The sequence below is a fragment of the Oryctolagus cuniculus genome, chromosome 6 (genome assembly GCF_964237555.1).
Source record: "Oryctolagus cuniculus chromosome 6, mOryCun1.1, whole genome shotgun sequence".
In the NCBI taxonomy this organism is placed as follows: Eukaryota; Metazoa; Chordata; class Mammalia; order Lagomorpha; family Leporidae; genus Oryctolagus; species Oryctolagus cuniculus.
Window position 1 is genome coordinate 114,671,487 of NC_091437.1, and position 72,089 is coordinate 114,743,575.

At 39.4% G+C, this 72,089-nt stretch overlaps 1 long non-coding RNA gene and 1 pseudogene across 1 annotated transcript; one reads left to right on the top strand and one right to left on the bottom strand.

Annotated features, from left to right (window-relative positions):
* Positions 1-9,438: 9,438 nt before the first annotated feature.
* Positions 9,439-59,329, bottom strand: LOC127490735 (uncharacterized). Its single transcript, XR_007919112.2, has 3 exons — positions 58,882-59,329; positions 12,106-12,189; positions 9,439-10,936 (listed from the first exon to the last, which is right to left on the bottom strand). It is a non-coding gene; the product is annotated as an uncharacterized lncRNA (long non-coding RNA).
* Positions 17,778-41,022, top strand: LOC138850026 (ferritin heavy chain pseudogene; annotated as a pseudogene).
* Positions 59,330-72,089: the final 12,760 nt, after the last annotated feature.

Sequence of the window (72,089 nt, forward strand, 5' to 3'; positions counted from 1 at the left end):
GGAGTCTAGCATTAGTGGCAGAGATGACCCCTTTTGCCAGCTGTAGTGGCTGTAGTGTTGTCTCAAGATAAATCCCCTGCGTGTACCCTACCCAATTATCATGACTTAACCTTGTTGGTGCCACTTAATTCTTTGTGTTATGATCCTTAACTTGGTGGCTGTGAACACCCTGGTGGACTGGACTCATACCTTTGCAACAGTAACCAACCAATTGGCTCTGCAACTGGACTGCTTTGGAAAATGACCACAACCACAAACAAAAATAGACTTGGTTGGAAGTCTGGAATTTTTCTGGCTTGTTATGGAACAGCAGCTGGACCCACATGAAGACCCTAGTCTTAGAACAGCACAATGAAAACCAGCCATGGTTGGGGTAGTCTATGTGGGATTGTCTGGATTGCCTTTCATTGCATGTGCCCTCATAGATGTTGCTGTCACTTATATTGTTGTGAAATTTGGCTGCAATGTTCCACACTCCTCACACAGGGATCCTCCTAGAAGATGACTGTCACATAGATGGTGAGGCAAGGAACACTGAAGGGCGAGTCAGAGAAATGAAGTCAGTCAGATTTTCTTTACTGTTGTCACACTGCTAAGCCCAGGGGTGGATGCATTTCTTCTATATGCTATTTGCCTACTGTTATTGTCCATGAACACGTATAAGATGTTGGGGGCAGAGCCAAGGGTGGATTACCTGTGTGTGCTCATCTGCCACCTCAAGAATAAAATGAGGACTTCCTGTGTATGCTTGTCCATTGCCACAAGAATAAAGAGGTATGAATCTACAGGCAGCTCTGTAGTTCTCTGGCTGGCCTGTCTCAATCTGGACATGATTTTCCTAGAGCTGAGAGCCTGTATTACACCTGCTATGTTATCAGGATAAAATAGGCTGGAATCTAGTAACAAAATAATACTACTAAAATCTCAATGGATGAATAAAACAAAGATTTATTTCTCATTCACATGAAGTCTACTTGAAAGAATGATCTTTCTCCAGGATGTCTGGTCTCCACATGGTATCTCAGAAAACCAATATGCCATCCCGTGGTTTTACCATTTTAACTGTTGCAGTGGAAGAGCTTATCTAGAGATCGCACAGCTGTTTTCTGCATTGTAAACCAAAAGTGACAGAGGCACTAGTACTCTCAACCTCTTGGCCAGAACTAGTTGAATGGCTTGGGATCTGGAACCATGGAGATCGCCCGGGGTCTTTCTGCTGGTGAAATTTCTGTTTTATTCACCACTTTACCATTATTAAAGTAGTTGGGTGGCCGGCACCGCGGCTCACTAGTCTAATCCTCCACCTAGCAGCGCCGGCACACTGGGTTCTAGTCCCGGACAGGGCACCGGATTCTTTCCCGGTTGCCCCTCTTTCAGGCCAGCTCTCTGCTGTGGCCCGGGAAGGCAGTGGATGATGGCCCAAGTGCTTGGGCCCTGCACCCCCATGGGAGACCAGGAGAAGCACCTGGCTCCTGCCTTCGGATGAGCGCGGTGCACTGGCCGCAGCGCGCCAGCCATGGCGGCCATTGGAGGGTGAACCAATGGCAAAAGGAAGACCTTTCTCTCTGTCTCTCTCTCTCACTATCCACTCTGCCTGTCAAAATAATAATAATAATAAAGTAGTTGGGTAGCAATTACAAGAGTCTCTCTCTTTTGGCCCTTTAAATAAAGAGAGGATTGAAGTGATTCTTTTAATGAGACAAGTATAGAGTTAGGTAGTTAAATAGTTCATATAATTTTAACCTTCCTCATTAGGTATAAAATATTCTTCATAGGAATTTTTAAATGCTTTAGATTTTTAAAAGTTAAGCATCATTTTATGTTTGAATTTCATTGATAAATGTAAAGACAAATACTTACAGAAAGACACTATTTTGCAAGGCACATTTTTCTCCTTCCTAGAACCCCAGCTCCCCATTTTTGTATTACTAATAGTAAGTGCTAAAATGACTGTTTAGCGATAATTAGTTCCTTAATCATGCATTAATTATGAACATTTGTAATGTATATACCCTGTTATCTAGAAATCAAGGAACCACCCTGTTCCCTGTTGAAGTTGGAAAAGCACTGCAGTAGACTTCCAGGCCTTTTGGAGGTAAAATGTAGTATGGGTGTTTTCCTCATGTGCATCTTATGCCTAGCACAGTGTCTGGTGCATGGTATGCAGGCAAAAGAGAATTATGAGAGTTTTATCCATTTGCCTCTCATTGCTCAATACCAGCAAAAAGTCAGTCTTTGTAACTCAGCCAAAGTTCAGCCTCCATACATTTACTTTGCTGATGGAAAGTATGAAAACAACTTGAGATTTACACATCTATCATCCCACTGTCCTACCAAGTATTTCTAATTCACATATCATTGCTTTTGAAGCTCTATTTGTGATTGTTATATATACAAACTCTGACTTTTCTTTCTCAAATGATTTTGCATTTTAACATTTAGAAGTGACTGCTAAATATTTTTAAATTTTTCATGTAAAATGTCCTGCTAGAAGTGGGTGTTTAATCTAGCAGTTAAAACACCCATGTCCCAGATCAGAATGCCTGGCTTCAATTCCCAGCTCTGACCCCTTTCCAGTTTGCTACCAGTGCAGGTGATGGCTCAAGAAGTGAGTCTCAGGGCCAGTGCAGTGGCACAGCGGGCTACATCCCCAGCCTGCAGCTCCAGCATCCCAAGTGGCTGCTGGTTCATGTCCCAGCTGCTCCACTTCCAATCTAGCTCTCTGCTATGGCCTGGGAAAGCAGTAGAAGATGGCCCAAGTCCTTGGGCCCCTGCGCCCCTGTGGGAGACCCAAAAGAAGAAGCTCCTGGCTCCTGGCTTCAGATCAACTCAGCTCTGGCCATTGGGGTCATTTGGGGAGTGAACCAGCGGATGGAAGACTTCTCTCTCTCTCTCTGGACCTACCTCTCTCTGTAACTCTGTCTTTCAAATAAATAAATAAATCTTCAAAAAAAAAAAAAAAAGAAAGAAAGAAAAAAGAAAAAGAAGTGAGTCTCCCATTTGGGAGACTTGGGTACAGTTCCTAGTTCCTAGTTGTGGCTTCAGCTGTTGCAGGCATTTGGGAAGTGAATCAGAGCATGGAATTTCTCTCTTTCTCTCCTTTCCTCTCTCTCTCTCTCCCTCCCTCCCTCTCTCCCCACTCACTCTCTTTCACTCCCCCCCCACTCTTATCTATCTTCTGTCACTCTCTGCTTAAAGAGAAATATCACACGTTTTTCCTGGTCTGTGGTAACTAATGGAGTACAAAAAACTGTAATGCAGATGAGTGAAATTAACAATTTAAGATTTGATTATTGTTTATAGCCATTGTCTCTACTGTTGAGGAACAGTGTTTTTCTTTTCTTCTTACTATTTGTTGAATTCTTTATTTAGTGTAGGGTTAAGCTTATAATTATAAAATAAACTGAAACTATATAATTGTAAAAATTAAAAGAAAGAATTAGCAAGGAAGAATGAGGGAGGGAAGGGGCATAGGCATGAGGGAGAATAGGATGGGAAGTTTCATTATGCTTCTAAATCTGTATATATGAAACACATGAAATTTGTTCATCTTTATAAATAAAACCATTTAAAAAGAAATTAATATTTCCTGCTAGAGTCTAATTATATAGTTTTTACCATTAGCCTGCCTACAACTATTCCAAATAGCTAATGAATATATTCATTTATTTATTGGAATGGCATTTAGGAAGCTACACTATGTGTCAAGCACAATGTTCAGTATTGAGGATACATTGGTAAAGAGATATAGCAGTACCTGTACTTATAGAGCTTATAATATTGCTGGTGCAGATACATCCATGTGGAGGAAGTGTGTATGTATAAAACAAAATGTGAAGTCTTAGGAAAGAAGTAAGTAATGCTATTATATAGGGATCATGTAAGTGCAGGGTTATTTAATGTCCACTTCCCACTCCTCCAGGAAAACAACACTTTATGCTGAAGCTAAAGAATGAGTATAATTCACCAATGAGATAGCTCGAAGAATAGTCTATAACAGAGAGAACAATAAATACAAAGGACCCAGGATAGAAATGTGGGTGTTTAGAGACTGAAAAGAAGCCTACAATGTCAGGAGTATCATGAGAAAGAGTATAGTTGACCCAAAATGCCACAGATATATGTCAGACCAGGGTGAATCTTGGCAGTCATGGTAAAAATATCTGAATTTTCGTGATTAGACATTGTTTCAGAGATTGTTCTGTCTAAAGTGTAGAGAACGGGGCCTTCTAGATGGAAAACTGACTATTCTCAAGGACTCTCTCCATCAGGATGTACAGTTTGAATCCTCAGGCCTTATAAAAGGAATGACGAAAAGTTTTACATAATAATACTTCACCACATATAGAAGACCAAATAAAATAGCCAAAAAATCAGCTTAAAATTATAAAATGATTCTACAGTTAGATTTATTTTGCCATGAGCACAGTAAACAGGCAAAACCTCCTTTTCAAACCAAACTAAGGGAAAGATAAAAAGTTCTATTAACAGCTTTACAATTTAGATATGTTGGGTAAGGTGGTCATCATGTTTGATCTTACTTGGAAGGACATAGCTTTCCTCATGGGTACTTTCTTATCCAGGGGGAAAAAACATTATTAGAACATGCCTGGGACTATAGATTTCTAGCTCAGGTCACCAAAGATTAGGGATGGGACTGAGCATCCCCATGGATGTTATCCTAAAGGCTGCCTCTGTATTCTACTTTACCAGACACCAAGAAGAAGAGGATCAAGCTAGGCAACTGGAGCAATGTAAAGATGGGTGGCGGGCCATTTAATAACACAGTGATCTGTCATCATGGAGACTCAATAAGGCCAGGCCACCCCCAAATGGCACCAGTCTTTGATGTGCGAATCCAGAGCTTTAGGTAAACAGTTGTCATGATAGAAGCTGGCTTCCAAAGAGCCCCGAAGCTCTGTCAGCCAAGAGCTAGGTCACTGGAAATGGAGCTGCCCTGGGATTGAAGGTCTCCCAGATTAGAACCTCACACCCTGTTGGTTCTAAGTTGAAAAAGCCCCTCTCTCCACCCAGCATTCATAGTAACCATTGCTATTGAGGGGCTGGCAACAGCTCAATAACATTATAGGCAAGACTGTAAATTTCCATTTAAAATGTCACCTATTTTATACTAACCCCCTATTCAGACCAGCCACTACTCAGCTTGATAAAGCCAGAGTAGTCTTTACCCTAACTCCTCACAGCAGTCAGAATTTCCATAAGCAGAGAGGGTGATGAGGGAGCCTGGGACTAGAAGCATACCAGACCAACTCCATCCCACAGCTCCTTACCAGTACTTCACATCAAACAAAACAGGATGGAAGCCCCTGGTAACAAACACTTATCAACCATGACAAGATCTAGGTCTTCATAAAAACAAGCTAGAAAAGGCTTCATGAAGAATTCCCTGGCCTTTACAATAGTTAATGTATAACCACTGAATTTGCTTTTTAAAGATAACTTGCTTAATACATGCAAATATCACTAGACTATGAAAACTCAGTGGCTTGATCTCTCTACCAGCCCATATCTTTTTACAGAGTCTTTCTTCTTACTTAAATAAAGCTTCACTACTTCTATTCTCAAGAAAATTTAAAAATATAAATAAATAAAATACAGAAAATGGTAAAGGAAGAAAGGATTGAAGAAAGAAATTAGATGTATATTTCATTGTTTAAATATGAAGGGGTGGACTCAGATGCTAGCAATGATGAGTAGAGACATGAGCAGATGAAGGAACATTTTAAAGGTTAAATTAGAGCCCTGGAAAGTTCAGCCAGAGTTATTAGGCAAGAAAAAGAAATCAAAGGGATATACATTGAAAACAAGGAAGTCAAACTATCCTTATCTGCAGATTACATGATTCTATATATATGTAGGGGAATCAAAAGACTCCAGTAAGAGACTATTGGAACTCATAAAAGAGTTTGGTAAAGTGGCAGGATATAAAATTAACACATACAAATCAATAGCCTTTGAATACACAGACAATGACATGGCTGAGGAAGAACATCTAAGATCAATCCCACTCAAAATAGCTTAAAAAATATCTGGGAATATATTTAACCAAGGAAGTCAAAGATCTCTACAATGAAAATTTAAAAACATTAAATAAATAGAAGACAAAAAAACAGAAAAATTTTCCATGTTCGTGGATTAGACAAACTAATATCATCAAAATGTCCATAATATACCATAAGCAATTTACAGGCTCAATGCAATCCCTGTCAAAATACTGACATTATTCTCAGATCCAGAAAAAAATAGATCCTAAAATTCATATGGAAACAAAAGAGATCCTGAAGAGCTAAAGCAATCTTATACAACAAAAACAAAGCCAGAGGTATCACAATACCAGATTTTAAGACATACTATAGGGCAGTTTTAATCAGAACAGCTTGGTACTGGCAAAAAAAAAAAAAAAAAAGAAAAAAAAAAGAAAGATATATAGACCATGGAACAGAAGAAAAACTACAGAAATCAATCCATATCTACAACCAACCTATCTTTGACAAAGGAACTAAAGTCAATCCCTGGAGCAAGGACAATTTCTTCAACAAACAGTCCTGTGAAAACTGGATGTCCACATGCAGAAGTATGTAACAAGACCCCTACCTTACACCTTACACAAAAACCTACTCAAAAACTGAACAAAGACCTACATCTATAATCTAATCTTTTTTTTTTTTTTTTTTTTTTTGACAGGCAGAGTGGACAGTGAGAGAGAGAGAGACAGAGAGAAAGGTCTTCCTTTGCCATTGGTTCACCCTCCAATGGCCGCCGCGGCCAGCGCGCTGCTGCCGGCGCACCGCACTGATTCGATGGCAGGAGCCAGGTGCTTCTCCTGGTCTCCCATGGGGTGCAGGGCCCAAGGACTTGGGCCATCCTCCACTGCACTCCCGGGCCACAGCAGAGAGCTGGCCTGGAAGAGGGGCAACCGGGACAGAATCCGGCGCCCCAACCGGGACTAGAACCCGGTGTGCCAGCGCCGAAAGGCAGAGGATTAGCCTAGTGAGCCACGGCACCAGCCCTACATCTGCAATCTAATACCATCAAATAATTAAAAAACATTGGGGAAACCCTGTAAGACATTGGCATAGGCAAAGACTTCTTGGAAAAGACCCCAGAAGCAAATCAAAGCTAAAATTGACAAAAAGGATTGTATCAAGTTGAAAAGCTTGTGCACTGGAAAAGAACACATTGAGAAGCTTCTGCACTCAGCAATGTGAAGAGGCAAACAACAGAATGGGAGAAAATATTTGAAAGCTATGGATTGATAAAGCATAAATATCCAGAATCTATAAAGAGCTCAAGAAAGTCAACAACAACAGAACAGTCAGTCAAGTGAAGAAAGGGGCAAAGGACTTGAATAGGCATTTTTCAAAAAATGAAATTCAAATGGCCACTAGAGCCATTAAAAAATGCCCAGGATCACTAGCCATCAGGGAAATGCAAATCAAAACCACAATGAGGATTTACCTCACTCCAGTTAGAAAGGCCCTCATACAGAAATCAACAAACAACAAATGCTAGTATGTGGAGGTAAAGGTAACCTAATCCATTGTTGATAGGAATGTAAACTGGTGCAGCCATTGTGGAAGACAGTATGGAGATACCTCATCTACATATGTAGATGTACATATGACTCAGTCATCCCACTCCTGGGAATTTACCCAAACAAAATGAAATCATCAGATGAAACATCCAGAATCTATAAAGAGCTCAAGAAATTCAACAACAACAAAATAAAAAATTCAGTTAAGAAATGGGCCAAGGGTTTTAACAGTCATTTTTAAGAGAAGAAATTCAAATGGCTAACAGACACTTGAAAAAATGTTTAGGATCACTAGCCATCAGGGAAATATAAATCAAAACCACAATGAGGTTTTACCTCACTCCAGTTAGAAAGGCCCTCATATAGAAATCAACAAACAACAAATGCTGGTGAGGATGTGGGGAAAAAGGTACCCTAAATCACTGTTGGTAGACATGCCAACTGGTGTTTTTACTGTGGAAGATAGTATGGAGATACTTTCAATAGTCCTCACATCTCATCTTGCCATTTGACTGCTAATTAACTGCAAAATTGTGCTGACAACTGTTTTCCATGGCAGCGGATAAAGTAGTAAGTAATCTCAAGAAGCATTTATTGAGCATAAATTTGATATATAATAAAAATACTTAATTTTTTATTAAGGGTATACTAGGTTATAGACTATGTTAAGTGCTTTTCTACGTAACTTTTAGTTAACATCTTATACAACATATAAGAGATAAGTACAATTATAATCCCATTTTACAAGTGAAAAACTGAGGTTTTAGGAAAACTAGAAAAATTTTTCTTAAAGCACAGAGCTGGGGAATGAAAGAGAGAGGGCACAAATCCTGCCTGCTGGAAATAAAATTTTCTGCTATTCACTATAAATTAGTCTGCCTAAAAAGTATTCAGGATAAGAAAGAACATAATACACTTAAAATATTGTATAAGTATGGATGTTTCTCCAAAAACTAGAAAAAAATTTGACATATGATCCAGCAATCCCACTACTGGGTATATACCCAAAAGGTAAGAACAGGTTGCATCAGAAAGATACCTGCACCACCATGTTTATAACACTGTTACAATAGGCAAAATATGGAATCAAACAAGGAGTCCATCATCAGATGAATGGACAGAGAAACTGTGATATAAATATACAATGCAACATAATTCAGCTATAAAAAAAGAAAGAAATTCTACCATTTGCAACAAAATGAATAAAACTGGAGGACATCAGGTCAAGTGAAATTAGCTGGATACTGAAAGAGAAATACCTCATATTTTCCCATATAGGTGGGAGCTAAAAAAATGAAAAAAAAAATCAACAAAAGAAGAAATGTTTGTGCACTCAGTATTACTGAAAATAGTTTTCTCAAACTTTGCTTTAAAAATATTTTATAATTTTAAAACTTTGTTAATTATAAACATAACAAACTGTTTATAATCCACCCAAAGACTGGGAATAGGAAAGGGATTAAGATTTGTTGAGGCAATCACTTCTTGGCCTTTTGGCTAAGATCAAGTGAAGATTTGTTGAGAGGCTGATGTTGTGGCATAGCGGGTAAAGCCACTGCCTGCAACAGCAGTATCCCAGCTGGGCATGGGTTCTAGTCCAGTGGCTTCACTTCTGATCCAGCTCCCTAATGGCCTTAGAAAGCAGCAGAAGATGACCTACATGTTTAGGCCCTGCCACCAATGTGGGAGACCCGGATGAGTCTCCTGGCTCCTTATTTCAGCCTGGCCCAGAACTGACCATTGAAGCCATTTAGGGAGTGAACCAGTGGATGGAAGATTCTCTCTCTCTCTCCCTCCCTCTCTCTCTCTCTCATTCTGACTTTCAATAAAATAAATACATCTTTGAAAACAAAACAAAACAAAGATGTGTTAGGCACCTGCCATTGCCCTTTGCCATATCTAAACCAAAAGCCTTTCTTCTGTGTAAACCACCCACCTTTGCTTCCTTGCTGCACATTGAAGAATATTAATGTGGAGCTGTCATGGGTAGCATCTAGGGTACTATAGGGTACTATGAAGACCAGATTTTGTACAGGTGATGCTGGGACTCCAAAAAAGTGGTTGGTTTCCAATTCAGGAATAGGCCATGATGAAAGCAGTTGTTCTAGATTGGTTAGGAAATAAGGAATCAATGCCCATGAAACTTAAGGATATAGAGCTCTCTGTGTGCCCAAGCCTAACTCAGTAGAAGTCTTCAATGGAATTTAGGGTTAAGTCCTAGTTAATATGTGTTATTTTGCCTGATCTCACTTCCTTTTTCTTGTATCTTCCTCAGGGATTTTAATGGAAGAAATAGCTGCATTCAGGAATCCCTTGGGCCACAGTCTAGTAGCATTAATACAATTTTTAAAGATTCATTCATTTATTTGAAAGGCAAAATTACATACAGAGACAGAGAAAGAGGGAATAGGGGAGAGATCTTCCAGGCTGAAGCTAGGATCCAGGACTTTCTTCTCAGTCTCCTGCATGGGTTTTTGGGTCCAAACCCTTGGGCTATCCTCCACTGCTTTCCAGGGCACATTAGCAGGGAGTTGGATCAGAAGTGTAGCAGCCTGTACCCAAATCAGCACCCATATGGGATGCCGCTACTACAGGCCATAGCTATAACCCACTGAGCCACAGTGCTGACCCCCAGAAGACTGTTATATATACCCAAAACTTAACCTCTCTTTGCTGACTACTTATGTGTACTCAAGTGATTGTAGGTGTAGTCTAGAGTTAAGAGAATATCACCTGTTTTAAATCCTGATATAACAATGTTCTGAGTATATAACCTTGAGCAAGGCACTCAATTTTTCTATGCCACAATGATCAAATGCATAAAATGGTAGTGATCACAAAATGGGGTCATGGTAGGGACTGGAAGTCATACATAATAGGGACTGGAAGGCTTAACACTGAAATGCTTATACTAGTGCCTGACATACATTTAACACTTGAGGTACAAGAGTATTTGCCCATCACACTGCACAAAACTTTCACCTGTAATAGCTAATTTGCTAGAAGTTCTAATTAATTCCCTACCTGCATCAACTCATTGGTCCCTATGTTGCTGAAATAGTCAATATATTCTACAAAAGACTACCTCTGTTTCATTGTATTACATATGAATTATTTGCATTTCTCATTTCTCTACCTTTGTTCTTTTTTACATATGTAAAGATTATTCACCTATATTTCCGATGCTTTATAGGTGATTCCCACGCTCATGGTCAAAAAATTTTCAGCACTTACTTTTTTCATTTTATCTTCACAAACACTGTACAAGGAATGTGTAATTATCCTCATTTTGTGAGGAAGGAAAATATATGTCCATTTCCATCATCAAGACTCAGGCCAAAACTGTGCTACTTCCAAAGTTACTAATTACAAGGTGCTTACCTGGAACACAAACATGATGTCAAAGAGAGAGAGGCTCAGTGAGGGGGCAAAGTTGTAAGGATGACTTTAAAGGGACAGCAGGAAAGGAGAGAGGTTTGGTCAAGTGACAGATTAATGATAGCTTTGCCTAAGTACATGTAGTTTGAAAATAAAAAGTAGCAGCAAATATTTACTACAAAATAGGGAGTACTTATGTAAGCAATGGTGGATTGTTGTAAAGCAATAGGAGATACAGTTAGACTACAAATGGGCCACTTTGTGGAAAACTATAAAAACTAAATGAGATATCTTGTAATGAGCAAAAAACAACTTTTTCTTTTTTAGTGGTTCCTTAACATTATCTTTCTTCTACTGTTGTGTTTATTCCCCTTGGCATCATGGCAATTCTCATGTATCCCTCAAATTTAATTTGAAATGCTTTCTCCTGTATGAGGTCTTTTCCAGTGTCTCCAGGAAGTTTGCTCCATAGTACTTAACTGGGACAGTGCAGTACTTCTTCAAATAATCTAATGATTTATTACCTATTTGTACTGATTTGTGAAAACACTGGAAGACAGGAAATGTGTTATATGTGTTTTTGGATCCCTAGCATTCATCTTGGTGTCTAACACACAGCAGGCACTTAATGGATGCTTGCTGCTTGAATGAATAAATGAATGGTTCTAAAGAGAGAAATGACAATAAAATGAGTGTCTGATAAAAATACAAAGACTAAACTGGAGTAGGAGACTCTTAGAGGCAGTCAAATTGTTTATCTCATAGGATGAGTTAGCAGTTTGAGTCAGACAATATATTAGAAGTAGCCTCTTCTATGCTGAGGCTGAATGAATCATTGTATTCATACAAGAAATGCTTAATCCTGTGACCCTGATTCTCTAGTATTATCCAACCAAAAATCAATGATGTGAAAACATTACTTCAGTTTGAATAGCTTTGTCAAATCAGGCAAATATGATTTAATCTGAATCAAACATTATGAAGCAAAAATTCTTCAGCATAGCTTTTGTAATGAGGCTTACGCACATATGAGTCAATAGGAGAACTCAAATAATGTTAGAACTGCTCAAATATTTTGGATAGTTTCTTGGTAGACATAGTTTAGATAAATAATTAGAATTTACCATGGAAAAATCCATTATATTTGAAAGAAACAAATAAAACTATCCTACCATGGTAAGATCATAGGTTCCCAAATCCAATTTTTTTCTGTCTTGCTTATCTGCTAATGTGCCATGACATATAGTATTCTTTGGCTGAAAAAAAAAAGGAAAATAATTACATTGGAATTATTCTTAACTGTCCTCAGGAAACGGAAAATTTTAAATGTGCCAAACAATTAAGATTCTTCATGGCACCTAATAAATTGTCCTGAATGAAACTGTATCTATCATACCTGGTAAAATCATGGCAGCTCCCTTCCTGAAGAATGAGTCAGTTATTAACAACAGATTGAATGTGGATTTAAGTTAAATTAAACATTAATGTTAAAATATATTTTCTTTAAAATGTATACATTTATGAAATCGTCCAGTTTTATAGGGTAAAAAAAGGGTCATTTAACTGATTTGTTCAATTGCTCAATGAATACCATCAGCTGCAGGCAAACTCCATTAGCAGAATATCTCTACCAGAATGAAACACAAATCCAATGAACACTTATATGCAACATTTCGAAAGTCAGGCTCCAGGCTGATGGAAGCTACTTCAATGATTGCCTCTCATTAAATGTTCAGAGGAAAACAGAACTGATATGCCACTCCAAATGAGCAACTCTTTCAAGGGTTATACAGTGTAGGAGATTGTCTTAAACATTTCATTTTTATAAATAAATTAAGGTAATAATCAACGGGATAACTCAATCATAACAAATGGTGGAGTTAGAAACGTGCCAGGGGATCCAAATACAATCCCATCAAGGTGGCATGTATCAATGCCATCTCACTAGTCCAAGTGATCAATTTCAGTTCACAATTAATCACACTGATAGGTCTAAGACTCAAAGGGATCACACAAACAAGACTAGTGTCTGCTAATACTAACTGATAGAATGATCCAACATGGGAAGCGGCATACACAGCAGACTCATAGAATGGCAGATGTCCTAAACAGCACTCTGGCCTCAGAATCAGCCCTTAAGGCATGCGGATCTGGTTGAAGAGCCCATGAGAGTATTTTAGGTATGGAAAGCCAAGACACTCTGAAAAAAAAAAAAAAAAGAAGAAGAAGAAGACCTAAATGAAAGATCTCTGTGAATGAGATCACAGTGGAAAGAATGGGGCCATCAAAGAAGGAGGTACCTTTCTCTGAAGGGAGGAGAGAACTTCCACTTTGACTATGACCCTGTCAGAATAAGATCGAAGTCGGCAAACTCAAAGGGCTTCCATAGCCTTGGCAACTCATGACTAGAGCCTAAGGAGATTACTGACGCCTTAAACAGGAGTGTCAAATTCTTAAGTCAACAACAGGAGTCACTGTGTACTTACTCCTCACGTGGGATCTGTCCTTAATGTGTTGTCCAATGTGAAGTAATGCTATAACTAGTACTGAAACAGTATTTTACACTTTGTGTTTCTGTGTGGGTGCAAACTGATGAAATCTTTACTTAACATATACTAAATCGATCTTCTGTATATAAAGATAATTGAAAATGAATCTTGATGTGAATGGAATGGGAGAGGGAGCGGAAGATGGGAGGGGTGCAGGTGGGAGGGAAGTTATTGGGGCGGGGAAGCCATTGTAATCCATAAACTGTACTTTGGAACTTTATATATACTAAATAAAAGTTAAAAAAAGAAAGAAAATAATAACATAAGTCAATGAAGAAAGATTACCAGTAAATGCATAAATAAATATATAGAGAATACATATTCTAGAATTTGTATACAAATAAAAAGAGAACTCACATTGCTAATAACAGAACTAATGAATTCCATAAGACTTTCTAATCTCTGTATTGCTCCCAAAGATTAAGTAATCCAAATCGATTTTTGTTTTATTCAAGTGGTATCATGTTTAATAAAAATACTGTCAAATCTGATTCTTAAATTATGTGTTTATTGGTGGAAGTTATCCAACATATTTCAAGGAATATCATTTTAATAAGTTTTCCATTTGGAAGATTTAACCAAAATCTTTTTTAGGTCATTTCAATAATTTAACCCAATTGGTATGAAAAACAAGAGTAAAAATTACTTAGCTCATATATAAAGAGTTGCCAAATCGTGACTCAATGACAGAGTTAGTTTATGGCATGGGCTTTTAAAAATAACCTACTTTTTTCATAGTCAATAGAAAGAAATGGAGAACATAGTGACCTCTGAAAAAACCTAGGGAAGGAATGGGAAAGGAAAGTGTAGACAACGGAAGAGAGTGGTAAGATAGGAAGTGAGAATCAACAAAGAAAAAGATAACTCTGTAAGTAAATATTAATCACAAAAGGAGAAATACCACACCAGAGCAATCAGGATGTTCCCCCTTTACCTCCTGGAAACTCCTGCATTTTATATATGACATTATTATGCCAGCTAAAATATCCAAAGATTTTACAGCTCTCTCCACCCTATATACTTTGCTCTTCCCATTTTTCATTAATATCCATTAGATTATTTCCCTGCCAGTGGGTCCATAATGTATTTCTCATGCCTACAAAAAATATGCCAATAAAAAAAAGGTTCTCAGAACACTTGGGTCATCATAATGACAGCTATGGATTCATCCTTGCACCTTCCATTTCCATTGAGTGACGGTCAGCAGAAATGACTCAGACCAGATCAAGTAGACATCATGGGGAAGCATGCGCAACTTAGGGGAAGAAAATCTGTAGGATAGTTGGTTTTTGTTGCACTACATTTCAACTACTAGATACATGACCTGTCCTCTACTGTGCTTTTTGCCATAGAATGTTGACTTTTACAGACCACATCACTCAGGCAGTTCTCTTTCATTTTGCCTTGACTAATGAGAGTGGCCTGGAGGAAAACTGGAAGTATTGCTGCCTCCCCACCTACTTTATCACCCTACTGCTTATCCAATGATCATAGTCACTATCATAGAAGAACACCACCATGGCTGCAAGCTGTCTCCCAGCTCCTATAAAACATTCTCTCCTCTTGCCCCTTCAAGCCTATGGGCAGTAATGGCTTCCCCTGTAGCTAGTGCCTGATACTTCAATTGTCTTGGACAATTTGTCTACTCTGACCATACCATAGTAATTGTCCTCTCATGAAATTCTCCTCAGGTAAATCCTTCAAGTGTGCCATCTCTTTACTGTTCAGCTAATATAGCCTAGAGAGAATCCAGCAACCCACAACACAGACCTATCCACATTAGCTCTAGGGCAGCAAGAGTACAGAATGGCAAGAAGAACCAGTCCGTCTGTAAGGGCAGAACTGCAAGTGATCAATAAGTAAGCAGCATCCCACCTTCTTTCACTGACCACGATCCATCTACCCCAGAAATTTGTCATAAATAACTGAAAATACCCCCACCACATAGTCTATATGTCACAAAGAAAAGGATCCCACTAATAAAATCCAAAGTAATAGTGATAGATATTTTAAACAAATACAAATATTACCCAAAACATGGCAATATTTCAATTATGATCTAATATACTTATATCTTTTTTTGAAATATTAAAGCTATTATGACTCTAGATTTTTTTTGTTCATTTCTGCTTCCTTGATTATATCTCTCTCTCTCATCAGGCAGAAGCTGTGTGTGCATTTTGTTTGTTTAAAAAAAAGATTTATTTATTTGAAAGAGCATCAGAAAGGGAGAGAGGGAGAGAAAGAGAGAGGCCTTCCAGCCACTGGTTCTCTCTCCAGTGAAAACAGCTAGATCTGAACTAGGCCAAAGCCAGTAGCCAGGAACCCCATCCTAGTCTCCCACATGAGTGGTTGGGGCCCAAGCACTTAGGCAATCCTCTAATGCTTTCCTAGGAGCATTGTCAGAGAGTTGTATGGGAAGCAGAGAAGTGGAGATTCAAACCAGCACTCTGATTGGGACTGCCAGCATTCAGTGATTTAATCTGCTATACCACAAGCCTGGCCCCCAATGTTTGTATTCTTGATTGTGTATTCCCAATGCCCAAGTAGAGCCCCCAGCATAGAGCAGTCACTTAAACAACAGCTGTGAATAAAGTGTGTTTTCTTAAGAACCCATTGTGCACTAAGCACTCTAAGTAAAGCTCTTGTGGATTTCATAGTCAAGAGGAAAATCAATAAAGGTATATAATTGCAAAATGATTTGATCAATTATATGTTTTTGGTAAAAAAAATAAGATTTCTGTGCCATAACCCCACATCATTGTCCTCCCCACCCAATGAATCATGTAGTTTGCTATTACCATTTACAGATGAGGAAATAATTTTAGAGTTAGTAAGCAATTCATGTAATTAAGTTAGCTTAATTACATGTGATAAAGTTATGATTTGAGTCCATATTTATCATACACCTTACAGTCTATGTTTCATGGAAGCTGAGTACTAATTAATTGAACTAATATTTATGTGAGTGCTCTTTGAAGACAACATACATAGTTCCTATTCTAGGAACTTAGCATATTGCAGTGAACAAAGGAAGAAAAGTCTTTTCTTTCATTCAGTTGACATTCAAAGTTATAAAGATGAACAACAAAACAAATCAATAAGATATATAATAAAATATCTGAGTCATTTTTAAGATAATTAAGACAGAGTAAGGGGAAAGGAAGAATGATGGGATTGCAATTCTAAATGTGGTGGTCAGGGAAGACCACTCAGAGCTGGACAGCTGATAGGTCATTTTACATCACTGGACACATCAGAGAACGGTGCACCTTCCTGCAGGTACTCATATCCCTGCCCTGGCTGTCAGTGCGGCTCTCTGTTTATGTGGCAACCACTCCAGTCTGGGTTCTCATTTACTCACATATGGCTTACCACAAGAGTTTTCTGATTTGTCTCTCTACCTTTAGTCTCCTCCTCTCATAATCTCCCCTGCCCTCTGCTATGAGATTCATTTTAATTAATCTGACCTAGTGAGCAAAGTAGAGGCTGGATTTCAGCCTTTTATCATTCAATTGTAGCTCTCTGTAGGGTTCAACTGAATGTAGTGGCCTGTTTAAAGAGAAGATATTTGATCAAAAGCCTAAATGAGATGAAGAAATGAAATGGGAAGGGCATTAAAAAAATCTCTAAGACTGGTGCATGTTTAACACATTGCAGGTACCAGGAACCACACTGATAGAGTAAGACAGAGGAAAGTAGTAGGAAAAGAGATTGGAGAGGCAGTTGTCATGGTTTGGATATGATTTGAGTGTCTCCGCAGGCTTCATGTACTGAAACTTAATTCCCATTGTGAGGTATTAAGAGAGTGGACACTTAATTCAACTATGGATACTGAGGGGGAGTGGGTAGGATGGGATGAGGTCATTAGGGTAGAACCCCATGAGTGAATTCTGGTGGCTGTATAAGAAGAGGGGGAGAGATACATACACATATGCACTCCTTGCCTCCTGCCATGTGACATTCTGGGAGTCTGCCAGCAAGAAGGCATCATCAGATGTGGCCCCTTGCACATGCAGAACCGTGAGCCAAAATAAACCTTCTTCCTTTATAATGTAGCCAGCCTCAGGTATTTCATTATCACAACAAAAAGCTGATTAATACAGTATCCACTATAAGCCTGGTAAGGACTCCACATTTTTATCCTAAGTACATGGGAAAAACCATTGGAGTAGGAAGTTATTCTCTCTCTTTTAACAAGAAGAAGGCTCCTTACCTAAGGGGGTCAGAATGACCGGAAAGGTCATCCCATGAATAGAATTTCCACATAGAAGGAATCTGCCAGGTTGGGGGGTATGAACAAAAACAAAAATACCCTCGTCCTTGCCAAACCAGCAGCATCAGCACCACCAAGGAGGTAGCAAAGCAGAGTCTCAGACTTTTTTCCACATCCCCTGAATCATAAACCGTATTTTAAACAAGATTAGCAAGTGAACTCTGAACATGAAGCAGTGGGTGAGAGGTAATTGTCGCTCCCCCTCTTCGTGGAGGAACGACACAGGACCCTGCGCTGTTCTTTCGTCTGCTCGGCCCTCCCCGGGTTTGCTGCTGGTTCTTCCCGGGTTGGCTACTATCCCTTCCACCTCCGTGGAAGGGCAGTTCCCCCTAGCCACATTCCCCACTTCCGCAGGGGAGCGGCACACCGCCGGCCGGCTCTTCTCGGGGGCTGCACAGGTGTTCCTTCAGCTAGATGTTCCCCTTAGATGTTCCCGGTGCATGCCGTCTCTCTCCTCCTTTATAGTCCTCCTCCGCCAATCCCAACTCGGCTGCCCACACGCCAAGTACGCTGCTCTCCAATCAGGAGCAAGTCCTACAGTTTATTAGTTGAACTGGAGGCAGCTGCGCGGAAGCTGTTTACTTCTCTCCCAGCGCCATATTGTGGGAGAGCAGATGCATAGAATAAGTCCTAATTCGAGTAACTTAGTCTAGTCCGGATTGCTCCCCACAGGTAATGAATGGTCCAGCATTACAAGATTCCAGGGATCAGGCAAGAGTGGGTAAGTTAGGCTGGACCCATTGGGCAAGGCCTTGAGTACTGTGATGAAGGAGTTCAGAGGATCCTGCCCAGAGAAAGCATTCCCAGATAGCCATAGCACACTAACTACTTCACGGTGGCTAAGTACCATTAGCTGTGAAACTCAACATTAAAATCAAAAGTAGTAGAATCGTGTGTTATTTCAAACAAAATAAAATGAGTTAAATATTGATAACAATGTGTTTTTTAAAGTGGCCGTATTATTGTTATTTGAGATTTAAAAAAAACTATTATCTGATTTATAAGGATACTCACCCCATGTTAGTTTATATTCATTCTTCAGAAGCCCTGAAATATGCTGAACAAAATGAGAAGCAAAATAGTCCTTGTAGATGTGCATCAGTGAGTTGTTTATTCTTTTCATTCCTCATGTTCTACAGACCAGGCTAAATTGCAAATGTGTTCTTTCAAGGAATGTAAATGTGATCAATTACAGGACTTTTCCCCATCCTTGTTTTGGCACAGGAGCTGTTCTCCGTTCTGCTTTTTATTGAATATAATAAATAGAGATATTCAGAATTCATCACAAGAAGAAAGGGTCAGAATAACAGCAAAACTGACAATGCCAAAAAAATGACTTGAATATTGATTGTTAGTAAAATAATACTTCACAAGAGGACTTTAATTTTTTTTCCCTTGTTTCATTCATCTTGTTTCTTTTCTTGCTGTCATTTCAGCCAGTTTGGGACTCAAATGAAAAGATGGAAACAGCAGGAGCACAGGGACCTGAGAGTGCACAGAAGAAGGGCACAGGAAAAGGACATCATATGCAAAAATGGTGGAAAAAATATGAAAAAAAAAACAGGAGGTTCAGGGAGATCCCATTGACTTCAGAGAGAACTGGTGTCAAGAACCGGGCAGAAGTTCAGTATGCAGAGACTGAAGCTCACTAGGAGAACTAAGAGTTGAAAACAGAGGTAATCCAGAGACAGGCCAGGATGCAAAGTCTGTGCTTCATCCTGACCTCCAGGAGGCAACCCTGCCCATCCCTGTTCTTCTCCCATCTCCACCCAGGCCATGAGCATTTCTATCTACAGGAGTTTCCAAAATAACTATATATGTCTCCTTTGTTCTTGCCCTACACTAGTCCCCAGCTGAAAGCCATTCCTCACAGAATACCTAGAGGGTAAATCTTGTCACTCCCTTGCTAAGGATTCTTCAAAGATTCCCTAGCCCATTACAGATGAAATAAAAATTCCTTATTGTTTGGCCCAAAAATCTACCTACTAGTCCACCACTTTCCCTTTCGCTTATAAAGTACCTTGCTTTTTTCCTCTAAAATTTCAAGTTGTTTCTTATCTCAATATTTGCATCAAATATTCTCTCTCTGCTGAAATGTCCTACCTTCTACTCCAATTCTTGATTTCCAGCTTCTTTCATTGTTTTGGATTTCTGTCCATCCCAAGAGGGCCCTTTCCTGACTGTCCCACCCAAAGTAGCTTCTGTTTCAAAGTTCTTTCTATAACATTGCCCTATTCACTTCTTTCAGTATATTTTAACCCTATCCAAGACTACGTTTATCTATTTGCTGGCCTATTATCTACTTCTTTGCATTAGTTTTATATTGCTGTATAACAAACTCATCAACTTAACACATATTCATTTTTTATAGTTGCTATGGGTCAGGATTCCAGAAGGCTTAGCCCCAATCTGCAAAGCTGCAATTAAGGCTGTCAGCCAGCACTGGGGTCACATCTCAACGTTTCATGAGAGAAGAGTTCACTTTCAAGTTCACTTCGGATGTTTGCAGAATTAATTTCCTTGAAACTTTAAGACTGGAGGCACCAGCCCTTGGCTGAATGTCACCTAGAGGCTGTCCTCAATTTCTTGCCACATGGGCCCCCTAACATGGCCAGCAACAGAGAAAATCTCTGCACTAAATCTACTAGGAAGGTAGAGTTTTACATAAGAATTATAGGAATAGCATTACATAACCCTTTCCATATTCTGTTGGTCTGAATAAAAGTCATAGATCCTGCTGACACTCAGGTGCAGCGGATTATACTTCTGTAAGAGTAGGAACACCAGGGGCCGGTGTTGTAGCATAGTGGGTAAAGCCTCTGCCTGTGATGCGGACATCATATATGGGTGTCAGTTTGAGTCCCGGCTGCTCCATTTGCCATCCAGCTCCCTGATAAAGTGCCTGGATAAAGCAATGGGAGATGACCCAAATGCTTGGGCTCCTGTACCCTTGTGGGAGATCTGGAAGAAGCTCCTGAATCCTGGCTTCAGTGTGGCCCAGTTCTGACCATTGCAGCCATTTGGGAATTGAACCATTGAATGGAAGACCTTCTCTCTGTAACTCTCCCTCTGTGCGTGTGTGTAACTCTGCCTTTCAAATAAATAAATAAATAAAACTTAAATAAAAATAAATAAATAAAACTTAAAAATAAAAGAGTATGAACATCAGAAGATGGAACAGTCAGAAGATGGGACTAGTGGGGGCCAAATGATGCTGTCCTACACAGTCCACCCGCTAACTCCCATGCACATGACCCACATACAAAACACATTGTTTCTCTTGCGAATATTCCTGTTATTACATCTTACTATGGCATCCTAACATGACATCTGTTTAGAATCCAAAATCATATCGTCTAAGCTAGGTCTACAGAAGGACAAGAGTCCTGGGTATACATCATGAAGTACAATTCCTGGGACACAATTCCTCTCCTTCTTTGAACATATGAAGCCAGAGACAAGTTATCCGCCTCCTTATTTCCTATATCAGTTCTTATCTCTGTGAAAATAGAAAATAAGCCAATCTTGGGGCTGGCATTGTGGCAGATCATGTTAAGCTGCCACCGGCAGTGTTGGCATCCCATATGGGTCCTGGTCCAATTTCTGGCTTCCAATCAAGCTCCCTAATGTACTTGGGAAAGCAACAGAAGATGGCCAAAGCGCTTGGGCCCCTACGCCAATGTGGGAGACCTAGAAGTTTCAGGCTCCTGGCTTTGGCCTGGTATATCCCCAGTTATTCTCACCATCTGGGGAGTGAATCAGCAGATGGAAGATCTCTTTCACTCTCTCTGTCTCTCCTCTCTAACTCTGCTTTCAAATAAATAAAATAAATATTAAAAAAAGAAGGTATGACAATTTTGGTTACAGCTTTATCTCCAGAATAGGCACTATATCTAATACAAGTAGGTGCTTAATAAATACTGTGAATAATGAATATGTAAGGGTGCTTCAAATCTGGTGAAAATGTACATTATTTTAGACTGGCGCCATGGCTCAATAGGCTAATCCTCTGCCTAGCGGCGCCGGCACACCCGGTTCTAGTCCCGGTCAGGGTGCCGGATTCTTTCCCGGTTGCCCCTCTTCCAGGCCAGCTCTCTGCTGTGGCCCGGGAGTGCAGTGGAGGATGGTCCAAGTCCTTGGGCCCTGTACCTCATGGGAGACCAGGGGAGGCACCTGGTTCCTGCCATCGGATCAGAGTGGTGCGCCGGCCACAGCGTGAACCAATGGCAAAAGGAAGACCTTTCTCTCTGTCTCTCTCTCACTGTCCACTCTGCCTGTCAAAAAAAAAAAAAAAAAAAAAAAAAAAAACCTTTTTTTTTTTTTTTTTTGACAGGCAGAGTGGACAGTGAGAGAGAGAGACAGAGAGAGAAAGGTCTTCCTTTGCCGTTGGTTCACCCTCCAATGGCCGCCGCTGCAGCCGGCGCACCGCGCTGATCTGATGGCAGGAGCCAGGAGCCAGGTGCTTTTCCTGGTCTCCCATGGGGTGCAGGGCCCAAGCACCTGGGCCATCCTCCACTGCACTCCCTGGCCATAGCAGAGAGCTGGCCTGGAAGAGGGGCAACCGGGACAGAATCCGGTGCCCCGACCGGGACTAGAACCCGGTGTGCCGGCGCCGCAAGGTGGAGGATTAGCCTAGTGAGCCACGGCGCCGGCCCTACATTATTTTATAATTGGATCTTTCTATGGACTCTTTGAAGTTTCCCCATATAATAGAAATCAGATAAACAGACACAGCCTGGTTCTGAGGTGTGATAAGAATCCAAAATCAGAAAATGAGGCCCGGCTGGCACCGTGGCTCACTAGGCTAATCTTCCATCTGCAGCACCGGCACCCCAGGTTCTAGTCCTGGTTGGGACGCCAGTTATGTCCAGGTTGCTCCTCTTCCAGTCCAGCTCTCTGCTGTGGCCCAGGAAGGCAGTAGAGGATGGCATAAGTGCTTGGGCCCTGCACCCACATAGGAGACCAGGAGGAAGCACCTGGCTCCTGGCTTCGGATCAGCACAGTGTGCTGACCATGGCTATTTCAGAGGTGAACCAGTGGAAGGAAGACCTTTCTCTTTGTCTCTCTCTCTCACTGTCTAACTCTGCCTGTCAAAAAAAAAAAAAAAAAAAAAGAAAGAAAGAAAGAAAATGAGGCCCAACTTTGGAAAGCAAATTAAAACTAAAGAAGAACAAAACAGTTATTTGAACATGGAAAAAAGGAAGGAAGGAAGGAAAGAAGGGAGGAAGGGTAGGAGGGAGGGAGGAGAAAGCTGGGTAAGTATCAGTGGTCAGTATGTATGTCATTTCATAAATCTATTCAACAAACATCAGAAACTATTTTTTTAAGTTTTATTTAATGAATATAAATTTCCAAAGTACAGCTTGTGGATTACAATGGCTCCCCCCCCATAACGTCCCTCCCACCTGCAACCCTCCCCTTTCCCACTCCCTCTCCCTTTCCATTCACATCAAGATTCATTTTCAATTCTCTTTATATATAGAAGATCAGTTTAGCATACATTAAGTAAAGATTTCAACAGTTTGCACCCACATAGAAACACAAAGGGAAAAATACTGTTTCAGTACTAGTTATAGCATTAAATCACAATGTACAGCACACTAAGGACAGAGATCCTACATGAGGAGTAAGTGTACAGTGACTCCTGTTGTTGACTTAACAAATTGACACTCTTGTTTATGGCATCAGTAATCACCCTAGGCTCTTGTCATGAGTTGCCAAGGCTATGGAAGACGTTTGAGTTCACCAACTCTGATCGTATTTAGACAAGGTCGCAGTCAGAGTGGAAGTTCTCTCCTCCATTCAGAGAAAGGTACCTCCTTCTTTGGTGACCTGTTCTTTCCACTGGGATCTCACTCATGGATATCTTTCATTTAGGTGTTGTTGTTTTTTTTTTTTTTTTTTTTTGTTCCGAGAGTGTCTTGGCTTTCCATGCCTGAAATACTCTCATGGGCTTTTCAGCCAGATCCAAATGCCTTAAGGGCTGATTCTGAGGCCAGAGTGCTGTTTAGGACATCTGCCATTCTATGGGTCTGCTGTGTATCTCACTTCCCATGTTGGATCATTCTCTCCCTTTTTGATTCTATCAGCTAGTATTTGCAGACACTATTCTTGTTTATGTGATCCCTTTGGTTCTTAGTCCTATCATTATGATCAATTGTGAACAGAAATTGATCACTGGGGCTATTGAGATGGCATTGGTACATGCCACCTTGATGGGATTGAATTGGAATCCCCTGGAATGTTTCTAACTCTACCGTTTGGGGAAAGTCAGCTTGAGCATGTCCCAAATTGCACATCTCTTCCCTCTCTTATTCCCACTCATATTTGACAGCGATCACTTTTCAGTTAGGTTTCAACACTTAAGAATAACATCAGAAACTATTATAGTGCTAAAAATTGTGATGCCAGAGGTAAAATAGCTAACAAAAATACTTTCCCTGCCTTCACGGAATTTACAGGAAGCAGACATTTGGTTTAGCATTTAAGGATCCTGCATTCCACATCAGAGTTGCCAGAGTTCCGTACCCACCCCTGGCTCCTGACCCCAGCTCCTGCTAATGAGCACCCTGGGAGGCAGTGGTGATGTCTCAAGTCATTTGATTCCTGCTGCCCACACTAGACTGAGTTTCCTGCTCCTGACTTGGACCTCAACTTAGACTAAGCCATCTTAATATGTAGGGAATGTCGGGATTGAACCAACTAATGGAAGTTCTCTTACACACACACACACACTTGCTCTCTCTCAGCTAAAATGAATAATTAAATAAAGGTAGCCTTTAAAAATAATATAAGAGACTTAATACAATATAATAAACACCAAAATGAATAAACAGAATGTTAATGAGAACAATACCAAACCCCATATATGTGGGTTTCAGTGAAATGATTGCAAGAATATGACCACTAAGTTTAGTCTTGAAGACTTAGCGGGCATTAACACAACACTGCCACCTGAGTTGTGGTGGAAGATAAAGGAAAGATGGGTGATGTTCCAGGAAGAGAGGGAAACAGTCAGGAGGGCTAGAGAGTAGATTTTGATTAGGAAAAGTGCTGGAAGTTTAGGTTGGACATTTGCTCATGATATGAGATTTGAACATTATTCTGGGGAAACTGTAGAGCTATTTTTAAAGAATTTCAAATAAGGGAATAAAAATTCAAGTTTATGTTTTAGAAAGATCTCTCTGACTCTATTGTGGAAAATCAACCAAGCGGGAAAGGCCAAAAAACTGGTGGACAAGTCGGACAGAGCTGATGCTAGAAATTAAGAAATCGAAGGGGCTGAAAAATGTAGCAGCAAAGAAGAACACAGGCAAATGAACCGAGCAAAACTGGGGCAGTAAAATGGATAGGAGGAGTTACAGATTGAATGTGGGTAGGGATGAGGTGAAAGGGGCATAGGAAATGACAGAGGAGAGAGGGATGAGTCCCAGCAACCTGGCTCTGAAAACAGGGTGGAGAGTTGTATCATTTGCCGAGGTAGAAAACAAAGCAAGAGAAGAGAAGCAGGCTGGGGGCCAGATTGGATGGAGATAAACCAGACTGGAATATTTTAAGTTGTCACTGGGACTTCCAAGTGGAAAAGCCTGGAAGGCAGTTGGATATTCAGGACTACAAAGCTCAAAAGGAAGATTTGAACCAGGTTCCTGATTTTATCTTGCTGAAGGAAAATACTGGCCAGTGTATCAGGACTAAAGACTGGTGATGGAAACAGAGAGATAAATGGTGACTGCTAGAAAATTCAAAGGGATTCAGACACAAGAAAGCCCATAGTTTCCTACATATTTCTCCCAGCTATCCTCATTTACAATTCCACATTACAGTATACAGAACATAAGTTTAGACATTTAGTCACACATGGCAAGTTGTGTTCATCTCTGCTCCCAATGGAAATGATAGTAAAATGTCAATGCTCTGTAAAAAAAAGTTATAAATCCTAAGAAAAAGGGAAAAAATGAGTGTGGATGAGAATAAGTGAAAAATGTCAACAAATGTTAATCTGTGGAAAGAAAATAGTGGAGAGATCCCCTGACATCATAGCTAAAAGGAGTCTTAAATCCAAGAGCTTACAGTTGGGAACAGTGTTAAAAAGCACACTTTTTTTTTTTTCTGAGTCACTAGAAAGATTTGGAACCTGAGACACCACACATACTGGTTGGCCAAAATAAGGTACAGAGCAGGGAACTGATTGAAAACTCCACCTGAGCAACCAGATCTCCTTCCCAACCCCTTTCTCATTCTGCATAGTCAGGTTAATACCCTTTCTAAGTGCCCTGGGAAAACAGACATTTCATCCCTGAGAAATGGATCTATAGACACTTGAGACTAGAGACACCAAGAACAATGGAACATGATGGTGCCAAAATATAAAGAGGAGGGACTAAGTGCAGACACACAAGTACATTTGTGTATATCTTATTACAACCTTTCCAACAGTATTTTATAAGTAATGCAGCAGTACTCATTTAATAAAGATGTAGATTTGCCAAATAAAAGACTACTAAATCATTCAGGAAATCATCGTCATTTCTTTTTTTTTTCTTATTTAACAAGGGAAAATATGTAAAATTACCTAAATTTTGTGACACCAGTATCCTTGGGGGTGATATTTCTTGCTTTGATAGTGATGTAAAGGAAAGAAAACAAAGCACTAATATTGGAACTAACATTTCTACAACCAGGCTTCCTGCCAACACTTTTAGGACCATCAGTAGTAACAAAAAGATCAGCAGGGAGTGAAGTCCTAAGTTCCCCAGAAAATTTGAATCTCCTTTTTTGAATTCTTGTTTTAATTATGTCTCCAATGGAGAATGCACCCAGTGCAAGGATTTGGGAGTTCTTCAAACCCAGAGGTGTCGACTGGGAGGAGTAGTACAGAACAGGATCTCAATCCTGCTCTTCCACGGGGGCTTCAGCCCTCTCCCAGCTATGAGAGTCTCTCTTGCATAACCCCACAGGAACTCTCCTCTGCAGGGGCCGGAGAGCACTCCTACATGCCCAGATCATTCCCTACCCTGCCACATCTCAGCATCACCTCAGAAACTCAGATTATAAAACAAGGCCTTTGGCCTGCACCCTACTGTACAGAACATGGATGGTCCACCCCACCTATCTAGTTCCAGTTGCTGTACTTCTTTGCTTCCCTTTTTCCTGAACTAAATCAGTAACCCTGAGACCAGGAGACTCTGCTCTGATATCATGGGTCAGAGCTGATACTCTTCTAATAACTCTGGGAGCTTGAGCAATTCATCCACGATCCTGTCCCTTCTCGCCCCACCACACAGACTTGAGAAGCCCAACGTTTTACGATGAAGGATTCTAACTTCTATCTCTAGATGAGATCTTCTTCATGAGTTTTCTTGTTCATCTTAAATAATGTCTTCATTTATCCCCTAAGACTTTTTCCTTTGTTCTATTGTATTCTTTCCCTTCAGTTGGTCTTTCAGGCAGCTCATTTCAGTTTCTTAATCTTCCATGCTTTTGAAATTTTATGTTTATGAAGACACACACTCTAACACACACAGAGAAGCGCTCATTCCTGGATGGTAGTTTTACTGTTACCATAGAGACATACCAATTTCTTATTAAGTGAGAGAGATAAATTATGGCTCATGAATATTTACTTCATTTTATATTTGAGTATTCTATTTTTAATATCTGTGGGGAAAATGGATGTTTTGTTTTCAAAATCTTTTCAATATAACTTTTCCTTTCAAATACAGCACTTCAGTTTTACTCAGAAAATGCTATGACACAGTTAATGCCATTTGGATCACTATCCTAATGAGGTAGTCTCTAAATAAATGGATAAAGCCTTAACATATATAAATTTTTGGTGTACCATTAAGTATTGCTCTTTGTTGTGTATTTGTTAACCAATATGCTTATCTGCAGAATCATACATGGTTATTAATAATTCTCCTAGTTAGTTACAAGGGGTGTGTGTGTGTGTGTTATCAACCTAACACAATACTTGTGATTTGTGTGGTTAAAGAAATCTAAAAAATATCACCGTATCAGAGTACTTCACTAAGACTCACTAAGTCTTGGGGCATGAATCAATGGTCCTTCCATTCCTTTACATTTATGGATCACTTTTCAGTGTCTGAAGCACTTCACATATGAGACAGCAAATGAGCATTCAACCTTCTTTATTGTAGAAGCAACTGTATTGATCATGTTGCTTTTCTGTGCTGCATTAAAAAGTTAGAATACACTTAAATATATTTCTCCACATCTTCTAAGAGCTTAAAGCCTGAGTTTTTCTTGACTTCAAAGAAAGGAAGTCATTGCTGCTATTATTGTTTAATACTAAATCTAAGTTTAATGAATCAACAAAGCCTTTTATAAAAGTAAATGAAAACAGTTTAAGGGGTGAGATGAGTTCATGTGAAAATAAAAATGTCATCTAGTGGGAGAACAAGAAAGTATGTTTGATGATCAGATGAGAACCTCAAGAGTGTGAGGAAGCAGAAGGGCCCTGGTCCAAGGAAAAGCCAAGGACCACTGTAAAGGTATTGTTCAGGTGAGGGAAGTAATTTGTCTATTGACTGCCCACTAGGAATGATGCATTTACATGGTTCCTGGAACATCCCCACACACAGTATTCAGAATATCCATAAACCCAAGGAGGGGTCTCCAGGACAGTTAGAAGACTGCTAATGACGAAGCCCCTAATCAGAATGGAGGGTTCAGTTGAACAAACTCTAGACCCTTGTGCTGTGACACTGCTGACCATAAAAATAATATCACCAAGCCTCACAACAACAGCTAAGTATGTTGAACATACCTTTGTAATTTTCCTTTCTATAGATAAAGATGAAGTCACAAGATAATGCTGTTGAGCGTATGGGCTCAGGGACCAAGACAATCTGAACTCAGCTTCTGTTCAGAATTTGTGTTGCACAGCTATGTTTTATTTCTCTGTGCCTTTTTTCTCCAGCTGGATCAAAATAGGGGGCAGGGGTGGGTGGAATATAACAGTATCTACTTTACAAGTTGTTGCCATGGGCTCAGGCAAGTCAAGCAGTTAATCCAGAGGCCTGATCATAAGTAGTCAATAAGCACAAGTTATTGTTAGTAGGAGGTAAACCATAAAAGGAGATCAAGTGACTTTTCCAAGGTAATGTGGCAGCACTCCAGGATATTTCCACCAGCCCTCATTCTGAGATGTCTACAAAACTAACAACATATCTGGAGGCAACAACTGTTTTATTTATGCTTTTTTTCTCACACAACCTCAAGTAAGCAGACAAGCAATGACTTTTTGCTCAGTAATTTCTCCTGCTCCAAATCTGTCCTTCATTTTGTAGACACACAAATGCCTATGAGAAACAACTGCTTAACCTCGTCCTTGTCTTTGTAAGGGAATTAATTCAATCACAGGACCTCTACTATGATGACTAAATTACCTCCCAAATCTGCATTTCCAAATCCCATCACATTAGGGATTAGGGTATCAATATGAGAATGGGAGGTGGGGCACAAGCATTGCCTCTCGAATAGTCTGATATACTATGCCCTGGCCTTTCTGCTCAGAGGCACTGAATTGCCAGGATTTTCACAAAGTTAATCAGCATTATTCAATATATTTGAGGGGATGGCCAATTCAGACATTTCCCTAGCTTTATTGTTTCCTGTTTCCAAAAACATGCCAACCTTAGAAGCACTGCATCTATTTCTGACCCCCTACCCTGCAGTTTGACGTATTCCATCCTAAGCCAGTCGGTTGTACACAAAGACCACTGACCCTAACTATGACAACAATGTCAAGTATGTTTAATTTGCATCTATGAGAGATTGTTTCAGACACAAATCGTGGAATAACAACTAATATCCACTATATGATTCTTATAGTCCTTTCCCCTAATACTTGTTTGGAGCAAAACAACACTTGTAAAATATAATTTGTAATAGATAAGGATCTTTCCACCGTGACTTTTCAAAGCAACAACAAAAACAAGGAGGAAAAAACTATTTCTAGTACCACATGGTACCTGAGATTAGGTATCCATAATGTATCCACAATGTAATCAATCTTATGTGGGGCACATGAGTAAGGAGAAGAAAGACTCAATAACCACTTACATAGGAATTTCACTTATAACATGCACAGTGTCAAGTCTATGTCAAGATACCTTAAGATCTGACATTATTTTCCTCCTCTCTACTCCCACAGCACTTTATTGGTTACTATGCTGAAATAGTTATTACAGTCTACTGTGTAAGTGTTGTGAATTGGTAGATCTGCCTCTACCACTAGATAATGAGTTGAGGAGTGAAGAGATCTTACCTTACTTGACTTTGTATCTCTGTCCAAGCATTATGCTTAATACAGAGAAGCCCCTCTGTGAATGTTAAGGACTTGAAATGAATTGAATAGAGACTTTTAAAGCATAGATTATAAGAAAGCAATCCAGGAAGAATTGTTCTCAGTGTTAATATATCACTTAATTAAAGATCAGTTTTCCAACTTTAGTCACCCAAGCCATCTAAAAGTACAAGCATAAAAATATTCAGTGATTATACATTTTAAGTGTAAGGAAATTATTTTCAGTGAATTTGCTAATTATTCACTAACTTGTGTTCATTTATACACTTCAATTTCCCATATGCAGTAGTATCCATTATTGTCATATTACCTTCTGATTACTAATGATAGCAACTATTAAACTAATACCTATTACTTCATGAACACTATGACAGATTATTTGAACTGCTTCTGACAACTACCCATTGGTAGGCAAAACTTCACAGTGAAGGGAACAGTCTTGTACAAAGACCATCCTCACTTTTGACACAGTACAAGTTCAGAAGTCTCTACACCCTCACTTCGGAGCAGATACATTCAAATTCAGTGATTCCCAACACTCCCTCAGTTTCAATTATTTTGTAGAACAACTCATAGAACTCAGGAAAGTAATGTACTTAAAATTAAATTTTATTGTGGGAAAGTATAGAAATAAGAATCAGAGGAAGGGAGAGATGGATAGGGTTAGGTCTGAGAAGGTCCTAAACACAACACATCCAACATCCTTCTTGGATTCAGGACACACCACTTTCTACCACATGCTGTGTGACAAAAGTGCCAAAAACACTTTACAACGCAATACTAAGGACAGAGAAACTCATCTGAGCTTCAGCAGCTGAAGGTTTTATTGGAGTTTCATTATGTAGGAACAGTGCTTGAGTCACTGACCACGAGGTTTAATCTGAGTCTCTCTGCTCTGGAGGCAGAGTCAATACTATGTGTCTCAAAGCTTCACCACTAAATCACATATTGCTCTTCCTGGTGTTACCAGTTCCCATCCTGAGTCATCTCTCTGAGTTGTGGTGCAGCATATTTAGATGCCACTTGGGATACCCACATCCTGTGTAGGAGTACTGGTTGAGTCCTGGCTGCTCTCCTTAAATGCCTGAGTGGCAGCAAATAATGGCTCAAGTCCTGGACTTCTGCCATCCATGTGGGAGACATGGATGGAGTACGTGGTTCCTGGCTTTGCAATGGCCCAGCCCAAGATGTTGTAGCTATTTGGGGAAGTGAAACAACAGTTTGGAATATCTCTTTCGCTTTCCCTCTCCCTCTCTCCATTGCAAATAAATAAATCCATTTCAAATAAATAAATGAGTCTTTAAAAAAATGTCTAGTGATATACATAAGTCAATGTCTCAGTATAAACTGCCAGAGACTACTAACATTAACAAAGATATTCCTATCACTTGGGAAATTGTAAGATTTAGAGGCTAACCCCAAAAACTAAGGAGAAAGGCCAACCAAATCCTTTATTACATAGGAATTAGTTTTCATATCTTATCTAACATAATTACTCTAATTTATAAATATAGCCGTTGAAGTGGTTGATATTGGTCTAGAACTGAGGAATTTGGAAGAGCCTAAGTAACACTTTTTTAAATTTTTTATTGAAATAAAGCCTTGGCTATTGTGGCCATTTGGGGAGTGAACAAACAGTTGAAAGATCTCTCTCTGTCTCTCATTCTCACTCTTTGTAACTCTACCTTTCAAACAAAATAAATAAATGTTTAAAAAAATAAAGATTATTAGAACACCAAGAGTCCTCATTATTCCTCCCCTGTTCATTTCCTTTTTTTAATTTGAGAAAGAAGAATATATTGTCATTTACATATTATGATTTAGTGAAACAATATTTACACTGTATACCAAATGATACGACGACCACAGAATTTTTATACTATCTCCATGTATTAACTATCACAAATAAGAGAATATGTGATATTTGTCTATTTTGGGTCTGGTTTGTTAGCATAATGATCTCTAGCAGCATCCGCTTTGTTGCAAACATTAGGATTTTATTCCTTTTTATAGCTGAGTAATATTCCACCATGTATATTTACCACATTTTTCTTATCCAATCATCAGTTGATGTACATCTAGGCTGATATACATCTAGGTTGATTCCTAAGCTATTGAGCTAAGATTTGAGCTGCTATAAGCATGTAACTGCAGGTAACTTTCATTCTCTGATTTCATTTCCTTTGGACATATTTGCAGGAGTGGGATAGTTGGGTCATATGGTAGGTGTATTTTCTAGTTTCCTGAGTACTCTCCATACTGTTTTTCATAATGGTTGTGCTAAATTGCATTGATAACTACAGTGTATTAGGGTACCTTTGTCTCCATATCCTTGTCAGTTTTTTTTTTCTTTTTTAGGATAATAGCCATTCAAACTGAGAAGATTATTTTCTCCCATTTGATCAGTTACCTCTTCCCTTTTTAATTGTTTTCTTTGCTGTGCTGAAGTTTCTTAGCTTGATGTAATCCTGCTTGTCTCTTTTTGATTTTTTTGTCTAGGCCAATGTCTTGTAGTGTATCCCTTACATTTCCTCCAGTAATTGATGGCTTCATTTCTTAAGTTTACATCCTTGACCCATTTGGAGTTGATTTTTCTATGGGATGTAAGGTAGAGTTTTGTTTTAAACTTCTGCATGCAGAAATCCAATATTCCAACACCATTTGTAAGACACTATCCTCTAGCTTGTTTGTCAAAGATTATTTTGTTATAGATGTGTGGATTAATTTCTGAGGTTTCTTTTCTGTTCCACCATTCTACATGTCTATTTTTGTGTTCTGATTAGATGAGTTCTGAGGTACATCTTGAAATATAGCATTATGATGACTCTTGCTTTGTTTTTATTGTTTAAGATTATTTTGACTATTCAGGTTTTTTTTGCATTTCCATATGAATTTTAGGATTTTTTGTGTGTATTTGTGAAGAATATCCTTGGTATTTTGATTGAATCTGTAAATTGTTTTGGGTAGTATTATATTATATTAATTCTTCCAATCATGAACATGGAGGATTTTTCCATTGTTTGGTGTCTTCTATTTCTTTTATTCATGCTTTGAAAAGATCATTCACATCCTTGGTGAAATTTATCCTGAAGTTTTAAAAAACTTTTTGTAGCAATTGTGAATGGAATAATCTTTACCAGTCAGAGCATTGTTGATGTGTAAGAATGTTATTGACTTTTGTGTGCTGATTTCATATCCTGCAAATTCGCTGAACTCTATTGTGAATTCTAACAGTCTCTTAGTGGAGTTTTTTGGTTCCCTTATGTAAAGGATAATGCCACCTGCAAACAGAGATAATTTAACTTTCCCTTTCACAATTTGTATCCCTTTTATTTCTTTTTCTTGCCTAATTGCTCTAAAACTTTCAGAACTATATTGAATAATGGGGTTGGAGTGGGCATCATCCTTGTCTGGCTCTGGATTTTAATGGAAATGCTTCCAACAGTTCCTCAGTCTATATGATGCTCACTGTAGGTATATGAGTGTATATGCGTAATTATATCCTTAATTAATCTTCCTTCTATATCCAGTTTTTTTAAGTTTTTTTATCAGAAAGAATGTTATTTTTTATCAAATGCTTTCTCTGCATCCATTGATATAATCACATAGCTTATATCCTTCATTTTGTTGATGTGATGCATCACATTTATTGCTTTGCATATGTTGAACCACTGTGCATCCCTGAGATAAATCCCACTTGATCAGGGAAGACAATATTTTTATGTGTTGTTGGAATCAATATGTTAGTATTTTATTGAGGAGTTTCACATATATGTTAAACAAGGATATATTGATCTATACTTTTCTTTTTTGTTATTATATCTTTCTCTTGTTTTGGAATTAAGGTAATTCTGACATCATAGAATGAATTTGCAAGGGTTCCCTCCCCTTCAATTGTTTTGAATAGCTTAATAAAATTAGTATTTGTTTTTCCTTAAAAGTTTGGTAGAGGGGCCAGCGCTGTGGCGTAGCAGCTAAAGGCCGCCACCTAGAGTGTCAGCATCCCATATGGGCACCTGTTTTAGTCCCGGCTGCTCTACTTATGATCCATCTCTCTGCTATGGCCTATGAAAGCAATAGAAGATGGCCCAGGCCCTTGGGCCCCTGCACCCACATGGGAGACCCAGAAGAAGTTCCTGGTTCCTGGCTTTGGAACAGCACAGCTCCAGCCATTGCAGCCAACTGGGGAATGAAGCAGCGGATGGAAGACCTCCCTCTCTCTCTCTGCCTCTCCTTCTCTCTCTGTATAACTCTGACTTTCAAATAAATAAATAAATCTGGTAGAATCTGGCAGTTAAGCCATTGTTGTTGTTTTGGGGGAGACTCTTTATTACTGAATCAATCTCAGCCTTGGTTATTGGTTATTGAGATTCAGGTTTTCTATATCTTTATGCCTCAATTTTAGTAAATTATGTATCCAGAACTCTATCTATTTCTTCTGCATTTTCCAATGTGTTGCATATATCCATTTGTAATAATTCTTCATAATTCTTTATATCTCTATGGTATCAACTATAGCATCTCCTTTTTTATCTCTGACTTTATCAGTTTGGTTCTTTTTTTGGTTAGTCACACCAGTGGTTAATCAATATTGCTTATTTTCTTTGAAAAAAAAGAAAAAAACTTTTACTTATTGATATTTTGTATAGCTTTTCATTTCTATTTTGTTTATTTCTCCTCTAGTTTTTATTATTTCTTTCCATCTACTAATTTGAGGTTTGGTTTGTTCTTATTTCTTGAGGTCCTTGAGCTGCTTTGTTAGATCATTTATTTTATATCTTTTCAATTTTTTATTTTGGTACTTACTGTTATCAGTTTGCTCTTACCACTGTTTCTGCTGTATCTCATACAGTGATATAACTCATATCTTTGTTTTGTATCTCATACCTTTTGATATGTTGGTTGTTATTTTTATTCACTTCAAGGATTTTTTTATTTCACTTTTGATTTATTTTAATGACACACTGTTAATTCAGGAGCCTGTTTTTTGGTCTCCATTTGTTTGTATGCCTTTTAGAGTTTCTATTGTTGTTAATTTCCAGTTTCATTCCATTGTGATCAGAAAAGATAAATGGTATTATTTCAATTTTTTGAATTTGTTGAGACTTGTTTTATGGCCTAGTATATGAACTATTCTAGAGAATGTTCCATGCACTGACAAAAAGAATGTGAAATCTGGAACTGTGGGATGGAATGCTCTGTAGCTATTTGTTAGGCCCATTTGTCTATAGTGTTGTTCAGCTCTGTTGTTTCTTCATTGATTTTTTTGTCTAGTTGATCTTCACAATGATGACAGTGGTATTTTATAAAACTAGCATTGGGCATGTATATTTACTATACTCATATCTCACTGTTGAGTTATTTTTTAACCACTAAACAATGACCTTCTTTTTCTTTGTTAACATTTTTAAACATTTTTTTGGTCTCAGGTACTATTTTGTCTGATATTAGTATAACCACTCCTGCTCACTTTTGATTTAGATTTGCCTGTAATATCTTTTTCCATCTTTTCAGTTTCAGACTATGAGTATCTTTATTGGTGAAGGGTGTTTCTTGTAGGGGGAATACAGATTCTTTTTTTTAATCCAGTCATCCAGTCTGTATCTTTTAATTGGAGAATTTAGTCAATTTACATTAATGGTGATATATTGATAAGTAATGACTTAGTCATGCCATTTTCCATAAATATTCCTATTGCTTCCTTTGAATATCCTTTGCTCTTCTACAATGAGGTTTACTGTTTTCACATTTGTTCATGGTAATGATTGTCTTTCTCAGATTCTCAATACAATACATCCTTAAGTATCATTCTTAAGGCTGGCTGGTGATAACAAATTATTTCAAGTTTTGCTTATCTTGAAAATTCTTTATTTCATATTCATTTATGAATGTAAGCTTGCTGGATAAAGTATTCTAAGTTGGCAGTTTTTTTCTATAAGAACTGGGACTATATATATCCTTTCTTCCCTGACCTGTAGGGTTTCCGTTGAGAAATCTGCTATCAATCTGAAGGAAGTTACTTTCAATGTGACCTGGAATTTCTCTCTTGCAAATTTTAGGATATTGTATTTATGTTTTCTGTTTGAAAGTTTGACTATAATGTGTTATGGTGAAGATCATTTCTGAGCATGCATATTTGAGATTCTATTTGCTTCTTGTATTTGGATGTTCATATCTGTTTCCAAACAGGGGAAATTTTTTTACTATTGTTTCATGGAATAGGTTTTCTAAGCCATTCTTTTTTTCCATGCCTTTAGGAACTTCTAAGAAAATTATATTTTTGGTTGTTTGATGGTATATTATAGATCCCAAACATTGTTTTCATTCTTTCTAATTTCTTCTTCTTTCATCTGAGATATTTCAAAAGGTCTGTCTTCTAGATCAGGTATTCTTTTTTCATGGCTTTCCACTTCATTTTTATTTGATTTATCAAAACTTCATTTCTAATATTTCTGTTTCATTTTTCTTCAGTTAATCTCTTTGCTAACTTTTTCATGTCAAGTATTGACATTCTAATTTCATTTAATTGTTTCTCTGTATTTTTGAGTAATCTTATAATCATTCTTTTGAAGTACTTTTCAGGCATTTCATCATCTCCCCTTCTTCAGAGTTCAATGTCAATGTGTTATTGTGTTCCTTTTGGGGAGTTATATTGCCCTCTTTATTACTGTTTCTTATATTTATACATTGAATTTTGCGCATCTGAGGAATCTGTTGTTTCTTTCTTTCATGGAGGATTTTATGTTTATTGAAGGTCTTATTCCTGGAAATGTGCCTCTGCAGTTCAATGGAGCCCCTAAGTCTTACACTTGAGCTCCAGGGTTGTGTGCTTGGTGGGGAGGGGTCAGTGAACTCAGGCTACTGTTTGTGAGTGGAGCAAGAATCCAGAGTGATACCTAAGATGGGTGTGATGGAACACCTCTGGCTATAGTCAGTGTGGGGAGGAAACCTTTGGAGCCAGCTGGTTTGTTTGCAATACCAAATTTTCTCCATGCTAGGGTGAACCAGCTGATCGACAGCCCAGAGTGAGCCTCATGGTGTCCACACACTTTATACACCCAGACGTGTGCACTGTCTGGAGCACCAACTCACTCCACAGTGTGTTCCCTGATCCCATCACGAGATCCAGTCCTAGTGTGCAGGAAGCTCTGAGTCTGCTGTCAGACAAGGTGGGTGCACAGGATGCCAGCCCCAGCATAGGATTTTCTTAGCTTAAATCGTTTATCTATCACAGCAAATTGAGTCTGGAACTTTAATGAAGGAGGCAATGTGGCTTCCCTTTTACAGTAAAATAGTTGCTTAGGCCCCTATCAGCTACCCAAGCTAGACCTGAAGTCAGTGGGAACTATGGAACTCAGCCTCAGTTAAAGCTGCCAGTGGCAGGGTTGCACAGCATCTTCTTCTTATCACATATTGCCAACATGGTATTTCAGCCTAATTAACTTTTGAAGGCAAAATAGCAATGAGTAGTAAAGCAACATTCGAAACTATTCCTTTTCTTTCCAACCCTTTTTCCAAAACTGAACTAATCTTCCACCTGATTATGTCTCAAGTTTAATATTTATTAATAAAATAATAATGTTCCATCTCCCATACTACAGTTAAGTGGCCATCGTGTCAGTGAAGTAGGAGCACTTTATATGAAAGATATTTGGTGTGTTCAAAGTTTATCTTAAAAATAAGGGAGGCAATGAAATGTTAAGGACAGAAATAGACTTGAATTCTAATTCCTGCCAGTTTCTAATTAGCCACTAAATCTGTGACTTGAGTCAAAGCATTTACAATCTCTGAACATCAGTTTCATCTATGAATATCACCCATATTCTGGGATGATTCTGAAATTCAAACAATATTTCTGAAAGCAGCAGTCATGTTTCTCAAAGACCCTATTGCCTCTAGTTTTCTATAACATGTTAACACCTTATGAGATTTCATGTGATTTAAATATGCAAGTTCAATACCTAAACCAATAAGTAAAATCCACAATGTCAAAAAATAATTTTCCAATGTTACATCCCAAATCTCTAGCTCAGGTTCTGGTAAATAGTGGAAACTCAACTTTTTGGACACATGGTATACAGGACAAACTAGGAATAGACACAATTTTAACTTTCTTTTACCAATTATCCCCTGAGGAAAACTTGCAAAAAATGTGGAAATTTTTGTTAATTTGTGTACTGTCATAGCAGAGAGAAGAAAATGCTGAAAAAATTACTGGTCTAAGGATCAAGGAAGAAGAAAAGCCAAACAATAAATACCCAATTTTCAGGTTCTTTTCCTCCAACAGCATGGCTGATCAAATGATAAAATACCAAACAGACTTTCTGTGCTGGTAGATCATTTATTGGAGTCCAAAGAGGATCCAGTGAGGTGAGAGAAAGTAGGCAGCTGGTGAATACACCTAGCTTTGCACTGGATTCTCCAACGTCGTTATCCTTTAGAGCACAAGGAAACAGAAAATGCACAGGTTCTCATGTATCAATCTCACATGTATCAATATCAAATATTTCTTTAAAGATTTATTTGAAAGTTAGAGTTACAGTAAGTGAGGGAGAAACAGAGAGAGAGAGGAGAGAGAGCTTCCATCTGCTGGTTCACTCCCCAAATGCCCAGAACAGCTGGAGCTTCTTCCCAGCCTCCTGTGTGGATGCAAGGGCCAAAGCACTTCAGCCATCTTCCACTGTTTTCCCAGCTGCATTAGCTGGGAGCTAGATCACAAGTGGAGCAGCAGGGACTCGATGGGCACCCATATCAAATAAGGCAGTTAAAGCCGATACACCACAATGCAGGCCCCAGTTTCACAAATCTTTAATCTATGATTATTCATACTTACAAGACACTCAGTAGTTGTAAACACAAATTTCTCTGAATTAAGATAATATCTGCAGTTTTAAAAGTACAATTTTTAGGGGCTAGTTCTATGGTATAGTAGATTAAGCTTCTGCCTGTGGCACCAGCATCCCATATGCATGCCGGTTCATGACCTGGTTACTCCAGTTCTGATCCAGCTCCTTGCTAATGGCCTGGGGAAGATGGTCCAAGTGCTTGGACACCTGTACCCAAATGGGAGATCTGAAAGAAGCTCCTGGCTCCTACCTTTGGATCGGCCCAGCTCCAGTCCTAAAAAACCATTTGTGGAGTGAACCAGCAGATGGAAGACCCCTTTCTTTGTCTCCCTCTCTCTGTAACTCTGCCTTTCAAATAAATAAATCTTTTTAAAAATATCATTTTATTATATAATAACAACAGATACTCAAGGGAATAAAAATTGCATGCATGAAAACCAGTAGAAACAGGCAATTATATCAACAAAGACTAAAAATATTGGTGAAAACCAGACTTAGATAGAAAAGAAAGAAAGAGACTAGAGCATAGAAGACAGAGAGAAAACATATAATCTAATAAATGTGTTATCAGAGTTCCAGAATTAAAGGAGACAAAACCAACAGAAGTAATATTTCAGATAAAACATTTCAAAACCAGGGGCCGGTACTATAGCATAGTATGCTCAATATATTATCAATTGCATTTCTATATAACAGTAACAACTAGAAAATCAGCATTTTTTAAAGAACCACTTTCAGTAACATCAAAAATATCAGAGACCTTGGAATGAATAAATCTAACCAAAGAGACAAAATGCCTCTATGTAAAACATTATAAAATGGTAATGGAATGTTTAGTGGCATATTTAAAGACAATCAAAATATAACAAATATACTATATTTGTTTTTTAAGAATGCATAAATTGGCTGGCGCCATGGCTCATTAGGCTAATCCTCCGCCTGCGGCACCAGCACCCCGGGTTCTAGTCCCGGTTGTTCCTCTTCCAGTCCAGCTCTATGCTGTGGCCCAGGAAGGCAGTGGAGGATTGCCCAGGTCCTTGGTCCCTGCACCTACATGGGAGACCAGGAGGAAGCACCTGGCTCCTGGCTTCTGATCGGCGCAGTGCACCAGCCATAGCCACCATATGGGGGGGGGGGGGTGATTCAACGGAAGGAAGACCTTCTCTCTGTCTCTCTCTCACTGTCTAACTCTGCCTGTCAAAAAAAAAAGCATAAATTAAAAATGTTAAATATTCCCAAATGGGTCTTTAACTTTGAATCAATCCCAATCAAAAATTTGAGCAAGTCTGTGTGTGTGTGTGTGTGTGTGTGTAAATCATGACAATCTCTAAGAAAAAGGATCTGTTTTATCAAAAGATAATAATAATTATTATTATAGAATTGTTCTTTGGATAATTTCCCAGTTTTCTGCTTTAACAATGCTTGTATAGAGCCCGGGGCTTCACACCCCTACCCAAGTCAGTCATGCAGAACAAGCCCCTTGCCACTTCTTCGTATTCTCTTGGGCACCTGAGTCCCTGACTGTGGCTTCACTGACATCATTTCTCCTCTGCTACATGATGACCGTACATGTTAACCTAGAGGTGGAAGCCACCATCAGATTAACATAGCGCTCTAGGCCTCATACATCTGTCTGTCCATGTCTTACTACTTTAACCTAATGATGTGGCTTGCAAGAACTGGGAAACTATTTTATTCAGCAGTCACATGAGGAGAGAGAACACGCTGAGAAATTGATGAAGCTGCAGAACCAGTGAGGTGGCTGAATCTCCTATGGCACATCAAGAAATCAGTCCGTGACAGCTGCGAGACTGAGCTGAATGCAGTGGAGTGCACCTTCCACTTGGAAATAAAAAGCACAGATCAGCCAGTACTGGAACTGCTCAAGCTGGCCACTGATGGAAAAAGATCCACATTAGTGCGACTTCACTGAGACGCATTACCTGAATGAACAGGTGGAGTCCATCAAAGAATCAGGTGAAAACGTTACCAACTAGCTCTAGATGAGACCCCTCCATTCTGGGCTGGTGGGCTATCTCTTTGACAAGCACACCTTGGGGACAGTGAAAATGGGATCTAAGCATTAGGCTGATTTCCTAATACCAAGGCAGTATACGCGTGCAGGGTACCTTTACAGTTTCTGTAAATTGTGGTAAAACACCCACTTAAGTTATTTAATCTGTACTGTTCCTTCAAATAAAGAGATTTGGTATCCTCAAAAAAGTTTTAAATTTCAATAAGATAAAATGGAATGGGCATAAGAAAAGACAAAAGGGCCAATAATAGTGAATAAAAAGCATAGAAACTGATACATATCAAGGTGATACTGTCAAGCAAGTGTAGAAAGAAGCCTTTTCAATACATGATGCTGGTACAACTGTAGAAAAAAATTAAACTTAACATGTACCTCACACAGTTCATACTTTTTAAAAAAAATCATTCAATTCCAGATGGATTGGAGTTCTATATGTGAAAAGCAGAACAATCATCGTTATAGAAGGTAATAAGTGTATGGAAATATCTTCATGTTTTGGGGTAAGAAAACACTTCTTAAATAGAGCATGAAAGCACTAACCATGAATGAAAAGATTGATACTTCGGGAACATCAAGAAATATTACTAAAAGAGTAAAAAGGCAAGCTACTTTGAGGAAGAAAACAGTTTCAAGTCATATGTATCCTACAAAAGGTTTGTATCTAGAATATGTGAAGAATTTTTCACATCAATAAGAAAAGACAACCAAATTTTAAAAGTAAGCAAAATACCAGGTCAGAATCTCCACAAAAGAACTAGTCAATGAATGTATAAAAAAATGGATTTAACAACATTAGTTATAGGGAAATACAAATTAACTCTCAGAGAGATAATGCAATACACCCACCAGAATGGCTAAAATCAAAAGAACTGAAATGCCAATTATATAATAATATATATTATTATACATTATATATTATGTAATTATATAATATATATTATATATAATATATAAATAACATATTTATATATAATAATGGTATTATACATTTGTACAACCACTTTGTAAAACAGTTAAGAATTTTTCCAAAAATTCAAGATACACACAACTATAACCCAAGAATTCTACTACTGAGTCTACTCCCAACAAAAATGAGGGAATATATGCAACCAAGGATTATTCACAAGAATATTAATAAAAATATCCTTGGTAATACTCAAAAAGCTTTCTTGAAAAAAAATCCAAATTTCCATCAACATTAAAATGGATAATGATGTTATATGAATTCAAATATTTATAGCAATAAGAATAAACATCAATGACATGTAATAATGAGGATGAATCTCAGAAATATGCTTAATAAAAGAAGCTAGACACAAATTCTACAAATTATATTATTTGATTTATAGAAAACCATTAACTAGGCAAAGGTAAATCAGAGGTGAGAAAAAAAAGTATAAAAAGAAGCTAGAAGTAATTGTTACTACAATCAGGATAGCACATACTGTTCCGTGAAAGAGGGAATAGTTATCAGAGTCCAATAGTGCTGCTGTAAACACTCTTTGCTTGGGTAGTGACTAAATTGTTTTTCAAATAAATCATTGATTTTTTTTTTATTTCTGACCTTCTTTGTGCATCTGCATTTCCCTATAAACAAATGTTTATAAAAATCTAAAAGGAAAGATGTGTATCAATTTTATGATGGTAATTACCTCTTAAAAGGTAAGGGAAAGCACAAACAAGCGTATGCAAAAAAGTTCAACTATCTCATCTTGGTAACATTTTATTTCTAAAGAGGAATACAAAGAAATAATGAAAAAATATGAACAGGCTAAATCTCAAAAGCCCCTTGTATGTTTGTCCTTTATTTTCCTGCAAGCTCTCCATCTTATACTTTAACAATGAGTCTAATAATTTGTTTCTTAAGTTTCTATTTTCTTATGATATGTATTTAAGACATAATAGACACTATACTGGCCTGGCTCTTATCCCCTCCAATGAGAACCTGTCTCACCAGTGTCCACATACTAAGCTCTGCCTATCTAATCAATACATTTTCTCCAGAACCGTGATAAATGAGTCAGATTTGAGCATCATTCCTGGCAGCTACATTGTAATATACTTTCTCTCCACAAAAGGTCATGACCTCCTGATGCACACGGCCAGATTCATCTTAGTTCAATACACTACTAGTTAACTAAAAGCTAAAATTAGTATAATCAGTATTTCAGATAAATTTTTAAGAAAAACTTTTTTAAAATGTACTTTGCAAAAAGAACCATTTCGTTTAGACTTGGTGCCTTTATCAACTATTCATTATTGGTGCTGATGTGGGCCATAAGAGCCTCTCTATGCTGTTGGGCTTTCTCTTCTAGGACCCTGCCCATAAAGCAGTGTTGTAGCTGTTCTTGAGCTTTGGCATGGAGTTGCCTGCTGGCCACACCTGACATCTGAGGGACTGGATGTCTTCTGACATAGTCATCTACTTGTTGCTCCAGTTCAACTCCGCATGCATGCTTTGTACCCAGAACAGTGATGTCACCTCTCAAAACCAGATTCCAAACATTACAGAGGAGATAGAATCTTAAATGCCCCCTCCCCCCCACAAAAAAAAGAGAAAAAAACTGCATTTCCTATTTGGATACGGTATTCATAAAATACCAAAAAACAGCTGAGGGGGCAGGAATTCTTGGAATGCCCATATCCCATAGAAGCATAGTGCCTGGCTTCAAGTCCTGGCCTCACTTCCAATTCCAGCTTCTTGCTAATGCACACCATGGGAGGCAGCAGGTGCTGGCCCAAGCAGTTGGGTCCCTATAGAGCTAAACCCAGTTCTTGGCTCCTGGCTTTGGCCTGGTCCAGCCCCAGCTAGTATAATTAGGGAGTTAACCAATAGATGAAAGTCATATTCTCTCCCTCTCTCTCTCTCGCTCGCTCTCTCTTTCTCTCTCTCTCTTCTTTTCACTTTCTCACTTCTTCCCCCTCTCCCTCCCTCCCACTTCCTCTCACTCTGCCTTCCAAACACACAAAAATTCTTTAAAAATAGTTAAATTATCAATATATGTGCAAATTCTAAAAGAAAATAATATTTTAAGAAATATTCCAGTTAATTTTGAGCCCTATGGCTTTAATTCAAATTAGAAGGTTTGTTTGTTTGCTTGCAAAACTGACTAGCTGATCATTAATTGGATTTTGTTAGGAGTCATGGCTCATTTTATTTATTACTATTTATTGACTGCATTTAATGGGATTCACTCAGAAATATGCAATGAGAATAAAAATAAAATCAGACACCATTCCTTCTCCCAGGGGAATCAAAAGCTGCTCGCAGAGTTTAACATGGAAGTAGATAATTATCAAATAGAGCAGAAAGATAGACAGTAGAAGTAGCACTCAAACTCTTAGTTTAAAAAAAAAAATCCCCTAGGTTACCCTATCTAAAAACACTTGAACAGCTTGTGTCACAGCCTCTTCAAATCAAAACAAAATTAAGGCTTTTTTTTTATTATTATTTTAAAAAAAGCTCCTTGGATCTCACATAACATTCCAACCATCATTTCTGAATGCTGTCTGGACTTGAGGCTGCCATTTTCTCACTCCTCTCTTAGACTTGAACTCAAACTCCACCCACCCCACTTCACTCAAGTGAACCACTTGTTACACCTCCAATAACCATGACTTCAGCACTCATCTTGCTACAGTTCAGGAACATTTGATCCCTCAATGTACTTGCGATCCTGAAACAGTTTTCCTCTGCTTCTCCAGGTTTTGCTGTGTAGTGTATTTCTAATTTCTTGGTCTTCTCATTCTCTCTTTCTCCTGTGTTTGCCTTCTCCTCTACCAACCATTAAATGTTGGTATTTCTATATTTTCTTTACTCTTAGGTGGTCTCATTCATCCTCAATGCATTAATTATACCAATATTATAATCAACATTGATCAATTTCAAGTTTTGATCAACAATTGTCTAAATACGATCAGAGTCGGTGAACTCAAACGTCTTCCATAGCCTTGGCAACTCATGACAAGAGCCTAGGGTGATTACTGATGCCATAAACAAGAGTGTCAATTTGTTAAGTCAACAACAGGAGTCACTGTGCACTTACTCCTCATGTAGGATCTCTGTCCTTAATGTGCTGTACATTGTGATTTAATGCTATAACTAGTACTCTAACAGTATTTTTCCCTTTGTGTTTCTATGTGGGTGCAATCTGTTGAAATCTTTACTTAATGTATGCTAAACTGATCTTCTGTATATAAAGAGAATTGAAAATGAATCTTGATGTGAATGGAAGGGGAGAGGGAGCGGGAAAGGGGAGGGCTGCGGGTGGGAGGGAAGTTATGCGGGGGGAAAGCCATTGTAATCCATAAGCTGTACTTTGGAAATTTGTATTCATTAAAAAAAAGTTAAAAAAAATATAACATATCTAACTGCAGTCACACAATATTTTCTTTATTCTCTTTTCTTATTATTGCACTACTCTCCCAGTAGTGGATGAGAATCCCAACAGCCTCCCTTTATAGCTCTCCTCACCCTTCCTACCAACCATATCAAGTCCATCATCAAGTTCTGTCTACTGGAACACCAGATTATCTGTGAAAGTAATTCACTTTCCTGCACCTTCACTGCTACCACCTTAGTTCTAGCACCCATAATCTCTTTCCCTGATTTCACCAATAACTCTCAGCTAGTCTTCCTACTTCCAATTCCTGAAATTAATTCCTTTCATTTCATACATAATAATCATTCTTAAAGCAGTTCTATTCATACCACTTTTATGCTTAAAGTTATGTACTTTTTGCTACTGACGGATATTAAGGGGAGCTGGATTTAGAGGTACTTCTGAAGTAAAATAACAAGGATTTGCTATTGGAGTAGGGAATATAGAGGAAGTTAAGATGCCTCCAAAATTATCCTTCGATATTGATATAATAATATCCTTTAAAAAGATCAAGTTTACAGGGCAAAGAGGAAGGGAAGATGAGATCAATATCACACCTACAGAGTTTAGAATATATTTGAGAAATTGTAGGTCAACAGTCATAGGACAGGTTGAATCTAGGAATAAATTGAGTTGTTGAAGCCGTAAGAATGAATCAAAATCCCAGTGACTGTATGCAGAGCAAGAAATAAGGACCACGAATGGACCCTTGAGTCACACTAACATTTAAGGAGGAAGAATGACAGGAGATTAAAACTAAGTAAAGGAGACAGGACAAGAGGGAAAAAGAAAAACCAGGGAAGATGTTTCAAAACTGGAATTAAACAAAGCAGCATATTACTTTTCTCTATGTATTGAGTTCAGTACTAAATTTCATCGTCTGGAAAAAGACTACAGCAGAAAAAAACAACAAATTGATGATTATCTTTTAAATTGAGCCTTGTATTTTTAGTCTTTAAGTGAACAAGGGTGAGCTATTCTTGCATCCTATTTCATTCAACATTACCATTTATCTGTGTCAATCCTTCTTTTTTTTTTCCTTCTTATTCTCCATTCCCATTATTCTAACAGATGAAGAGACTATGGGGTTTAATATGTACTTTTTTACACACATTTTAATAAAATGTGCTCTGATTGATAGGCACATATTTTTAATTAAATAATTGATATTCTGTGATACATTTCATTATATTCCATTTTTTCACAGGCATATTTTTAAGATTCATTTATTATTACATGTACTCCTAATTTCTACATAATAACTCATAATGTACAATTACCACACTTTACTCCCTGCTTTAGTTAGTCTGAATTATTATAACAAAGTGGTTTTAACAAATATTTATTGCTCATAGTTCTGGAAGTTGGAAGATTAAGATCAGAATGGTGACAGTAGAATCAGGATCTGTGAAGGGACTTCAAGTGGCAGGCCACTGATTTTCCTTGTGCACTCTCACATGAATGAAAGATCACAAAGTACAAAAATTATAATGTATATGAGTGAAATTGACATTTTCGTATTTGATTATTATTTACAGCACTTGTCTATACTCATGAGGAACAGTGGTTTTCTACTTACTATTTGAATTCTTTATTTGGTGAAGGGTAAGGTTTATGATTACAAAATAAGCTGAAAGTATGTCATTGTAAAAATGAAAAGAAAAAATAAGAAAGGAAGGAGGAAGGAAAGTGGGAGCATAGGCAGAGGGAGAGTAGTACGGGAAGTATAATTACACTTTTTTTTTGGACAGGCAGAGTGGACGGTGAGAGAGAGAGAGACAGAGAGAAAGGTCTTCCTTTTGCTGTTGGTTCACCCTCCAATGGCCGCCGCGGCCGGCACACCGCGCTGATCCAATGGCAGGAGCCAGGTACTTATCCTGGTCTCCCATGGGTGCAGGGCCCAAGCACTTGGGCCATCCTCCACTGCACTCCCTGGCCACAGCAGAGAGCTGGCCTGGAAGAGGGGCAACCGGGACAGAATCCGGTGCCCCGACCGGGACTAGAACCCGGTGTGCCAGCGCCGCAAGGCAGAGGATTAGCCTAGTGAGCCGCGGCGCCGGCCATATACTCTTAAATCTGTACTTTTGAAATCCATGAATTTTTTTCACCTATGTAAAGTAAATTTTTAAAAAAGAGAATGCTGGCTGGTGCTGTGGCATAGTAGCATAAGCCACTGCCCACAGTGCCAGCATCCCATATGGGAGCGAGTTCAAGTCCTAGCTGCTCCACTTCCGATTTAGCTCCCTTCTAATGTGCCTGGGAAAGCAGCAGAGGATGACCCAAGTGCATGAGTCTCTGCATCCACATGGCCAACTTGGAAGAAGTTCCTGGCTTCTGGCTTCAAGCTGTCCCAGCCCTGGACGTTGTGGCCGTTTGGGGAGTGAACCAGTGGCTGGAAGAGCTCTCAGTCTCTTCCTCTCTTTGTCTCTGTAACTCTGCTTTTCAAATAAATAAAATAAATGTGAGAAAACAAAAAAAGAGAGAGAATGAGTGTTCTCTAAGGTTCCTTTGATGAGGACACTAATCCCATTCACAAGGTCTACATTCTCATGAACTAATTGCCTCCCAAAGGCCCATACCTCTTAATAATATTGAGGACTAGGAATTCAACAAATGAGTTTTGAGGGGACACAAACATTCAGTCCCTCATATCTGTCTATCATCTCCATGATAGAAACCCAGATTGCTTCCAACTCTCATCAGCAATAGTAGTTCAATAACATTTCTATTCACACACGTTCACCTGTCAATCTATGAAAGAATTTCTTTGGGTTGTATATTCAGGAGCAGAATCTAGAGGTAAAAAGTATATAAACATTGTTAATTTGAGTAACTATTGCCACAGTGCTTTCTGAGTGGCCACCTCAGTTAATACTCTCTCCAGTGAGACACAAGGGTTCTTATCTCCTCATATATAAGGTATTTCAGAAGGTTCAGGGAAAATTAAATTTATTTTTTATTTATTAGATATAAATTTACAAAGCACAACTTTTGCATTGTTGTGGCCTTTCCCCCCATAGCCTCCCTCCCACCCACAACCATCCCATCTCCCACTCTCTCTCCCATCCCACTCTTCATCAAGATTCATTTTCAATTATCTTTATATACAGATGATCAACTTAGTATGTACTAAGTAAAAAGGGAAAATAAAATTTAAAATGTGGGGTACAACAAAGTTTTTAAATCCATACATGGTGATTTTATAATATGAATTACACATGAACTTTTTGAAAACTCCTATATGTAAGGATTTCAAAATTTTCCATGAAAATAAACTTATCTCTTAATTCCATCTCTCCATGAATTTTTGATGTATCTTCATATTAATCAAAAGGCAACATATCTATAGTATTGGCTAAGAAGTGAAAAATGATATTTTAATATGAATATATAATTGTTAATGGTTTTGAGTATCTCCAGATATTAGATTTTTAAGATTCCTCTTCCCATAAGTCACCTATTCATCTTCTGTCCTTTTTTTTCTGTTGCTTATTTTATTGGTTTGTTAAGGGGGTCTGGGACATTCTAAATATTAGTACATTATCAGCTTCAAACTTCAGATATATTTTCCACAATGCATTAGTTTCCTACAACAAGCCTAACAAAGTAGCTCAAATTGGGCAATTGAAAACAACAGAATATTATATTTTTTTGTAGTTTTGGAGGGTAGGCATCCACAATGAAGATACTGTCAGGTGCATGCTACCTTATGAAGTTCACCATGGTTTAAGACATAAAGCTTGGTCACTCTGATTCAGAAATTTTTCAGAGCAACTGAAGACCAATTCACAATTACCCAAATTTACAATAGACTAATAAATTTGAATAAAAAACTTTATTTACTTGACAGTTAGAGTTAGAGAGAGAGACAGAGAGAAAGGTCTTCATTCTGTTGGTCCATCCCCCAAAACAGCCACCACGGCCAGAGCTACGCCAATTGGAAGCCAGGAGCCAGGTGCTTCCTCCCGGTCTCCCATGTGGGTACAGGGGCCCAAGCACTTGTGCCATCCTCCACTGCCCTCCCAGGCCACAGCAGAGAGCCGGACAGGAAGAGGAGCAACCAGAACTAGAACCTGGTGCCCATATGGGATGCTGGCGCTGCAGGCGGAGAATTAACCAAGTGAGCCATGAAGCTGGCCCCTGAAAAACTTTTTTAAAAAAAGATTTGTTCATTTTATTTGAAATGCAGAGTTATAGAATAGAGAAAAGGAGAAACACACACACACACACACACACACACACACACACAGATCTTCCATCTACTGGTTCACTCCCCAAATGGCCACAATGGCCAGAGCTGAGTGGATCCACATCCAGGAGCCAGGAGCTCTTTCTGGGTCTCCCACAAAGGTGCAGGGTCCCAAGCACTCGGGCTGTTCTCCAATTGCTTTCCCAGGTGCGTTAGCAGGGAACTACACTGGAAGTAGAGCTGCCAGGACTTGAACCAGCAGACATATGGGATGCCAGCACCACAGATGACAACTTTTCCCACTATGCCACAGCACCCGTGAAGCTACTTTTTATAATTTGTGAAAAATTGTGCCAAATGGGCCCAAACATCATACTTATCTAATCAGAGCCTTTATCTCCAATGAGAAAATGTTTACTTAGTGAGTCCTAAGTCAGATGGAGCTATACGGGGATTTTCTAACGGACAGAGCTATTAAGCTTTATTAGCCCAATGAACGAATCTCTGCCATGAGATAAAACTGACAAGGAAGCCAACTGGACTCCCTTTGCTGTCTTCTTAGGATACTTCTCCCTACATATGGCAGGGACAAATTCAAAAATTCTTATAGTTTTGTCCCATTTTTCTACATATGTAGAACAATGCTCTATATTTAACATGGTCTCCATGCAGTCAGAAAACACAAGTGGTTGCTGTTACTACTTCACTCACTGTGTTCCAACCCTAAGAAAACATCCTGGACAGGATCAGCTTGTTCCAGTTTTCTAAGAGATGCATTTAAATATCATTCTTTTGTATAAATATCATATATTTGATTGTAGGAGGGCTTATTGTTTGCTTATCAGAGATTGATTTCTTTTTTTTTTATTTTTTTATTTAGTAAATATAAATTTCCAAAGTACAGTTTATGGATTACAATGGCTTCCCCCCCCCATAATTTCCCTCCCACTCGCACCCCTCCCATCTCTCGCTCCCTCTCCCATTCCATTCACATCAAGATTCATTTTCAATTATCTTTATATACAGAAGATTAATTTAGTATATATTAAGTAAAGATTTCATCAGTTTGCACCCACACAGAAACACAAAGTGTAAAATACTGTTTCAGTACTAGTTATAGCATTACTTCACATTGGACAACACATTAAGGACAGAGATTGATTTTTTTAATCTCCAAATGCAGGAGTCCCTGTGATGCCCCTACAAACTACCTAATGTAGTCCAAGTCACTTTTCTGTTTTAGTAGCCATGATACTTGCAGATCCTGAAGTAAACACCAGCTTACAAAAACGGCACAACAACGGAGCCAGCATTGTGGTTTATTGGGTTAAGCCACCTTCTGTGATGTGGGCATCCCATATGGGTGCCAGTTCAAGTTCTAGCTGCTCCACTTCAGATCCAGCTCCCTGCTAATGGCCTGGGAAAACAGCAGAGGATAGTCCAAGTGCTTGGGCCCCTGCCATCAATGTGGGAAACCCAGATGAAGCTCCTGGCTCCTGGCTTTGCCCTGGTACAGCCACAGCAATTGTGGCCATCTGGGGAGTGAACCTCTGGATGGAAGATAGATCTCTGTGTATCTCCATCTCTCTGTGACTTTGCATTTCATATAAAATAAAATAAATCTTTTTTTAAAAATTCACATGACAATATGTCACTGACAATACAGAAGTCACCATGGATTGGGAGTTTTGCCAATGTTCCTGATGCCAAGACAAATTTTCACAATGACATTATAAGCTACAGTTCTAAAAGACAGTATTTGCATCTACAGTTGCCCACTCACATCACCATAGAATTCTCATGACAAAATGGCCAAAGGAAAATATTTGTGACATTATCTCATCTTGGAGCCTTTTTTTCTCAACTATCTAAATCAGAAGCTGTCATATATTTCAGCATTGGCTTAGGAAGATTCTAAGCTACCTTAATTTTACATATCAGTGAAGATAGTTTCCTATGAAAGAAATAAAGACAAAAGAAAATGAGTAGAAAGTACTGGTTCTCAAACTCAAGCTCCTAGGCTACTATATTAAAGCTTACAGCATATTTGCTCATCTTTTATATATTTACTTAGCAATCAAATAATTGTTATTTTGTGCAATGAACTAGGCCAAGTGCCTAGGACATGCTTTGTAGATGGAAGTTTGGGAGCACAGCTAGCCTACGACACCAGCTACTGCTAATGAGTCAGCTCTTCATGGACCAGGCATTTTTGACTAGATAATCAAGTAAATCATGACTTCCAAGTTTGGAAGCCATTGCTATAAAGCAATTAGATTGAAAACCACAAGAGAAAGAAACGAGAGAAGAGCAATTATAGAAATTCTGGTTGTCCCAAGCCATTGTGCCTTGAAGAGATAATGAAAGAAACCTAGCAACGAAGGGGGCCACGGGGCAGCATCAAAAAACTGCCCTTTTCATCTGAATTAATTCAGATTTGAGTCAAATAATAGTTCTCTTTATGATTATGATTATTATTGAGCCTCTGTTGCAGGAGCCCTCAGTAACCCTCAATTATTAAAATTCCTTGCCATAAAACAAAGTTGCACACCTAAGAATGGAAACAAAAATAAATAATAATAGGCACATATTTGTTCCTTCCAACTTTAGCAAATGAGGTGCATCCATGTAGCATTCTCAAATAGGTTGAGTATTTCCATGATTTAAAAAAAAAATAAAGACAATTGTTTACTTTGCATGTAATAAATTTTCCCATCCAGGCAGTGTAGAGGACAAATACATGAGAGGAAAAATGTTGAGGGCAAACGCTGCTTGAAAAATCTTTTTAGGGAAAAAAATGTAAGCTAGGAACAGAATTTTTTTATTTCATGAGAAAATAGCATGAAATGAAACAAGGAAGCAAACAAAGGAAGAAAAAGAGGAAAATAAAGCACACTACACCCTAAGGAGCAAGAGACAGAAAATCTATGTAGCAATAAATAATCTCCTTGTCAGAGAATCTATACTAGTCCAAAGAGGCCAATTTGGGAAGTGGCAGCAAAGATAGGAAAGGCTCAATCATCCAAGTTATTGGAAAGAAAAGAAAAGAAAAAAAAAAAAAAGCCTAGAGAAGAGACAGGAAGTATGCATTTGACTTCTCTGAAAATGACTACAAATTGAATCTACTGCTTTCCGTGTATACAGGGAGTTTTGGTTCAGGGTTTGAGATGTGAAAGAAGAAAGGGTCTTTTCCTTTACTATAAATTGCCTGCAGAGTGACTAGTAACCACCCCCACTATCTCTCTATGTCCCACCCCACCCAGCTACCTTCATCCTCTGTCTCATCACTAATGTTTCCTTTCCTGACCTATTCTTCACTACCTTCCCCTTTTCTGTGCTGTTCAGACTGGAACGGAAGATGGAAGGGAAGAAATGCAGAGATGAGGGATAGAGGGGACAGCGCCAGCTGCAGGGAGGCACAGGTGGGACCTGGGTTCCCTCACAGAGCCCACACACCCTCTCTGCCCTCCTTGAAGCACTAACCATGCTTTGTTCACTTGTCCATATGATCCATCAGCTTGACTCAGCTGAGGCATGCTCAGACAACTGAGAAATTATTATTTCTGGGCAGGTCTGTGAGGATGTTTTCAGAAGAGATTGAATGGGTAGACAGAGTAAAGGTTCACCCTCCCCAGTGTGGGTGGACATCCTGCCACCCACTGAGGACATGGATAGGAGAAAAAGATCAAGGAAGAGCAAATATATTCTCTCTCTCTCTCTCTCTCTATTTCTCTCTCTCCTTGAACTGGGATAGCAGCCAGATTCTCCTGCCCTGAAATCTTTGGCTTCATATTAAGATATTTATATCACTGGCTCTGCTGGTCCTCAGGTCTTTGGATTTTTTTTCTTAAGATTTATTTATTTATTTGAAAGGTGGAGTGAAAGAGAGGAAAAGAGGCAGAGGCAGAGAGAGAGAGAGAGAGAGAGAGAGGTCTTCCATCCACTGATTTACTCCCCAAATGGTAACAATAGCCAGGGCTGAGCCAGGCCAAAGCCAAGAGCCAGAAGCTTCATCTGGGTCTCCCATGTGGGTACAGGGAGCCAACCACTTGGGCCGCCCTCTTCTGCTTTCCCAGGGACATTACAAGGAAGCTGAATCAAAAGAAAAATATCTGGGACTCAAGCAAGTGCCCATATAGGATGCTGCAGATGGACGCTTTACCAGCCACACCTTAGCACTGGCCCCAGGCGTTTGGGTGTGGACTGAATTACAACACTAGCTCTCCTGGTTCTCCAACTTAGACATCATTCTCTCTCTCTCTCTCTCTCTCTCTCTCTCATTCTCTCTCTCCCCCACTCCCCCTTTTCCCCCCTCTCCTTTTGTTTTCCCCCTCTCCCCATCTGATGTTTATCCAACTATCTCTATGTTGGTTCTGTTTATATGGAGAACCTTGACTAACATCATTTATATTTTCCATAAAGCTAGAGATCATTATGTGGAGTTGCCCACTTTATCATAAGTCTTGAAAAAAAAATCCCATATTTTCAGTTAGGTTTTCCTAAAAGGCACCTTTGAAATCTTATCCAGTGGCTAAGCGCATCAAAGGGTTTATAATATTTGACATAGTGGTAGAGCTCAGACCCCACGAGAAAATTACCAGTGAAAGGAAAAATTTTCCCTCACAATCTAATCATCTGGTACTTCAGGGTGCAAGAGCTGGATAATCACTACATTGACAAGTCCTTGTCAAGGCTTTCTGTGTTACAAAAAATATAAGTCACACATGATCAAGGCCCTGAGAACTCTAAGATAAAAGGAAAAAAAGGAAACTATAACATGAAACAACAAACCAGGCAGTATCATATATTTAGACAGAAGATAAAATGAAAACAAAGGGCAGAAAATAAGGACATATACTTTGCACAAGTTAAAAAACACAAGGAAGGGGGCCCCTGTGTCATGACGTATCAAGGAAAGCTGCCACCTGTGATGCCAGTATCCCACATGGGCACCAACCAGTTCGAGTCCCAGCTGCTCTACTTCCAAGCCACCCACCTGCTAATGTGCCTGGGAAAGTAGTGAAAGATAGTCCAAATGTTTGGTGGCCTGCCACCAATGTGGAAGACCCATATGAAGCTCCTGTGGCGTCACCCAGCCCCGGGCATTGTGGCCATCTGGGTAGTGAACCAGCAGATGGAAGATATCTCTCTCTCTCTCTCTCTCTCTCTCTCTCTCTCTCTCTCTCTCTCGTTTCTTCCTCTCTCTGTAACACTGACTTTCAAATATATAAACAAATATTTTTAAAAAATAAATGCTGAGAGGACCAGGATTGTGCCATAGTAGGTAAAATTACCACCTATGATACCAGCATCTCATATGGGTACTGGTTCAAGTCCCAGCTGCACAACTTCCAATCCAGCTCCCTGCTAGTGCCCCTGGGAAAGCAACAGAGGATGGTCCAAGTGCTTGGGCCCCTGCACCCATCTGGGAGACCCAAAGGAAGCTCCTAGATACTGGCTTTGGCATGGCCCAGCCACAGCCCTGGCCACTGTGGACTTCTGGGGAATAAGATAGTAGATGAAGCCGGCGCCACGGCTTACTAGGCTAATCCTCCGCCTTGCGGCGCCGGCACACCAGGTTCTAGTCCCGGTCAGGGCGCCGGATTCTGTCCCAGTTGCCCCTCTTCCAGGCCAGCTCTCTGCTATGGCCAGGGAGTGCAGTGGAAGATGGCCCAGGTGCTTGGGCCCTGCACCCCATGGGAGACCAGGAGAAGCACCTGGCTCCTGCCTTCGGATCAGCATGGTGCGCCAGCCGTGGCGGCCATTGGAGGGTGAACCAACGGCAAAGGAAGACCTTTCTCTCTGTCTCTCTCTCTGTCTCTCTCTCTCCCACTGTCCACTCTGCCTGTCAAAAAAAAAAAAAAGCAAATGGAAAAATCTCTCTCTTTCTCTCTCTCTCTCTCTGCAACTTTTTCAAATAAATAAAATAAATCTTAAAAAAAATCCTGAGGAAGGATATTGTCTCAAGAGAAAACAAAAATCAGATTGACTTGGTTCATGAGAATGTACACTATAGCAGCTCATCCTGCTCTATTAACAAAAAAACAGAATAAGATCAGTGAGTGTCATTCGTCATGATACAACCTTGGACAAGATTTAATGAGTTTTTCAACAGATGTTAGGCTCCATTAGAATGACTACAGGAAGCACTTGCACTAAAAGAATCTGGCTAAATTAACACATTAGAAAATACAAAGTACAGGGGCCAGTGCTGTGGCACAGCAGGTTGGTGCTGTGGCGCAGCAGGTTGATACCCTGGCCTGAAGCTCTGGCATCCCATGTGGGTGCCGGTTCAAACCCGGCTGTTCCACTTTTGATCCAGCTCTCTGCTGTGGCCTGGGAAGGCAGTGGAGGATGGTCCAAGTCCTTGGGCCCCTGAGCCCGCATGGGAGACTCAGAGGAGGCTCCTGGCTCCTGCTTCAGATTAGCACAGTTCCAGCCGTTGCTGCCCATTGGGGAGTGAACAAGTGGATGGAAGCACACACACTCTCTCTCTCTCTCTCTCTCTCTCTCTCATCCTACAATTGGCAGAAGAATGTTTGTATGTAATCACATTAGTGACTAGTCATGCGACTTGTGAGTCACTCAACTTTAGCCATTAGTGAAAAACTAAATGAGACTGATGGAGAATTATAGCAGAGTGGAATATCCCAAAATTTAAAATTCATAGACAGAAAAATGAAGCATTTTAAGATATTATCAAGACAACAATTCTAAATTCCACATTAAACTATAAGAAGAAAACAAGTGGAGAACAAGATTTTGAAATATTGTTCCCCAAGGTAAAATATAAAACCAGAGGCAGTAGGAAATATCTCAGTTTAAGAATGCTGCATGGAGTTGATAAAGTATAATGAAACACATATTCCACATAAAATCTTCTTAGGGCATAATGAAACTTAATTTGTAATGAAATTATTATCTAAAGTATATTATTATTAAACAAAAACTTTAAATTCTACAAGTGTCTATTTCCAGTTTTAGCTATAACAGAAGAGCTATTGGATTTGTTTTTTGAGAGAAAAGACTGACATCCATGAGCCCCAAAGTGCAGTAGAGAAGTAGTCTGAATGAAAAGCAGTGGGCAGACTGGGTAGGGGAATGGAGACTAGAGAACAGGGCTATTGAGTCAGTAGAAATTTTCAGAGTAGAGAGAAGGAAGCTATACAGAGAAGAATCTCCAGACACGTAAAGATGTTCTTTTCAGCTTTGACTCAATATTTATTTGCATATATACAGAAAAGGACTCCAAGAGACCTGCAGAAAAGTTACAGAGTCTGTGTGTTGGATGGAGGCCCCAGAAATCACACAGTACAAAGAAACACTGAACATCTGGTTGTCCAGAATGAGCGACTTCACCGAACACCTGAGGCATTCAGCTGAGGCACCAGAAAGACCACATATTAAAAAGTAATATTATTTTGGTTTTAGAACAATGACTGCCCTAAATCCACCCAAACATAAGCCACAGAAAGATAAAACATAACTCGATACTCTTTAAAACACCATGAAACATAGGTTGTAGACAACATAACATCACAAAATAATGCCAAGAAGCAGGAAAATGTGACCCATAATCAAGGGAGAAAACATATATAGAAACACAAGCAAAGATGACGTAAGTATTGGAATTAAAATATTAGATATGTATGGGGTCTTCACCAAAATACCGAAGGAAAATGCATATTATGAAAAAATTGCATATGGATTTCAAAATATTTTGAACTAAAACAAACTTATCTTTTCATCCCCGTTTTCCAGAAACTCTGAAATACAATCCTTGTATCCAAGGATTTAGAGGAAATATGAACATAGTGAATAAATAGGAATTCTAAGTACAATAATGATAATTTATTAAAAAACTAAATGCAATTAAAAAATTATTAGATCTTCTTGATAGCAGATTGGGCACTATAATTGAAAGAAAGAGTACAAAAAGCTATCCACAAGGAGGCAATGAAGAAAATCACTGGGAAGTTAATCAGAGTTTCAAGAATATCTGGAACAACATCAAGAGGTCTACCACACATGTAATTGGAGTAACAGAAATAAACGAGTAAGAGTGGAACCAAAAGAAATTGAAGAATTAACTACCAGATTTGATTAAAACCATCATTACCCAGATCCAGGAAGCACAACAAACCTCTAAGATAAATGCAAAGAAAACAACACAATTCCTATTGAAATCAAATTGCTGAAAATGAATGACAAAAAGTAAATCGTAAAAATGTCCATGGGGCCGGCACTGTGGCGCAGCGGGTTGACGCCCTGGCGTGAAGCGCCAGCATCACATATGGGCGCCGGTTTCAGTCCCAGCTGCTCCTCTTCTGATCCAGCTGTCTGCTATGGCCTGGGAAGGCAGTAGAAGATGGCTCAGGTGGGAGACCTGCACCCACATGGGAGACCTGGGAGAAGCTCCTGGCTCCTGGCTTTGGATTGGCACTGCTCTGGCCGTTGTGGCCAATCGGGGAGTAAACCAGCAGATAGGAGACCTTTCTCTGTCTCTACCTCTCTCTGTAACTCTGTCTTTCAAATAAATAAAATAAGTCTTTTAAAAAAAAAGTGTCAAAAAATCAAAATAGTAAAAAAAAAAAAAAAGAGAGAGAGAGAGAGAGACAGAGCGAGAGAGGAGAAAGTGTATTCTCTGGAGAGAGCTGGAGGGAAAACTGCAGTGGAGATTCTGCGGAAGGAGGAGACACGCCATGGATCTGTGTGGAAGGTGCAGACACATAGTAATGAGTGCTAACACAGCACAGGACCCCAGCAGCCCTGAGTCAGGGAAGTACCAGCTTTGGAGAGTAAGGTGAGGTCAGACTACAACCACCCTTGCTTGCCACTGGTGATATAGTCAGAGGGAGAGCCTAGTGGTCTATACTGTCTTTGAGTGCAGCCCAGATCCCTGAGGGGAACAGGGTGCCTGCTCCACAGAGAAAAAGAAACAGAGCACATCCCTCTCTCCCCATTCCCCTACAACCCATCCCACAACAGCACCTCCCAAACAGCTAAGAGAAGGCAGGTACCATTTAAGCATAAGTAGGCAGCAGCTACACACCAGCATGCACTCAGCTGCTGGCAGGGACATTCCCATCTTGTCAGAAGAGGCAACTACAGCAGCTTCAGTACACACAGCCAGCAACTGGCAGGGAGAAGGAGCCATTCGGACATGAGTACCAGGTGCTGAGACTCTTATACGGGTCCAATATGATAATGAAATGAGTAGGTTGCAGCCAGCACGTAGTATGCATGTGTGTGACCCAGGGATTTTATCAGAGGGAACAATCCACATTTCCCACAGACTCTGAGTCTGCCTGGGAAGATTAAATGGGGGCTAGATACTCACATATGACTGTGAGGTGCCCCCAGACTCTCAACATATCACAGACTGCAGAGCTCCAGGGTTTAACCCACCTAGACAAAGCACCCACAAGCTGCTGGCTCTGGGAACAACCCAGCTTCTCTGTAGATAGGACAGGCTAACAGGGTGGAGTGGATCTTCTGTAGCCCATGCCTGTGAGAGCCCTGAATGCTGAGACAGTAGAAACACTATGGCATCACAAGAGGGCACAGGGTATAGCTAGGTCTCTGGGCAATCACTGTGTGTGACTCCACTGATTGCCTGGGGTGGTCACTGCAGTGGGATCCGTGCTCACACTGAGGACTGCACAGATGCCCTGAGCAGTGAATGAAGAAGCACGGATGAATATGACACCCACTGAGGATTAGCTCCCAGGCACTGATCAACTTGGAAGAGAGGAGGTGAGAGTATGATTATGACAATAGAAGTTACAACACACCCACCTTCTATTTTTTTTATTTATTCGACAGATAGAGTTAGACAACAAGAGAGAGAGACAGAGAGAAAAGTCTTCCTTCCGTTGGTTCACCCCCTAAATGGCTGCTACGGCCAGGACTATGCTGATCCGAAGCCAGGAGCCAGGTACTTCTTCCTGGTCTCCCACGTGGGTGCAGGGTCCCAAGCACTTGGGCCATCCTCCACTGCACTTCCCGGGCCACAGCAGAGAGCTGGCCTGGAAGAGGGGCAACCGGGACAGAATCTGGCACCCCGACCGGGACTAGAACCCGGTGTGCCGGCGCTGCTAGGCGGAGGATTAGCCTATTGAGCTGTGGCGCCGGCAGAAAACATTCTAAAATCTACATGAGAGAATTGCTAGATTATTTCAGATGATCTCCAATTAGACTTACAACTGATTTCTCATCAGAAACTCTACAGGTTAGGAGAGAATGGAGAGACATAGTTCAAGACTCAAGAGAAAAAATTGCCAACCCAGAATATTGTACCCTGCAAAGCTATCATTTATGAATTAAGATGAAATAAAGACCTTCCATAACAAACAGAAGTTGAAAGAATTTGTCAGCAGTTGAACAGTCTTACAAAAGAAGCTTTAAGATGTGCTACACACAGAAACACTGAAAGATAGTCATCGGTATGAAAGAAAGTGAAGGCAAAAAAACTCCCAGTAAAAGCACAAAGGAAATCCAAAGTAAACAATAGAAATATTTATAGAAAAATGGAAGAGCCAAGTCATCACTTATCAATAGTCACCTTGAGTGCAAATGGCCTCAACTATCCAGTTAAAAGATACAGAATGGCTGAATGGATTAAAAAAACAAGACCCATCTGTTTTCCACCAACAAGAAAAATATCTCAACAACAAAGATACACAGAGACTGAAAGTAAAAAGATAGGGGGTTGGGGCCATGGCTCACTTGGTTAATCCTCTGCCTGTGGATCTTGGATGAAGGAGATATAATCAATCCCTGGAGCAAGGACAGGTTCTTCAAAAAATGGTGCTGGGAAAACTGGATTTCCATATGTAAGTTTGAAACATGAACCCTACCTTACACCTTACATAAAAATCCACTCAAAATGGATAAAGATTTAAATCTACGACCTGATACCATTAAATTACCAGGGGACAATGGAGAAACTCTATAAGATACTTGCATAGACATAGGCTTCTTGGAAAAGACCCCAGAAGCACAGTCAATCAAAGCCAAAGTGACATATTGAGAAGCTTCTGCCCTAAAAAAGAAACACTCAAAAAAGTGAAGAGAAAACCAACAGAAAAAGAGCAAATATTTGAAAATTAGGCAACTGATAAAAGTTTAATATCCAGAATCTATAAAACTTCATGAAACTCAACAACAACAAAGCAAACAATCCAGTAAAGAAATGGAGGAGGAAGGGATGGAGCATGGACAGGAGGGAGGGTAAGAAGAGGAGTATCAGTATGTTCCTAAATCTTATATAAAATTTTAAAAATAAATAAAAGACAAGCCAAATTCTTCTCCCCCAATAAAAAGAGTGTTATCCAACTGCATAGTAGGAAAAACAAGAATATATTGTTTTTTACTTCTCATCCAATTCTTATCTCAGTTACTCCACTTCAGATAAAGCTCCCTGGTAATGACCTGAGAAAAGGAGTGAAAGATGGGCCATGTGTTTGGGCCGCTCTCACTCACTTGGGAGATGGGATGAAGCTCCTGATTCTTGACTGCAGCCTGGCCCAGTCCTGTATGTTGCCTCCATGTGGGGAGTAAACCAACAAACAGCAGATCTTTATCTCTCTTATTCTCTCACTTTCTCACCCTGTCTCTCCTTCTCTCTCTCTCTCTGTAACTCTGAATTTAAAATAATTAAATTAAATCTTAAAAAAAAAAAAATGTTCTTCAATATTTCCTGCCCTGACCCCCAGGACAGGATTGTGAAAACCACAAAATATCACACCTTTGATTAGCTTATGATACTTAGCCAAAAGTATTTTTTTTAAGACTTACTTGTTTCAGAGATAGAGTTACAGATGGAGAGAGAGCAAGAGACAGAGAGGTCTTCCATCAGCTGGTTCACTCCCCAAATGGCTGCAATGGCTGGAGCTGGGGTGATAAAAAGTCAGTAACCAGGAGCTTCTTCTGGGTCTCCTACATGGGTGCAGGGTCCCAAGCACTTGGGCCATTTTCCACTGCTTTCCCAGTTCATCAGTAGACAGCTGGATCAGAAGAGGAGCAGTCAGGGCATTAGCTGGGAGTAGGGCTGAGAGCATGAGGCATGCTAGGCATGCTAGGGCTGCAGGCAGAAGCATAACCTACCAGGTCACAGTGCAGGCCCTTGGCCAAAGGCATTTTATAAATGAGATGAAGATTAATAAATTGATATTCAAATAGCAAGATTATCTCTGTTGAGTATAATCACATGAGTTCTTTCAAAGCAGAGCATTTTCTCAGACATCCTCAGAAAAAGTAAGACATTTGAAGCAAGGGAAGTATCAAGTGCACCATTATCGGCCACAGAATGGCATGGCGGGGGGGCGGGGGCATCCTACAAAGAACATGAGACATCTCATAAGTTGAGTGCAGCTCCCTGACCCTTAACAGTAAGGGAACAAAAACCTCAGAGCCAACAATGTTAATAAGCTTAGAAGCAGATTCTTTGCTTTGAAATATAAGACTGGCTACCATGTTGATTTCAGTTACTCATATGAACATAGGACCGCACTGAATCTACCTGGACTTGGACTTGGAACTGTAAGATGATAAGGAGTACTCATCTAAACCACTTTATTAATGGTAATTAGTTAAGAAGAAATAGAAAACTATTACAGAAATATTCTTTGTACCTTTCTTTTATTATACATGAAATAATATAAGCTTAGGTAATTTAAATAATATCATTTTTATGAGTTAAATGTGCATATTAGAAACTCTACAACAATCACACATACAAAAAGAGTGATACAGATAGAAATCCAACAGTTGAGAGAGAAATGAGTGTTATATATCCTTGATAAATTCAAATAGGGTGGTTTGAGTCTCCTCAAAGCTGGGCAGGCACTTTGCATGACCTGTTTTAGGACAAAGAACAGTGCCTCATATATACAAGACAAGTTCAAACAGTTGATGGAAAATGTATGTTATGAAAAAATGATTCATAGATTTCAAAGAGTTTTTTAACCTTAAAATAATTTTTATTGCATTCTAGAACTCCTTTCATTTATGCAGGCTCTAAGCATGTAAGGAATTATTGAATGAATGCACAAGTGAATGGCCAAATCCTGTGTTTAAAAATACAAATCACTAAGAAGTTCTCCCACCAAAAATAACTAGATGAAAACACTTTAGCCTATAAGGAGGATAATTGGAAGGGAAATGATTATTTGTGCAGAGAAACCAGCCAAGATTTTTGTTTTTTTTTTTTTATTTAGATGCAATGAGGTTCTATAATGGATTTAAGGCACCTGAAAACAGTTAAAGGTCTGCTTTAATAACCTGCATTTGTAACGACTGTGGAAATAAAGATAGACTATCAAGCATGTTATATATAAGTGTAGAAGGATCCATCACAAATAAAAAGAAAGCATTTACAAACACAGATTTTACAAGCAGAAAATATGAGATCTGGGCCTGGCACTATTTAAACTGGTTTTTTGTCACATGCTACACACAGTGGGATAGATGTCTGCATATTTGCAAAAACTGCAAATCTAATTATAATATGCAAGGTCAAGTAGCAGCCCAGAAATAGAAAGTGAGATTTGAAGAAAGTGCTTATATCCTCAACTAGTGCAGAGTCCACGAGATGAGGCAGCCTTTTCAGCAGAATCAGCGGAGTTTTATAAACTCCACATTGTTAATATTTGACCACATATAAGACAAAATGTCTGTACATCCTAATCTCTAATAAGTAGTAGGGTGAAGGGTAAGGGCAAAGGAATAAATAAATATTCAGTACCTGCTTTGAATAGGCAAGGACATCACTAGCCACTTTTTTCCATAAATTTTATTTAAGGTATATAAATTTCATATATATAGATTATGGAACATACTGATACTTCCCACTCTACCCTCCCTCCTGCCCATGCTCCATCCCTTAATCCTCCATCTTCTATTCCCACTCTTAATTTTTATAAAACATTTTCAGTTTACTTTATACTCATAATGTTAACCATAATGTTAACAAATAGTATGAAGAAAAAAAGTACTGTTCTTCAACAGTAGAGACAAGGGCTCTAAACAACAATCAACTCCCAAAGTGTCCATTTCACTCTAATACAATGCATTTTAGGTACTCTATTAGTTACCACAGATGAGGGAAAACATATGCTATTTGTCTTTTTGGGACTGGCCTATTTCACTAAGTATAATGGTTTCCAGGTGTGTCGATTATATTGCAAAAGACAGGATTTCTTTTTTTTTTTTACATCTGAATAGTACTCTCTCTAATTTTATATATATATATACCATAATTAATGTATCCAGTCATCAGCTGATGAACATCTGGGTTGATTCCATATGTTCCCTATTGTGAATTGAGCTGCTATAAACATAAGGGTACACATAACTCATACGTTTCTTTCTTTTGGTTTGGGTAAATTCCCAGGAGTGAGATGGCTGGATCACATTGTAGGTCTATATTCAGATTTCTGAGGTATCTACATACTCTTCCACACTGGCTGGACCAGTTTAAATTCCCATCAACAGTAGATTAGGGTTACCTTTTTCCCCACAACCTTGCCAGCATTTACTGTTTATTAATTTCTGTATAAGAACCATTCTAACTGGGATGAGGTGAAACCTTATTGAGGTTTTGATTTGCATTTCCCTGATGGCTAGTGATCCTGAGTATTTTTTCATGTGTCTGTTGGTCATTTAAATTTCCTCTCTTAAAAATTACCTGTTCAAGTCTTTGGCCCATTTCTTAACTGGATTATTGTTTTGTTGTTGTTCAGTTTCTTGGGGGTATTTGTTGATACTTATTCCTCTCAGGAGAATGTAGACTAACATGCATAAAGTCTTGGAAGTGGCCAGCACCATGGCTCAATAGGCTAATCCTCTGCCTGCAGCGCCTGCACCCCAGGTTCTAGTCCCGGTTGGGGTGCTGGATTCTGTCCTGGTTGCTCCTCTTCCAGTCCAGCTGTGGCCAGGGAGTACAGTAGAGGATGGCTCAAGTGCTTGGGCCCTGTACCTGCATGGGAGACCAGGGGAAGCACCTGGCTCCTGGCTTCAGATCGGCACGGTGCGCCGGCTGCAGCGCACTGGCTACAGCGGCCATTGTGGGGTGAACCAAAGGAAAAGGAAGACATTTCTCTCTGTCTCTCTGTCTCTCTCTCTCTCACTGTCCACTCTGCCTGTCAAAAAAAAAAAAGTCTTGGAAGTGCTCTCATTTATTCTGGAACCTGAAATGTTTCAATTATGCTGTAACCGAAATCCCAAACCTTAATGTAATTGTGAAAACTGTGGCTGTTCATAAGTTCACATATTTCAGATCAGAATCTGAAGTGGCTCAAGTTAACATCCTAAAAATGTGGTGTCTTTCCTTCCTACCACTTCAAAAAATCCTATCTTTACGAAGACCTGTGGGAGAATAGAAGGTGTTTATGAGTTTCCGGGTTTCTGTAGGCATGGTTTCCACCTGACCCAGAGAATCTGGATCACTAATTAACACCCAGATGCTGGGTATTTTACTGAAAACCAAAGTGACTTGATTGAATGCAAGCTTTTAAGCTAAATACAATGGAAGTGCATCTTCTTTTAAATTACTCATTCTAAAATATTCCTTTCTCTGGGGATATTCCATTGAGACAATCAGCACAATTCTTAACCAAATCGTACATAATTCACACTAATTAAACATGGAGTTTATGGGTTTGAACCCATGGCATGAAGTTATAAATTATGTAGTTTAAAAGCTGCATTTACTTTCTCTGGTAACTAGCAACAAAGGAGAAGCTGCATAACAGTTGTGTAATCCTGGAAACAAACTGAAATTTGTGGCCACTTTAAATATTTAGGAAGTGGCTTGGATTTTTAAGAGGCTTTTTACCCAATAAAAAAGGAAAGTGTATTTACAGATTATACCACCAGGCTTCATTTGACTGGAAACAGAATAATCCTACACATCAAAAGTAATTTAATCTTCAACTAGATGCCAGGTGTTATGTAGTATATAGAGATACAAAGATGAAAGGCACATGAATCTTTCTGTCCATTATTTCCAGTCTAAAGAGTGAGAGAACACATTAAATTCAGGAATTATGCTAGGTGTTCTGATAGAAGACTCTGGCAATGACTTCATAAAGAATATAACACATGATCTGGGGCCCAAAATATAATAACTATTTTAGGCAATGAAATTCAGTGAGCAAAGGCAGAATTAGATGAAATGGGAGGGGGCAGCATGGAGAGCACAGAAGAATTGAGAAAATGAGGGGGAAAAGCTGAAAGGGAGATGCCCTTTGACGAGGCTGAATCAGTAGATATATGAGGGTCAGTATGCAGAGGGTCTTGCTAAATATTTGGGACATTTTCCTATGAGAAATGGGAAATCATTGAAGGATTCTGTTTGTTTTTTCACTTTTTTTAGTAAAAAACAGACAGATGGTACCTTGGTTCACTCCTCATATGCCCATAACAGCCAGGGGTGGGCCAGGCTGAAACCAGGAGCCAGGAACTCAATCTGGGTCTCCCACATGGGTTATATGAACACAGTACCTGAGTCATCATCCTCTGCCTCCCAGGGTACATAGTAGCAGGAAGCTGGAGCTCAGGCTAAGAAGCAGCACTTGCACCCAACTACTATGGCATGCAACATCTTAAGCACTGTGCCAAATGCCTACCCCCATTGAAGAGTTTTAAAGAGCCGAGCTGAAATAATCACAATTGCATCTTAAAGAGTTTATTGTCACAGCAGCAGGGAGGGGGGCTGAGGAATGAGAAACTATAGGAAAAGAATTATATTATGCCAAAAGGCCAGTTAGGAGACCTATTGTAATAGCCCACTTGACAGTTGACAAGGGCCTGAACAATAATAACTGTGAGGATAAATGGAGGCAAGTTTTGATTTCTGTTCAGTAAATAATATTTCCAAGATTTTTAAAAATTGTAGTCTTACAAATGCCTAAAGGTGTAGTTTCTATTATATAATCATCAAAAATAGATTGTATTAACACAGGATGGCTTAATATTGTCATAATTATATTACACATAATGCTTTGGAGCAAAATTATTAAATACTTTAGATAAATTTGATAATCTTATAAAAATTTATCTAATCAGCTAATTCCATCTTTAATCTTCTATAAAAACCTTAATAAGACTGAAACTCACCGTGGCCATCTTTTAGTTAGTTCACTGATGCAAATTACTCGTATGTTAGATAACAAAGAAATGCATGAGATCTTCGAAACATTCATGGAAAATGCATATATTTTTAAATTCTTCTTCCCAGAAACTTTTTATTTATTTGAAAGTCAGCATTACACAGAGAGAAGGAGAGGCAGAGAGAGAGAGAGGTCTTCCATCTGCTGGTTCACTCCCCAATTGGACACAATGGCTGGAACTGTGCCGAACCGAAGCCAGGAGACAGGAGCTTCTTCTAGGTATCCCATGCAGGTGCAAGGGCCCAAGGACTTGGGCCATATTCTATCGCTTTCCCAGGCCACAGCAGACAGCTGGATCAGAAGTGGAGCAGCCCAGACTCAAATCAGCGCCCATATGGGATGCCGGCACTGCAGGTGGCGGCTTTACCTGCTTTGCCACAGCACCACCCCCTCTCAGAAACTCTACTCTCCTGCCTTTAGCAGTCATGGTACTGGCACATTGGACTTGTTTTCCTCTTACTATAGAACTTCCTAATCATCACAACAATACTCAGATGTAAACAACATTACAATTAATAAAATGAGATACCCAGAAAAATTACTTAACTTGCTCAAACTCACTTAAGCTAACAAACAAAAAGCAGTACGGAGACTCAGAATCAAGTCAACTTACTATGATAAAAACAGCTAACATTCATTGAGCTCTTGTTACTTAAACATCACCCATGTCATTTTATTTTTATTTTATGTATTCATTTATTAATTTTGAGAGACAGAGAGAAAGACAAACAGAGAAAGAGAAAGGGAGAGATCCCATCTGCTGATTTGTCCCCCGAAATGTCCCCAATAGTCAAAACTGGGCTAGGCAGAGGCTGGGAGCCTAGAATTCAGTCAGTTCTCAAAAGAATGTGACATAACACAAGTACTTGTACCATTACCAGCTACATCCAGGTTGCATATTTGCAGGAAATTGGAATCAGAGTAAAGCTAGCACTTGATCCCTCACACTCCAATAGGGGATGTGGGCATCCCAAGCAGCAACTTGACTGCTATGCTAATGCCCACCCCATTATTTTAATCCTCACAAAATCCATATAGAATATGCAGCAATATGAATGTCCCTAGTTTATGTTAAAAAAAGGAACAAAGAACTTGTTTAAATTTTTTCCAGGTTCACACAACCAGTAATAGGCAACACCACCAGATTCCATAAACAGGCTCCTACTGGCCTAGCCAAAACTGCCTCTACTTGCTCCATCCTCTATCACAAGAAAGTTCACTACTCAGTCAACTAAATCCAGGCTAAATTTTTGAATTATCCTTCTAGATCTACAGCTAAACTATAGGTTTTTGCATTCCTTTATGAATGCCTTTGAAATAAAACACTCCAATCATTATCCATACCTTTTCTGGTGTAATACCATATTTGACTTTTTAAAAAAATATTTAGTTATTTATTATTTGAAAGGCAGAGTTACAGGGAGGCAGAGGCAGAGAAAGAAAGACAGAGACAGAGGGACAGTGAGAGAGAGAGAGAATGGGGGGGAACAGGGTCTTCCATCTCCTGGTTCACTCCCCAAATGGCCAATCTGAAGCCAGGAGCCAGGAGTTTCCTCTGGGTCTCCCATGAGGGTTCAGGAGCCCAAGGACTTGAGCAGTCTTCCACTGCTTTCCCAGGCTGTTAGCAGAGAGCTGGATTGGAAATGGAGCAGCTGGGATTGAACTGGTGCCCATATGGGATGTCAACAGTGCAGGCGGCGGCTTTACCCACCACGCCACAGTGCTGGCCCCGATTTTTTTTTTTTTTTTTTTTGATAAAAGAGAAGTTGTCACACAGAAATTCTAATGAATTACTACAACCATTTCTTGCTTGTATCTAGCTAATACATAAAATAACTTTGATTAAATTCAGTGGTTTTCCACAATAACCATTTAACATAGTACTTTAATGCTATGATCTCAGACTATTTTCATCAAAAAAATTACACAGTCAGGGGATTGTGGCATAGAAGGTAAAGCCAATGCCTATGATACTGGCATTGCATATGGGTGCTAGTGTGTGCCCCCACTAGTAGCATGAGAAAAGTGGCAGCAGATGACCAAGTATCTGGGTCCCTGCCACCCATATGGGAGTTCCAGAAAAATCTCCTAGCTACTCGCTTCATCCTAGCCAAGTCTGGGCATTGTAGCCTTTTGAGGGTGAACAAGCAGATGGAAGCACTCTCTCTCTCTCTCTCCCCTTCTCTCTGTAAGGCTGACATTCAAATAAATAAATCTCTTTTTAAAGACAAAGTTGAAATTAAAAAAGCAGTTTATCAGAACCAAATGCTTAAAAACACACTGAAGTAGCATAGCATACGACATGATTTTAAAATATAGATACTAATGGTTTTCACTACAGGAATTTTAAAATTACCAGAGCATCCTTGTGGCACATGGGTTATGCTGCCGTTTGGGATACCCACATCCCACACTGGAGTACCTGGAAACAAGTCCCGCCTCTACTTTTTTTTAAAGATTTATTTTGTTTATTTGCAAAGCAGAGTGGCACAAAGAGAGAGAGAGAGAGTGAGAGTGAGAGAGAGAGATGGAAAGAGAGAGAGAAAGAAAGGGAGAGAGAGAGAATTGTCTAACCGTTGGGTTTACTCCCCCAAATGACTGCAATGGTCAGGGCTGGGCCAGGTAGAAAGCCAGAGCCTGGAATCCATCCAGGTCTCTCATGCAGGTGGCGGGGGCCTTTGTACTGTGAGCACCTTCCTCTGCTTTCTCAGGCTCATTAGCAGGGAACTGGATTGGAAGCAGTGCAGCCAGGAGTCAAACTGGCACTCTGATATAGGAATCTGGCATTTCAGGTGGTAGCTTAATCTGCTGTGCAACACACCAGCCCCATCACATCTACTTCTGTTCCAGCTTACTGCAAACGTATATGCTGAGAGACAGCAAAAAATGAAAGTATTTGGATCCCTACAACCCACTGAGAGACCCAAATAGAATTTCTGGCCCCTGGTTTCAGCCTGATCCAGACCCAGCTTTTGTGGGCATTTCAGGTGTATGCCAGCAGATGGAAGATCTCTCTCTTTCTCCCCCTTCCTTCTCCTAACCCTCCATCACTCTCTGTCACTTTGCCTTTTTTTTAAATTTTTTTTTTACTTTTTTTTTTTTTGACAGGCAGAGTGGACAGTGAGAGAGAGACAGAGACAGAGAGAAAGGTCTTCCATTTACCGCTGGTTCACCCTCAAATGGCCGCTTCGGCCGGTGTGCTGCGGCCGGCGCACCGCGCTGATCTGAAGCCAAGGGCCAGGTGCTTCTCCTGGTCTCCCATGCAGGTGCAGGGCCCATGCACTTGGGCCATCCTCCACTGCACTCCCGGGCCACAGCAGAGAGCTGGACTGGAAGAGGGGCAACCAGGACAGAATCCGGCGCCCCAACCAGGACTAGAACCCGGGGTGCCGGCGCCACAGGCGGAGGATTAGCCTATTGAGCTGCAGTGCTGGCCTCACTTTGCCTTTATAATAAAAATAAACTTGAAACATAAAGAGTACTACCCTTGGTACCTAAGCATTCAATGAGCTTCCCCTCTTTCAATTATAATATTTTTTAATTGTTAGTGGATAAGAATATAAGATGTCTCATTTCCATTTCCTAGCTCTACAGCATCCTTCATCCCCTATGGCTAATGTGGTAAATTGCTTCTTATTTCATGTATTCTATTTACACACTTATTTTTTAAGAAACTTTACAAATTCCAGGATTCTCAGTTAGAGAAAGGGTTTGAACTGAGGATTTATGGATGCAGGGGAAAATTATAAATAATTCTTCTGCTTGAGCCCCTCTCCTGCCCCAAGAATGGAGGAAAGCCCTCCATGTGGAGCTCCTCCCAGAGATGCTGACTCCAGCTGATATTTCCATTTTTGTACACCCTCTGTCTTTCCTTCTCTTTTATCTTTTACCAAAAGCTCTATGAAGAGAGGGAGCTGTGTTCACAGCAGTCTGCATAAAAAGCAAGAAGTGAGGGAAAACGCAGCAAACAGCACCTAGTGAGAATCAAAATGCCTCGGGGCTGGTGCTGTGGTGTAGTGGGCTAAGCATCCACCTGCAATGCCAGCATCCCATATGGGCGCTGGTTCTAGTCCCAGCTACTCCTCTTCTAATCCAGCTCTCTGCTATAGCCTGGAAGACTGCTCAAGTGTTTAGCCCCTGTCTCCTTCTGGGAGACTCCGAAGAAGCTCCTGGTTCCTGGCTTTGGATCAGTGCAGCTCCGGCCATTGCCGCCATTTGAGGAGTGAACCAGTGGATGGAAGACCTTTCTCTCTTTCTTGTCCTCTCTCTGTCTATAATTCTACCTCTCAAATAAATAAATAAAATTTTTTTAAAAATGCTTCTTCCCTAACTTATTTAGTATATTAAAAAGAGGATATTATTATGTCTCAGAAGTAATAGTTATGTCTAAGAGCTCACAAAAGATGTATCATCCTTGGATTCTTCTTCCAAGACAAATAAGTTGCTAAAAGGAAAGAAGGGGGAGGAAGGGAGAAAAAGCAAAATCACCTTTAAGAAGCAACAACATAGATCAGCCCTTGAATAGACTGTTGAGGAACACTTCTCTTAGTTTTCCTTACTCTAGTCATTCTTTTTTTTATTTTTATTTTTCTTTCTTGGATAAAACAGGAGAAGGAACAGGGGAGGGGGATAATGGGTGGGAGGGTGGGTACAGTGGGAAGAATTACTATGTACATGATGAAGTATATATGAGATACATACAAATTAAAAATTAATTAATTAATTTTAAAAATGCTTCTTCCCAGCTGGATACAAAGCATACTCCAACCCTTCTGATATGTTTGTGTCCAATTATGACATGTAGATATTTTGAGGTCAAAAGTATCAATTTGGCAAGATGACTAGAGGGAGGAAATGTAAAAATAATTTTCTTTTATAATTAATTTTATTGGAAATTGGTTTTCAACCTAGAGTATGAACTTTGAAACAAAAAAGAAAACACATGTTCCTCACAGATAAAAACACTGAGTGGTGGTACCACATTCTGTTGGAGCATGCCCTGCACCCCACCCCAAACCCCTTCCAGCTTTGTAATCTCCTGAACATTCCATTGAATTAGAATCTTCAGGTACCTCACAGCAAAATAGGAACCAGAGGAAGAACCTTAATGAGTATGAATGCGAGACAATGCTCATGAAGTCTGTGACATCCAGTAAAATTCAATACTTGTTAAGAAGGAGAGGAGGAAAAGAAGCTACAATTATTATTATTGTTATACTTCCTTTTAGAGTCTAGGTAGGAAAAGCATAAAAGGATTTTAGATACCAAATTCTGTTAGAGAATGCTAGAAGGCAACAGGATTGAAATTTGATTACAGAGCAAATATTTACTTAGCCAAGCAATTAAGTTACCCATTTCCCACTTTGGAGTGCCT